At 39.5% G+C, this 72,089-nt stretch overlaps 1 protein-coding gene across 1 annotated transcript; it reads left to right on the top strand.

Moving 5' to 3' along the window:
* The first annotated feature begins 36,235 nt into the window (after positions 1-36,235).
* LOC101601384 (flavin-containing monooxygenase 5-like) lies at positions 36,236-46,745 on the top strand. The gene is made up of 5 exons (XM_012947354.2): positions 36,236-36,370; positions 41,449-41,637; positions 42,857-43,019; positions 45,061-45,203; positions 46,602-46,745. Exons 1-5 carry the CDS (start codon positions 36,236-36,238, stop codon positions 46,743-46,745), a joined length of 774 nt encoding a protein of 257 aa, XP_012802808.2.
* Positions 46,746-72,089: the final 25,344 nt, after the last annotated feature.

The following is a 72,089-nucleotide window of genomic DNA, read 5'->3' as shown; positions in this document are numbered from 1 at the left end:
TATACACCCTTTAAATTATCTCTAAGTTAATCGTGGTTATCCCATTTAACTGGTGCTGATTGCACTCTCTGTTGGAGAATCTACTTCTCTTTTACAGATGGGAGCTGGACCTGGGAGATAAATGACCCAGTACACTCCATCCCAGCCTAAGCTGAAACCACAGAGGAATTGGGGAAATAAGCAAGAGTGCTACTTTCTTAGTGAATCTGATTATCAGCACAAGGGTGAAGGAGATAGACACTGAGGATACCCAGTGCCTACCAAACCAAAGACCCACAAGCTCCCAAGTGCCCATCACTGAAGTAGACTTAAAATGCTCCCAACATTGCTCAGGGAATTTAGGGGAAGAGGGTGTGGAAAGATTTTGGACAGAGATATTGCCTCTCCTCCCCCAAATATTGCATGACCCACAATCCCCATGGGGTTGACCTGAGTCTCCAATGAGGAATCCCTCTTCTGAAAAGGAGCAGGGATGAGGGAAAGTATGGTACCAACATGTGTTGTTTACATACTAAATAATTCCACATCTAATAAAGACAAATGCACATCTCTGTAGATCAAATTCAGGTCCTCATACTTGCATAGTAAGAACTTTCCTGCCTGAGCAGTCTTCCCTGATCCAAAAAGAAGAACTTAAGATACAGCAAGTACTTTGTGTAACTTCTCAGCTACAGATACACTTAGTATTTGTTGTCCACAATAGAAGAAGAGAAAAATATTGAGTGTTAGCAGGAAGGTCACGCTGGACCCAAAAAGCAAAGGCAATCAACTAGAAGAGGATTAAACTTAGATCAGAGAAGCAAGACACGGATAACTGAGTTGTCAGCAGTAGTTGTAAACAAAACAGATGACAGATAAGAAAAGATGTATTACTTAAATAAGAACTGAAGCCTTATTTATATAAGCCCAGAAGGCTTGGCAGTATATACAGAAGTGGAAAATGTTGTAGAAATGAGATGTCTGAGTTTCTCAGAAATGCTAGGAGTTTGTTTGGGCATGGGATTTAACTTCTAGAACAAAACTGTAGGAAGATTCATTCAGCCTGAAGCAGGCAGGCAGAGTTCATAGAACTGGATTAGTAGACCAGAAAATGAGATGTTGACATAGGATGGCCTCTGAGCTCAGTAATAAGCTAGTAAATGTGCCAGCTGCTAAAATAAAATGAAATGAAATAAGATTAAATAAGTGCTATGGTTTATATATTAACTATTGTACAAGGGCTCATGAGTTGAAGCCTTGGCTCATAGATGACAACCCTTCAAGAAGTGAGGCCTAGTAGAAGGAGGTTAGGTCACTAGGTCACTAAGGGTATATGCTTGAAAGGGACATTGGGAACCTGGCCCCTTCTGTTTCTCTCTCTTTCTTCAGGGCTACCATAAATTACACAGTCTGCTCTGCCACAGGCTCTTCCTGCCATGACCTAGTACCTCATCATAGACTCCAAAGCCCTGGAGACCATGAGACAGAAATGAGTCTTTCCTCCTTTGAAGCTGATTGTCTTTGGTAATTATTTTAATGAAATTAGGTATATCACTATATAAGTTTTATATCACACTCCCTTTATTCATAGTGTTAATAAATATTATTGGCAGTATAGTAAGTTCAGGATGCCTAATGTATAAGTCAGAAAAAGAAGTATAAAAATTTTTTTTGAATAAAAATGTAGTTCTTTGGCAGGGGGAGGGAGGGTATCACCATGGGGTATTTTTATAATCATGGAATTTGTTAATAAAAAAGATTAAAAATGTAGTTCTTTCAGTATTTTCTTTTTTTAAAAAATTTATTTATTTATTTATTTGAGAGCGACAGACACAGAGAGAAAGAGAGATAGAGAGAGAGAGAGAGAGAGAATGGGCGCGCTAGGACTTCCAGCCTCTGCGAACAAACTCCAGACGTGTGCGCCCCCTTGTGCATCTGGCTAACATGGGACCTGGGGAACCGAGCCTCGAACCGGGGTCCTTAGGCTTCACAGGCAAGCGCTTAACCGCTCAGCCATCTCTCCAGCCCTTTTTTTTTTTTTTTTTTTTTGCGCTAGGGTCTTGCTCTAGCCCAGGCTGACTTGGAATTAACCTTGTAGTCTCAGGGTAGCCTCAAACTCACAGGGATCCTCTTATACCTGGCTCTCAGTATTTTCTTAATTTCAATTGTTTTGCTCTTCAGATTTCCAAGGTACTAGGGTAAGATCAGTGATGACATGCCCACTAATTGCTGAAAGATTTCTTATGAAACCAAATGTGAGAGTTCACAGAGATATCAGCCATCTTTGAAAATGACATGAAAGAGATTATCAATGTCATTATCTTTGCCAAATCACTTTTGGAAAGTGATTCAGTAGTTCTGTATAGCCAGAATGCTATCTTTAATTTTACTTTCCATCTTCAGCTAGACAAGCTAACACCACCTCTTCTTTTCTTTTCCATGCAGGGGAATGTCATACACAGTTCTGAACTCCAGAGTTGATGTGTACCTAAGGGTCTGTACTGAACTTATGAGGGTTCAAAAAAGAGCCATTATCAGGTGGTAATGACTTCAGAAGCACTGGAAAGGTCTTCTCTTACAAAACATCTCTGAAGTTAATGTTTATGTCTGAAATTCTGTGACTTGAGATTCGTTATTCCAATTTTGGACAGCTACTTATTCATTAGGAATCATGTTAAGAAAATGAAGGATTAAAAAAAAACTACTACTGCCTTAAGAAATTATCAAATGAGAATTTATTGGAAAATAATTCTTTATATCATTTCAGAGAAGTATAGCAGAAGTGAGACTAGAAGGTGAAGGGGTATCTCAATCTGAGTTGCAGGTGGGAAGCAAATGTTACCTTGTTGCTCCATGGTGCTTATGCCGTTCTGGAACGAAACAAAATCAAAAGGAACACCTTTTACCTGTTTCCTGTGCCCTATCAGCATATAAAGAGGACAAGCTGATAAGTATGTCAGAGTCATACAGTAAATGGAACAATTATATGAACAAAGGTTTTAAAACAAATAAGCCTAAGACTAGAACCTAGATCCACCATGTACTGGATACATGATACACAGCCACCATTTCATCAGAAGTGTTTCCTTACTATTTTGCAGCATGGTAAGAATTAGTAATTAAATATCATTAAGTTAGTAGGTACTCAATAAATAATAAGACAATGAATTAAGATTAACCAATGTTGTAATTCTTTGTTGTAATTTTACTAATTATCGTAGGGTTAAAAATGAATCAGTGAAGACAGTCTACCTTTATGGAACTTTGTCACTCATTTTAAGGTTGCTGTTTTGTTTACTTTTATAAAAAATTTCCAGTATTTTTCCTATAGTATTCTATTTCTCAGGAGGTAGTATTATGGGGTCTTTTGTCATATAAGTAAGACCATTGAATCATGGAATGTGAGGCAAAGTTTTATTTGGTAAAAAGAAAGAAAAAGAAGAGAGCTGCTGCATCAAGTATGCACCCCAGAGTTTGGGATCTCAAGATGCAGCCCCAAGTTGTTTGGAGTGTCAGCTTTTATTGGAAATAACCACGTGATGTTCATAGAAAAAAGAAAAAATAAGTGTGATTGAAGTTAAACCATAAATCAGTTACAGAAAGCTCCTGGGGGGTGTGAAGTAGGCCTGTGACCAGGAGTCTCCCAATGTCCTGCTTATATCTGCCCTGAAGGGTTTTGCTCAACAATGCAGGCCCAGGGTACTGTTATTCAGACCAGCAGAGCCTCCTGCTTATCAACCAACCCCATCTTCTTACACAAATGTTACAGGCCATTCTTTTATGAGCTCCTACAATAAAGTGACTTTTATTTTTCTCTAAGCTAGGTATAAAGAAATGTAGAAAAAATATAGCATTTTGCTCACTTTACATTTCCCTTCTGACATGGCACTCAGTTAAATCTTTGACTTGTGAGGGATAACATCTATGTTTTGTTCAGTTTCATATATGGGGGCATATTGTATCCATAATGCCATAAGCTTATCAGAACTAATTTTGTTTTTAACATATCTGACCAAAGTATTAATAATGCAGGGTCCTATGGTTAGGCCTAGCAATACTAACAAAAGTGGGCCAGTGACCACAGAAATAAGAGTAGTTAAACATGGAGACAAATTATACGTAAACTGAAACTAATTATTAGTGGCTTGTCTCTGAATTTTTTTTTCTTTTTTCTGAGATTATTTTTCTAACTAAAGCCAGTGTATTTTGAATTATTCCCTATTGATTGGCATAAAAACAATAAGTGTTGCCAAAGTCATACATAGGCCCCCTTGTTTTATAAAAAGTAAAGCTTTATTATTATTATTATTATGTCCCCTTCATTTTCATAGCTGTTGGAATGGTTAGGATGACTTGATGGGGCCCTCCCAATGTCCCAATACAGTGTCTCTTGATCCAAACTCTGTTTCTGGTCTGAAAGGGATGGGGGTAAATAGGGTGTGTCTGAAAAACAGCCTTGACTGCTGGGACAATGGAGTCCTGGACTCTTGTAAGACTTGAATAGAAAGAAGCCTTTCAGTAGTAAAGTCAGTTATCTGTTCAAGACCCATGTGGGGCAGGATGGGTGGGATTTTCATATGTAATTTCAAATGGAGTAATTCCTTTTACATAAAAGGTGCACCTGGTCCTTAACAGGGTGAAGGGAAGGAGTCCCGCACATCCTTCACTGATCTCTAGGGTTAATTTAGTTAAAGTCTCTTTTAAGGTCCAATTCATCCTTTCTACATGTCCTGAACTTTGGGGATGATAGGCAAATGTAATTTCCAATTAATCCCCAAAGTCTTGGACAATTTTTTAATGATTTTTGAGATAAAGGCAGCCCACTATCAGATCCTATCTTGAGGGGCATTTCATAGGGAGGAATTATTTCCTTTAACAATTTCTTAAACTACTATTTGGGCTTGAAAGGATAAAAGTTGCCCTATTTCTGCTGCCCTGTTTTCTAGTTGCTCTGCTAACATGCCCTTTTAAGCTTCTGTAATATGGCTTGCTTGCTGCTGCATTGAACCACAGAACTGCCATTTTGCAACCGCCTCCATTTTGTAAAAAGCATACCATGAGGAACCTGACCTTTTGTACGCCTTACACAATGCCTAAATTCCCGGAACTTGAGCTGAACAAACAACTCCTAGTTCCTCATTAAGATAACTCCCCACCTGGACACAACCAATCAACGGTCAACACATATCTGAAGCCCCCAGACACGAGCCCACCCCGTGGGCCCCACCCAATCAGAGGGACCCACGGCTGGAAAGCCCCTATGACTCTGCATACCTGTGGTTTTAGCCTTTATAAGCTGACCAAACCCATTGCTAGGGGCTCTTCACCCCTCCTGCGAGAGGAATCTGTGTTGAGCCCCGATGCATCGGATTCAATAAACCTCATGCGGTTTGCATTAAGAGCGTCCTGTGTGAGTGTTCTTGGGGTCGCGTAGACAGCCCTGAGCAGGGACCCCTCTGGGGAACCCCACAGGCTGTCTCTGTCTGGGTCAGGAATGCTTTCACCCATCCTGAAAAGATATCAACATAAACAAGTAAATACTTATATCCATACTGATCTGGCTTTACCTCTGTGAAATCAACTTCCTAATATCTACCTAGCTCTATTCCTTGCCCTTGGTACCAGAAAGGCGCACAAAACCAGAAAACCAGAAAATAAAAGGAAAACAAAAAGAAGAGCAGAAAAAGCACCTCCAGATGTTTCTTATTTTAAAGGAAAGAGACAGCAGTCCTAGTCAAAAGTTCCCTGTCAATGTCTTGCTACCAACCCCAAAACCAGGAACATGCAGATGGATGGAGATATGGTTCTTGGGCTGAGATTAGGGGTATTTCCCAGGTTCAGTTGCCCCAGAGTCAGGCAGGTAGGTCTTGTAATATGGACCCCAGACAAGCCCCCATGATGTATGGGGTCTGTTGCCACCCAAGTGAGACCATCAACTCATGGAATGTGAGGCAAAGTTTTATTGGGTAAAAAGAAAGAAAGAAGAAGAAATGTGGTGGATCAGGTCTGCATCCCAGAGTTTGGGATCTCAGGATGCAGCCCTGAACTGTTTGGAGTGTCAGCTTTCATTGGAAATTATCACATGATGCTTACAGTAAAGAAAACAAACAAACCCAAAAACAACAACAACAAAAACAAAAACATTATGAAATTTAAACCATAAGTCAGTTACGGAAAGCTCCTGGGTGGGGAGGGGGATCAGTGTGAGGCAGGTCTGTGACCAGGAGTCTCCCAATGTCCTGCTTATCTGCCCTTAAGGATTTTGCTCAACAATGCAGGCCCAAGGTAATGCTATTCAGACCAGCAGAGCCTCCTATTTATCTACCATCCCCATCTGCTTAAATAGTGTTTCATTCCATTCTCTTATGAACTCCTACCAGGAAGTGACTTCTATTTTTCTCTAAGATAGGCATAAAAAATGTAGAGAAATATTACATTTTGATAACTTTACACTAGGAGCTCAGGAAAGAGGGTTCTTCTCATGAAGGAGAGTGCTTCCCAGCTTTTGTCCATTACAAACAATCAGGAGATACTGAGCCACCAGTCTTATCTATGATCTGTATTTGTATACTAGGTTATAAAATAAATAAACAAAAATAAATTACTATTACAGAGCTAGACTTCTATAGTTATTTGACTAAAAATACTTTGAGTCTTGTCAGTTGAGTGAGACTGCTTCATTCTTTCCTTCCTCATGCTAATCTGATGCAAAGTCCTCAGGCACAAGGCAAGGACATGTATTTGCATATGGGAGACATGAGCACCTGAAGCAGCAGTGGGGGGAGTGGGGGGCATTCCAGAGAAGCTCATGGATCCATCTCCTCCAACCCTGAGCTACTTTACTCCTGATGTTCTCTCCCACATTGTCTCTTGTGATATCCACTTTTTTTCTGAAACCACATTTTTTCAAGAAAGCTGTTTGCAAACTTGAATTTCTTTCCTAGTATCAAACAAATTACCTTTGAGTGGTACAACAGCTGATGTAAGAAAGATGAAACATTAAAATAGTAAGAAATTTGTTTCTTGGTGAAAATGAAAAATGTTTAAGTGGACTTATTTATCGTGTTCTTTATATATTTTCATCACAGAATCTGAGTGTACTTGGTTAGATGAAATCTCAAAGTGTTGTTATTCATTTCTTCTTAACTACCAATTCCACAGATGGAACGATTTTAGGGTAGGATGGACAGTAAAGTGGTCCTCTATGGATAACTAAAAATTTTATTTAAAGTATAAGCAATATAACATACAGCATACAATTAAAATTTATTATAACTTTAGAGCTAAAAAGTATATGAAAATATGATGAAATAAGTATTATTTCATTCATTTGTGGCATTTGAAAGGAAAATCAATGTGTGAAATGAGTTAGCAAGTCACTATAGATTTGGATGAGAAATCTGATATGAGGTGAGGAGCTTTCAGACTGTGTCAGATCTTCAGAATGAAAAATTATTCTCAACTGTTGGGTTTGGGAATGTAATTCATTTCTATTCAATAAATACCTACTGAGAACATACAATGTTTTCTAAAAAATCAAAGGACTGGTGACCCTAAGAGTAGTCAGTTATAGTAACTTTGATGTAGAAAGCTGGTTAGGAATTGCTGCTTAGTAATACTTAAAATCACATGAGTGTCACGTGATCATAATAACTGGCCTGAGCACCATGGACCAGAGGCTTATCCCTGAAACAGGAAGAGATTATACTTGAATGAAAGCCAAATACATGGTAAGATATACAATTTAGGAAAATAGCATAAATATGATTTGATAAATCTTCTGAAGCCCATGTATTACTATTCAAAATCCTTTGAAGGATTTGAAGAAGAGAAATAAACCTTCATGAATATTTTGATAGAAACTACTGAGATCAGAGAAAATGAGAACAAGGAAACTGATTTTCTTTCTTGCTGTTTGGAGACATCAATGGCTTAGTTGCTATTAGTTTCTTCTTTATAGTTTATCCCCTTTGCAAGTTCTACTCATTTTAGAGGAAAGCATGCTTTGGGGAGTTAAAGTTCTACCTGAATCAGGGTTTGGGGTTTTTTTCTTTCTGGTTTCAGATTTTTGTGCAGTAGGTGAATTATATGGATAAAATTTCCTCTGAGATAGGAATAACATCTAACCTACCCTCATCCTTCATGTGAAATCCAAAGCAGGCTATGGCATTTTCCCCTGAGAACATGCATTCCTGGTGCTGCCTACACTGGCCAGGAATGTGGTCTGGAACCAGGAAGCCATCCTGATTCAAGAGAACATGGGCCATGAAGGCCCTGAGGATTTCTATAACCACTTGTGACCAACCTCCATCCTTGGTGCTATCCTAGCAGAAAAGTCTGGGCAGGCCTTCTTTGTTCCTCATGTTCATCATTACAGGATGATCTCTATCCTTATGATTATTATGAGATCATGGGCCAATAATGGCAAGCCAGAAGAAGATGACCATGAATAAGAATGCTTTCCACAATTCAAGTTAGACTACTTAGAATAGTCAATTATCTAATGATTTCAGAATGTCTCTTGTGCATATTGTGGAAAAATTATAGACTTCTTCAAAAGAAATTTCAAATGAAATGATTTGCATAAAGCTTGAATTTGTGATATTTAAAAAAAAAACTAAAAACAGAGTTACCATATAATCCAGGAATTCAACTTCTGAATATAAGTCCAAAGGAAATGGAATTAGCATGTCAAAGGGACATCTGCACTCCCATGTTTATTGAAGCACTAGTCACAGTAGCAAAGATTCACAATCTAAATTTCCATTAATGGATGGATGAATAGAGTTTTAATTGTTTTAAATATTTTACTTATCCATTTATCAGAGAGAGAGAGCAAGAGGCAGAGAGAGAGAGTATATACATGTCAGGGCCTCCAACCACTGCAAATGAACTCCAGATATATGTACCACCGTGTGCATCTCACTTATGTGTGTACTGGGGAATCAAACCTGGGTCTCCAGGCTTTGTAGGAAAGTGCCTTAACAGCTAAGCCACCCCTCCAGCCCAGAGTTTTAAATTTTTATATGATGAAATGTGAGCTAGCTATAAAAAGATGAAATCCTATCTATGTCAGCATGGATGAGCCTGGAGACATTACAAGAATTAAAGTAAGTTAGGCTCTGAAATACAAACAGTACATGTTTTTACTCATATGTGGAATCTGAAAAATGATGACTTCATAAAAATAGAGAGTAGAATGCTATTTTCCAGAGGCTAAACAAGCAGTGTGTGTGTGTGTGTGTGTGTGTGTGGGTGTGTTGAATTACAGGCTCATAGCTGGAAAAAGGTTTTGTGGTTCACTGTATAGGTGAGTACCATGGTTACCAATAACATATTGTATATTTCAAAATGGCTACAAGAGAAGACTTTCTTCTCATCACAAAGAAATGATAACTGTTTGAGATGATGGATAGATTCAAATTTTTGGTTTAAGCACCACGGCATACCCCTTGAATACAGAGTGTATATGCTTAATTATGTATCAATTTAAAATTTTAATGAAAAGTTTACTTTTAGAGTACACATATAATTTCTGTAGTTTTATGAATGTTCTCTAACACACCACATTCCTAAAGGGTTACCTTCATGGCAAACACAGTCCAGTCACCAGCTATTTGCAACTGGAAAATCCTTTCTTATTCATGTAAAGCATATGCTTTGAAAAAAACATATTTCAAATGCTCTGAAAAAGTTAACTGTGAAAAATGTCCTCATTTGAACCCCTTTTCATGAGGTCCATATCCTATAGAAGAATGATCAATAGTGAAATAAGATATCACAAGAATTTATAAGTTTAAAGGTCATAATGGATGTCATATAGAGACAAAGAAGAAGTAACAAGTCAGGAAATATACATAATCTTGAGGTATTAAAATTATGAAATGTATGTGTTCCATTCTACATTAAACATATAAATCTCTATAAAACTACTCAAGAGTATAAGAGGTAGAAATGGGTAACATGAATAGAATGTTTTCAAGATTTACAATAATGAACTGCATGATGTTAGCCACAAATCATAGAGATGAAGTGGTCTAATCCAATTACTGCTTCCACCAAGCTACATCTAAGTCTGGTCCTGATATTCTATAAACTATTCCTTTTATTTATTCAAAAATATTTATTCAATATCTGTTGTGGTTCTCTAGAGTTAGAGCAAGGATCAGAGAAGTAGGTGTGCCAAGACAGAGACGATTGTAGCTTGAGTCACACGCTCCTGCCACAATCACTCAGCTCTATCCATGCCACAGAAATGCAGCCACAGAATGAATGTGACTGGAGTCACACAAAAATTCATATGTGAGCATTATGATTAGAATTTTACATAATTTTGTCATGTGATGAAATCGTGCTTTACAATTTCTTGTATCAACCATTTAAAATCCAAAGCCTATTGTTAACTGCTTAACATGTGAAAACAGGGAGGCATCGGGCCAGATTTAGACCATGAGTGATAGCCCACTCCTGCTCTAGTTAGGTACTCTGTCATTTGCCTTCCAAGTTATCATGGATTATTTCATCAAAGCCCTCAGTTCTGTATAACCTCGCTGATTGCTGTTTTGCTAGGTTTTAGCCATGGTAGCATCCTGAAGGAGAAATAGGAGAAAGCTAGGTTCCTTTAGAAAATTTCAGATAGCAACTGAAGCCTAGAGAAAACACATGCCACCTCGCCCTAGCATGAATAGAAGTCTTGCCAGGGATGAAACTCAAGTATGATCCACAACAGCTACAGTGCCCCCTACTGTCCACAGCGTAGCATGCTATGGGCCTCCACCACCCAGGTGGACTGGCTCTGAAGCCTGCTTCTTCAAAGCTCCAAACCAATCTGAGCTTCTGCTTGTATACCTGAATCTGCCGAAAGAATCCATTTTCAATCAACTATAAAGGACTACATAGTGAATTCCAGGCCAGCCTGGACTATAGTCAATTTTTGTTAAAGGTAGGACAGGGCCAAAAATTGGGGTTCATAAATTTGGGGGAACTCTTCCTACAGCCACAAATATTACATCAATTCTACTTCAAATTTTCATTTCCCTGTCATTCTAGGCCAGGATTTACTGCAATTACAAATATACCCCAAGCCTCATTGGCTTTTAAAATAAAGTTTAATTTCTACTCATGGCAGGTCAGGGACCTAGGCCTTTGGAAATTCCATCACTCTCCACAGTTCTAAGATTGTATTGTAATACATGGAAATCTGTGTATGGTAATTATGCAAGATTTTGGAGTTCAGGACTGCCCCTCAAGTATATGAACCCCAATTTTGGATCCTGTTCTATTTTTTAACGAAGAATTGATAAAAAGAAACTCAAGAAGGATAAATTATGAACTACTAAGTTCAGTTAGGGAGAAATCACAAATTGTGGGAGTCATTTATGCGAAACTGGCATCTAGAAAGAAGGCTAGAGCAGCATCATAAACACATGGGAAGTGGGGAGCACACACATGTGGAAAATGCTGCCTAGTTCATAAGGCTCATTTAAGAGACATCAAGGGTTTTTAGGAGAGAATGGCGTGGATCCACAAGCATGTGGAGGATAGTTCATAATGCTCACTGAAGAGAAATTAAGGTTTTTAGGTAAGGACTAGAGTATAGCCACAAGATCATGGAAGATAGAGCTTCAGCACATATATTGGGAGATTTAGAAGAAACACATAGATCATCTACCTTGTGCTTCCCCATGGGAGGAAGTTGAGGGAAAATCATAAGAGCTTAAGGAAGAATAACAGAAGGAAAATATCAAAGCAGAGACCAAATATTCAGAGAAGTGAGTAGTAAAGAGAATTATATCCATAGCTACCCCAGATTTGGAAAAAGAACACAGGTAACAGGCCTAGAGTTAGAGAATGCATTTGTGTGGTAGATCTGGAGTGGAAAGGAAATATGTACATGGTAGATTCAGAGACCAAATGAAAAATAGACATGTAATTAAAGTGAGAAGTTACCCCAAGGTATAAAATACAGGCAAGCAGACCAAAAAAAAAAAAAACAGTACTGTGTTCTTCCCACCCTCACCCAGCAAGGGGGGGGGCAGACTCACATGTATCCATGCAGCACAGGATAGGGTCAAGAGAATCACAGGGAGGGGGAGGCTGAATGCCATCTTTATAGCAGTTGAAAATGTATTCTTTTGTCAGATTCAAGTATGCAAGGGAAATACTGACGAGGTTGTAAATTTGGAGGGCCAACTCCAGAGGGCAGCTCACCTGGGTAGTCTGCTAGACTGTGGGAAGCAGGGGCACTGCATCCAGGTGTAGATGAGTCTCGAGCAGATGGGAGTTTCATTTCTGCCAGGAAGACTTGGCGTGTTGAGTGGCATCTCCTGGTTCTTTCTGGGTCTCAATTTCTAACTGAAAACTGCCTAAAAGAAGCTAGCTTTCTCCTATTTCTCCTTCAGTAGGTTGTACACAAGCTCTCCATCAATGTCCTGAATGTGCCTATCACTTACATATCTATAGCCCAGGAATGTCAAAGGAGAAGTAGAGTCCTACCCTGTTCCCAGGCAGGTCAAGGACTAGGAAGTTTGGAACTGCCTTGATGACTATAACACAGTTCTGAAAACATTAACCAGTAAAGAAAAAAACATCCCCAATATATGCAACTTTCTCAATGCCAGGCAAGCATTAAGCATATAGCAAAGGACAAAAATTCCATTATGCCACAGAATAGGGACCACATTCTAGCGAGAGGACACAAGTCCAGACTCATTTATTAAAATGAATACAATGGAAGTAAGGGCTCATGTTGATTGAACAGAATACATCACATAGAAGAAAACAATAAAAACAAGATAAGAAAGTAGCATGCAATTTCCAGAGATTGGCAGAGTGTGGCACACAGACTGAAGCTAGGGAAGCTGACTGGCTGATTATCAAATCAAGTTTTACTGGCTCACAGCCAGGCTTGCTGTGCCTGCATTTCTACAGCAACTTTCAACCTGCAACTGCACATGTGAGTGAGTAGCTATGGCAGTGGGCATATGCTCTAGAAAGGTTAAAATACTTAGCTGGATTTTTAAAAAAAACAAATAGTAATTATGGAGTCTTAGGTCAGACAACAAAGAATATGTTAAGATATATAGTAAAAATAAAACTAAATCAATAGTTATGATATTATCTATTCATGTGCACGTGTGTGTGTAGTTACACATCTATGTGGATTCCAGACAGAAACCTTGGGTGTTGGGACCCCATCCACCTCCTTGAGGCAGGATATCTCATTGACCTAAGCCCTACCATCTAGAATAAATGCCTGGCCAGAAGCCCCAGGGACCCGCCTATCTCCACTTCCCCAACATTGGAGTTACAAGTGTGGGCTGCTATGCTCAGCATTTTATATGGGTGTTTGGTAATCTAACTCAGGTTCTCATGTTTGTGATGCAAGCCCTTTATTGACAGCTATCTTCCTTGCCCCTGGTTATGACATTACTAACTCAGTAGAACGAAATGTCAACCTTACTTAAGTATACAGAAAACCCCTAAGTGCTAAAGAAAAGGAACACAAGTTCAGAACACTACAACTCGACTTCGATTTTATTTTAATCTCCACTATGAAATCCGTAAAGTAGAGGCTTGTTTAATTTATCACATTAATAATTTCTTTGTAATCAAGAAAAGTTAATTATCAGTCTTTCCATTCAAATCAATCTTTCAATCTCTAATTCATCCTTTTTAGGAGATGGTATTTGTGTGAACCCCACAGCAGAACCAAGGACACAATATTTCACAAAGTAGAGATGACTTTTAACGTATGAAGAATTTTAGGAGGCTATATGCAGCAGCCACTTACAAAGTACATAAAAGCTCTAACAACTTCATTATGCCAAGGTGACTTAAAGCAATACTTTTTTTTACTTTATTGACAACTTCTATAATTATACACAATATACCATAATCATAATCTTCTACATTTCCCCCTCCACTGAAACCCTTCTTCTTTCCAACTAATCTCTTTTCTGTTTTGGTGTCTTCATTGTTCCTCCTATTATGCAGGTCTTGTGTAGGTAGTGTCAGCCACTGTGAGGTCATGAATCTCAAGGCCACTTTGTGCCAGGAAGATAGCATTGTAAGCACTCCTCCCTTCCTTTGACTCCTACATTCTTCCTGCCACCTCTTCCACAATGGTCTCTGAGTCTTGGATGGTGTTATAGAAATGTCTCCCTCAGTGCTAAGCACGCCACTGTCACTTTTTCTCAGGAACTACAGTGAATTTTGTGTCACCCCAGTGGCCACTGTAAAGCAATACTTTCTAAATTAGGTAATCGCATTATTCTTTACTTACATTATCTTTATTTTGATGTTGTATTAAACATTTTAGACTATAATCAAAATATATCACAGCTTGCCTATTTCAATATGTTTTCTTCTCTGTGAATGTCCTGGAAGGTTCTCCTCTAGTTGGAAAAGGATTGTCCTCTTTAGCTAAAGTGGGATTAACTGTCAGGAACTGAGATGCTTATACCTTAGAAACAGCCTGTTCCGTAAATACATATGAGTCTTAAAACATGTAGCCAATAGATAAGTAAACTTGAAGAGTTGGCTTAAGAGATTTTGGGGGCTGATATGTCTGAAACCTGCATGGGACACACAAAGAAAAGTTGCCCGGAACCTGGAGTTAGAATTCCTTTCTTCCCAGACACCTCATTTTTCCTCACTTAAGGCTGATTGTGAGGAGTCCACTTAGATAAAACTTTGTTCTCTGCTTTAGTCAAGACCTAGTGATTTAAATGTTATTTTCAAAACACCTTCACAGCCACATCCAGACTTGTGTTTGACTATGGGAACATATATAGCCTAGCCCCAGTAATGCATTAACTAACATTCACAGCTGCTATGTGTCAGGCATTGAGGACCCAGTGGTAAGCCCACTGAGAGTCATGATCTTAAGTCACACAGTTAACACAAGTTCATAGAGCAAAACAGAATTAATACAAAATGTGTATAGAAAAAGTACAAAAATCAACTCTAAATAGATTAGGGCCCTCAATATAAGACCTGAAACTAGAAGAAAAAAGAGGGAGTGCACTCCATGATATAAGAGTAGGAAAAGACTTCCTGAATAAGGGCCTAGTAGCACAGGAAATTTGATCAATATTAAACCAGTGGGACTTCTTGAAACTAAAAAGCTACTGTATAGACAAGCAAACCATCAACATAATCAGTAGATAACCCATAGAATGAGAGAAAATCTTTACCAGCTATACCTCTGACAAAGGTCTAATATCTAAAAATTACAAAGAATTCAAAAAACTAAGCAATAAAAAAAAAATCAACCCACCTAATTAACAATGGGGTAGAGATTTGAACAGAGGAAGAAAATTTCTTCTCAAAAGAAGAAATACAAATGGCCATTACACATTTAAAGATATGTTTAACCTCTTTAATTGTTAGAGAAATACAAATCAAAACAAACACTGGATTCCATGTCACTCCAGTCAAGATGGCATTCATCCAAACATCAAACAACAATAAATACTGGTGAGACTATGGGAAAAGACAAACCCTTAACTGCTGCTGGTGGGAGTACAAAGTTGTATAACCACTATGGAAATCAGTATGGAGACTCCTGAAAAAGATGGAAATAAATCTACCATTTGATCTAGCATACTACTTCTGGGCATAGACCCTAAAGACTGCTTGTTTCTGACAGATGCTTGCTCTGCTGTGTCTGTGTCTGTGGCAGCTCTATTCACAATAGCTAGGAACTGGAATCAGCCCAGATGCCCATCACCTGATGAATGGATAATGAAGATGTGGTACATATATTTCACAATTGAATTCCACTCAGCAGTAAGGACAAATTGAACAATAAAATTTATATGTAAATGGACAGAGATTGGAAAAAAAAATCATTTTGCTGAAAACACCATTTGCTGTTGGTACGGAACATGGAGTGACCTGGCTGGAATCTGGAAGAGAGTCAGTCCCCAGACAGTTAGCTCATCTAGTGCCAGAAGGTGCTACATGAGCAACCAGGTGAAAATAACCAACATCTGTCCAAGCAACTCATGGTCTAAGCTACTCAGCAGCAAACAATCTGACATGATGCTCACACAAGTGCAATAGTGGCACACAGCCATGGTGAGAAACCAGCTACTCTTGATTTGGCTAACTGATCTGCTCAGTGGCACAGAATCTTTAGCTGGAGCTCGGAATCAAGTCAGAACCATATCCAAAAAATGAGCCCACTCTCCATTATCAAGCTCCCACCAATTGTGGGCTACAAGAGGGCCTATACCTATTAAAATTCTCTCTCAAAAACAAAGGTTGTTCCATTTATCTAGTGCATGACACATATTCCCCAACAAGGAGGGTCGCTGCAGAGAAGGGAGGACAATGAGGAGGCTAATTATGGTACAATGTGATTGTATACACTGTGTACATAACTAATAAAAAAAAATCATTCTAAGTGAAGTCATACAAGCACAGAAAGACAACACCACATGTCCTCTCTTATCTGCAGTTCCTAAGTGGGATCAATTAGAGATGAGTACAAATGGTAGCCAGCTCCATAGATATGGGCATAAAACTAGAATGGGACCAGTAGAAAGAACTAGGGAGAGAACAGTTACCTGATAAGTTAGGGGAAGGCAGAATATTGGGGCTCAGGGGGTCTTGGGGAGGTAAGTAGTAGAGAGGGCAGGAAGGGAATTACAGAAAAGACACCATGGATCAGTCCCGCAGAAATTCTAAATCTGACTAGCATTGTACAACATATAACCACCAATAAAAGTATGTGGGGGGACAGTCTGAACAGAAGATGGAAAAAGCTTAACATTTTTAAAACCAGAAATTCTGGCCAGTAATTCCCAGGCCCAGAATTTAGTTGCCCCCAATAGTGAGCTATTGGCCAGGGAGATCCATAAGATTCCCCAAAGCAATGTAGACTATTGCCAAAACACTTGATTACCTTCAAGAGCTAAAAGGTAAGACCCTATTGCTGAAGACACCACAGGCCATGGTCACAGGACATCAAATTATCAGGCTGGAGTTGAAAGGGAAACTAGATCTCTGCTGGCTAGCCCCCATTGTTCTGGAAAGCACTATGGAATCTTCTGGAAGAAAATAGTCACCAACAGCATGAATAAGCAGGAGACCCTGCACACTACAAAATTGACCAGCTGGACAAGAAGTACACACTTGTGCAATAGTGGCACACAGCCTCTGAAGGTAACCAACTGTTCTCTGATTGGACATGAGGTCTGCTCAGTGGGAGAGAACTCATACCTGGTACTGGAAACCTAGTCAGGCTCCCATAGTCAGGAAACAGATACTTCAGAGAGAAGCCCCATTGCTCTCTGGAGAAGAGTGGGCTTGCACACCAAATCTCCCAAATAACTCCATACCCTTTTAACTCAAGCTACAATCACTCTTGGTTGGACAATCTGCTTTATTTTACAGATGGCAGAGAAATGGAGAATCAAGATCCATCTGTAAGACAAGAATATAACTGACTATCCACCACAGGCTTGCCACCTCTTCCACATCTTCCAGGGCTCAGGAAATCTTGCAGAAGAAGCTCTTACTACTAACCTGACAACCAGTTCTAGCGTGATGGTGGCAGACACAGTGAGCAAGCACAACCAATCAAAGAAGAAATCCAGAGGCTACAAAGAATTCAACACTAAGTTAGACAGCCAACAGGCCTGCCATGGCTCAGGGATCATTGTGGAAGAGGGCTGGAAAGATTATGAGTTACAGAGCAGGCGAGAATAACCTGAGTCATGGTCCCCCACTCTCCCACTGGGACTGACTAAGGATGTCATGACCCACAGTAAATCCCTTAACCCCAGTGAGGAGGGCCCCAGTTAAAACGGGACAGGGGAGAGGGAATAAAAGAGTATAATATGTTAAAAATTAATTATTTTTTGTCTGCATTCTTTTTTTAAAATTTTATCATTAGTTATGTACATAGTATACATATATCCTCCTCCCTGTCATTCTACCTCTGCAGGGACCCTCCTCATTGGGGAATGTGGGCCATGCATTGTGGGGTTAGCCCTCAGTTATGGGTAAGAGGCAATGTCTCTGTGCATAATGTCCCAATATGTGGCTCTAACAATCTTTCTACCCCCTCGTCTGTGAATTTCCCTGAGCCATGTTGGGTTCATTTTAGGTCTACTTCAGTGATGAGGTCTTGGAAGCCTTGTGTCTCTGGATATCTGGTTTTGTAGGAGTTGAGTGATCACTGTGTCTGTCTACTTCACCCTTGTGTTAGTACTATGCTCACCAAGAAAGGAGCACTCTTGCTCATTTCCCCAATTTCTCTATGGTTTCAGCTGGGGCCCTGGTGAGGTGTAATGGGCTGATTCTCTCCTCAGGATCTGCATCCATCTGAAAAAGAGAATCAAATTCTCCAGTGAAGAGTGAAGTCAGCACCAGATAAATGGGATAAACATTAAAAAGTATATTGTAAACAGTAAATGTGGAGAGAACACAAAGACTAAGTGGATGCACTGGTGCAAACACAGCCTCATTGTCATTCATGAAAACAGAGCCATTATAGTTTCGCCAATAAGACATCACTGTAGTTCTCTACATTTCACCAGGGTCGCCTTTGTGTATACACTGGTTCACAGGGGATTCCCTATCCCCAGTGCACATGCACATACAGGCAAATTCTCCCATAGTAGCTGCTGTGTCTTCCTCATTCTCCTCACTACATCTTTACCTGTTTTACTATTTGCATCATTTTTTTTTCAGGACTCACTGAACAAAAATATAAAGCAAATATATAGCCCTAAAGATGTGTCATTCAATTTATCTACTAAGACTTAACCAGCATTTCCCTGTGAATGGGCCAGTACATTTAATCTTTGCTCTAAGTTGCATATTGTCTACTTCACTTCACTGGAGTCAGATATGCGATCTTGTATCACCATCAGTCCTTTTGTTTCGGTCTGCTCAGTTTGGTTTGTCAGGACCTGAAAGTGATCATCCTAATTACACAACCTCATTAAGCCCTTCCCAGATTTATCTTGATACATTTATAATCCAGAAGGATATAGAAATGTTACATTGGGAAATAGTTAAGGAATTACTCAAGAATCAAAAATAACTTGTTACCAGGAGTTTAGAGAGGGAAGGGTTTGTCAGGATTCCATAATTTCTGCCCTGTAAGGAGGTGACAGCAGGTGAGGTCAACCGGTTTATTAAAAAAATATTTTATTTATTTATTTGTGAGGAGAGAGAGGGTGGGGGGAGAGATTGTGTATGTCAGGGCCTTTGCCACTGCAAATGTGCTCCAGACACATGTACCACATTGTGGTCTTCCCCTATATGGGTACTGGGGAATCATACTCAGGCCATCGGGCTTTGCAAGGAAGTGCCTTTAGCTACTAAGCAATATCCCCAGCTGTGGTTATCAGCTGTTTCAAATATCTAATTGAAGGTTGCTTTCTGCTTGCTTTGGGTCACACACATTTCCCCCCTTTCTTCCTGCTGTTAAGCTTCTAGGCTTTAAGCCTTTTGTCATCTTGACTTCATTTACTGTCCCTCCTTTCCAGTCCCTAGTCTTCCTCCCTAACCCAATAACCTCTCTCTGATTCCTAATGACTTTCTTATTTTCAATCTTATTTTGCTCATTAGAGACTACATCTGACTTACTTACACAGTTTAATTCAACACACAAAGATGTTCCTGTTGCCAGTAATCACACAAAGGCCATTGTTGATCCTTGTGCATAAGAGGAAGAAATGGGTGTAATTTATTTTAGTTCTATACCAAATTTGCTTCTAATTCTGCCCTACAAAGTATGCTTATCATATTAGGTGAAAACTCTACATCATGACATTGTCTTTTGTGATTAATTCTAAAACTATTTCCTCCTGCATATTACCAATTATCTTAATATTTATTTAATAGGATAATTTGGCACCTCTGTAAGTTTGTGTGTTACATGTAAATATTCAAGTTATAAAGTCAAGTGCAATGTCAAGCAGATCATGAACCTGCTGGAAGACCCTAAAGAGATTCATGTCACATGACCGAACAGCTATAGCCACATAATTATGGTCCATGTCCTTCAACTAACTTCAACATTCAATATATACACATGATCTTAAAAGGATACAAAAATTAAATCTTCAAAGAACTGAATTTAAAATTGCTGGCTCTGGGGCTGGAAAGATGTTAAGGCACTTGCCTGCAAAACCTAAGGACCCATGTTTGATCTCTCTCCAGATCCTACATAAGCCAGATGCACAAAGGTGAGGCAAGTGCAATGTCACACATGCACACTAGGAGTTCGATTGTAATGGCTGGCTCTGGCATGCCAATTCTCTCTCTCTCTCTCTCTCTCTCTTTCTTAAAAAATGTGTGGGCTCTGTCTAAGGACCATGCTAGTAATCTTATTGCAGATTGTTTTATTATTTATTTTTCTTGAAAAATAAATTGCACATATTCCTTCTTTTAAATTAAGGTATTACATGCTGCTATTGCACAGGTATGCACATCTTGTATGGCTGGTTGATTGTGTAGCTTGCATGATCCCTTGCTTGGTAACACTGTTGGCGACCATTATACCCCAGCTCACTCACATAACACTTGCAGCACTATGAGAGCTAGCCAGCAAGGAGCTGGATTCCTTCTTGGTTCCAGCATGATCTCTCTATGCCTGGTGTTACCAGGTTGTGGTGTCTTTAGCAATAAAGTCTTGCCATTTTATATCTGGTGGGTACCCAAGTGCTTTGGCAATGGCCTGCATTGTTTTGAGGGCCTCCTTGACTTGGCATTCCTGACCCCACAGTAAATACTGATAAATCAATTAAAAAGGATCCTCAGTGAAATGGGACCAGGGGAGAGGGAACATTAGAGTATAGCACAATGGGAATATGAACAATATGCAATTGTTTTATAAGAAAACTTCACAATAAAAAAAAACATTAAAAGTACCAAAATCAAAAGATCATTAGATTACAAATGCTGAAAACTAGGATATTTTTAAAATTTCTATGATAATGAAAGTCCTTCAAACACTGAGGTAATGTCTTCTGTTTTTTTGCTTTCTTTCTTGCACTGCATTTTATTCATATGTATCCTGAAGAGTAGATGTGAGAACCACATATCAGAAAGAACTCATTGAACTTCGGTTGAGTAGATTAGAGAAGTAAGGAATGACGTGAAGGTGGAGCAGAGTGAAGCGACCTTTCCAGCCTGGTCCTGCACATGGACACTGATGGCCATGGTACTGCCATCATCATGATTTCCATGAGGTCAAATGATGCCTAATGAAATGCTTTCAAGTATAGTGCCCATGCAATTACCATGAAGCAAGTCCAGTGACTAGTGAGTGAAAGCCAGGAGAGGGGCTTAGCTAGTGAGATATTATAACTGATATGACAACACAAGGGTATTGGGGAAAACATTACTCAGTTCTATTTAATCTCACTGGAAAACTACTGCCCTGTGCTCACAGTCTGTGTCAGAGGTTTATCTGCATTATCTGTCTAGTAGATTCCTCAGGCACAGCTATAACTACCTTCTGTTTCTGCAAGAAAGTGTGCTGAGGCTGAGAACATGCTAGCTGCATTTTTCCCAAGCAATTCAGAGGACATATAAGCCTCATAGATTATTGACTTTTTAAAATAATATATCTTGATCCAGAAATACCTAAATAGATAATCAGTCCTGTGTTTACAACATCAATTTAAAAAGAGAAATGGTAATAAATTTATACAGATAAGAAACCAGATTAACTTGCTGGACTATCATATTCTATTCATCATATCTGTGTGTGTGTGTGTGTGTGTAAACACAATATGCTGCATATTTACCTTAACTATATTGTTTGAAAGGAAATAAAGAATAAAGGCTGCACACTTTACACTCACCAGTTGTATTTTCAATCCCCATCTTTTCTTTTTCCATACCACTTTTCATCTACCAACATGCTATATATTATTCTAAGGACTGTTAACAGACTCCTGCTATAGGCTACAAGCTCCATGAAGTCAGTCATCTGTTTTCTCCATTGATGTATTCCAGGTGTCTAGACTAATGTCCATTGCTTATGCACATACTTATACACAACAATTCTGTAATGAAAACTAATAATTTTATATTGAGATTTTATTCTACATCTTATGTAGGTTCTGTAATCAGTGTTCATAAGCTACAAAGTGCCAAACATTTTCCCCGAGGACAAGGAAATAAATAATTTGAGCTTTACAAGCCATGAAGTCTCTATCACAAATATTCAACTCTACTATTATAGTATAAAATAGCTTTAGGTTATAGTGAATACCAGTAATCCCACTAAGGAGGGCCCTCAGTGGAATGGGGCAGAAAGGAGAGAATTGATGGGACTAACATGTGATATATCCACACAACTTTCTACTTAATAAAAACTGAATATGGCTGGGTTCCAGTAAAATATGAGCAAAGCTGTTGAATATAATTTCAAGGTGCTATGAAATCATTTTTTTTAACCCCAGATATTTAGAAGGTAAAATCTTTTGGCATGATTTGGCTTTCAGGTGATTGATTAACAATATAATTTCCAATAATGCTCTTTAGGAGAATTTTCTTGAGAATAAAGTACCCTGTTAGTTAACACCTTGGCATCTTCGTGATAGACAAGGAGGAGGACTTGACAAATCCAATGACCTTATCATTGCCTTTGTACTTCTTAAAGGGACACCACAGAAGTGCCAGTCCAGCCTTTCTTCTTAATTTGTGCTTGTATTATTATTTTTTTCCAAATTTTTATTAACAACTTCCATGATTATAAAAAATATCCTATGGCAATACCCTCCCTCCCCCCACTTTCCCCTTTGAAATTCCATTCTCCATCATATCCCCTCCCCATTTCAAGCAGTTTCTCTTTTATTTTGATGTCATGATCTTTTCCTCCTCTTACGCTGGTCTTGTGTAGGTAGTGTCAGGCACTGTGAGACCATGTATATCCTGGCCATTTTGTGTCTGGAGGGAGCACATTATATGGAGTCCTACCCTTCCTTTGGCTCTTACATTCTTTCCACCACCTCTTCCACAATGGACCCTGAGCCTTGGAAGGTGTGACAGAGATATTACAGTATTGAGCACTCTGGTCACTTCTTTCCAGCACCATGATGCCTTCTGGGTCATCCCAAGGTCACTGCCATCTGAAAAGAGAAGATTCTCTACCAAAAGTGAGAGTAGCATTAATATAGGGTATGAATATTAAGAGAAGTGCTTACTGGGCAGTTTGATAAGCATAGTATATACATTTAGCCAGACAGCAGCAGACATTACACCCCTAGGGCTCATGACTACCCCTGCTTTAAGTTTTCAGTATCAGGGATGTATTCCCTCCCATGGAGTGGGCCTCCAGTCCAATTCGAGGTCAGTTGGTTTCCACTATGACAGACATGTCACTATTGCACCCATTGGCTCATTTGGCCTGGCTGGCCAAAATAAGGCTTGCAGTGTCCACTGTTGAGTACCTTCACTGGTGATTTCTCTTTCTCCCATTGAACTGCATGCAGAATGGCTTCTTCCAGGTTTCTGTCAGCTTGTATTATTATTTTCAATAAGGATTTCTTGACAATAATCTTTTTAAAACCACATGTCTTTTGTATGAATGCTTGTTACATTGAGCTAGAAGGATAAAAATCTATCAATCAAGTCCAGGTAAGCTGCTGTGTGCCACAGTCTGCTGAGAGCAAGGCACCCAGTAACCTGATACAGCACTATATATTCACAAAAGTACCACAAAGGATCTGTATCCGAAACCTTTTGATGCAGGATTTGTGTCAATCTTAACCCAGGGGTTAAAATTCAGTTTAATTCATTTTATTACATTTAAAAACTAGATACATAATATTTTCTTTTTGTTTCCCCAATGGTTGGTTTTGCCTACTCACCTCCTCTCTGAAGATCTTAAATCTGGTATAATGGCTTCACTCCACATAATAAAACTGAAGAAAAATTTCCATTTCAAATTATCCCATTAAATGATTATTAAAAATAACTTCTGTGCTTCTTCCCTCCCTTCCCTGGCCACCAACAATCACTAATGGGTATCTCATGCCAGTTTTCAGTCTGTTCTAAGGAGAATAACATGCACTAAGGCCCACAGTTATCCGCATGTGAGGTCTGTGATGTTCTATTACTGCATCTGGACTCTGCTAGACTTTGTCATCTGTCTCTCCCCTAGCGCCAATCACTCTATCCCCTACCTATGCTCAACTAGATAACAGACTGTCACAGCTCCTGGATTCTGCTCTTGTACAACATCCCCTTAGCAAAATCTTTACCGAAGACTCACAACCAAGCCCATCTCATCCTCTTAAGGACCACTTGGTGAAACCTTATATCTGGATGATGGTGTCTGTGTGACATTCTAGTTTCTGCCCTCAATGCTGCTTGATAATTCATGCATTTATTTAACAAATAGACACTAGTATTTACACCTTGCCAGTTCTGCTAACAGCAAATACATTAGCAATGAAAACACAACATGGAGTTTACATTCAAGTGATGGAAGACATACCCTAAAACTGGATGAAATAAATAAGTTATTAACCACAATGTGCTAAATTCTATGCAAATAAAAGTGAGTTAAATGGAAAAGTGGATGGTAACATTTTGATTAAATATTAAACTGTCAAAACCAGCCTCATTGGGGGCTGGCAAGTAGTTCCTTGTCAGTTCTCTCGTTCGCAATCCCATGTCCCTTGTGTCTTTTCTCAGATCCCAGGATGAACCAAACCTCAGCTCCCATCTTCTGAATCATGAAGGTAAGTAACCAATGCTCAAACTGCTGCAACACTTACCATAACACTATCCTTGCCTCCAGTTTTGGGGAGGCCTTCTTCATGATCCAGGCCAGTCTCTTTGTGGGAACATGGTTCCTATTTCCTCCTTCTTTCCAAAGATCCCCACAGATTTTGTTTCTTCCCTATAATAACATATATCTTCCACCTGGATCACTCTCTTAGGTAACCTCTTACGTTATAATTAGCAACAGTGTGTCCTAAAGCACTGTCTTTACTCCAAAATGCTTCTAAGATCTCAGTTCACCCTTGGATGTCAGACAAGCTTCTTTGTTAATACACCTTCCATTCTATATCATTCATACATGTGACCACAGAAATCTGGCTTCTCTCCTCCAGAATGGCAAGTGCTAAGGATCATCACAACATAGGACAAAACAGAACAGAACCACTTACTAAAACTTGTGATTTTACATAAAAATCTTTGAATCTCAGTAGAAAATAATAAGGTAGGTATGGTTGCATTATTATTTTTTAATTTTATTGACAACTTCTATACTTACAGACAATAAACCATGATGTTTCCCTCCCCGTCCCACTTTCCCCTTCTCACCTCCCCTACCCATCACCCTTTCTCTGAGAGTCTCTCTTTTATTTTGATGTCATCATCTTTTTCTCCTATTATGAGGATCTTGTGAAGGTATTGTTAGGCACTGTGAGGACATGGATATCAAGGCCAATTTCTGTCTGGAAAGTTGCATTGTAAGGAGTGGTACCCTTCCACTGGCTCTTCATTCTTTCTGCCACCTCTTCCACAATGGACCCTGAGCTTTGGAGGGTGTGATACAGATGTTACAGTGGTGGTGGACACTTCTCTGTCCCTTCTTCTCAGTACTACGTTGCCTTTGGGTCATCCAAGTGGTCATCACTATTGAAAAGAGAATTTTCTTTAACCAAAAGTGAGAGTAGCATTAATATATGAATATGAACATTAAGTGTAGTGCTTTCAGGGAAGTTTGGCTAGAATAATATATACATTTAGTTAGACAAGAGCAGGCTTTCTACCCCTAAGGCTCATGAACTCACATGCCATAGGCTTTTGATTAGGTTTTCAGTACCAGGCATGTATTACCTCCCACAGAGGAGACCTTCAGTCCAGTTAGAGAGCAGCTGGTTTCCCCCAGAGCAGCCATGCCACTATTGTACCAGTTTGATCATTTGGCCTGTCTGGCCAAACTTAAAGCTTCTAGCACCTACTGTTTTCACCACTGATGACTTCTGTCTCCCATAGAGCTGCATACAGTGTAGCTTTTTCCAGCTTTCAGTCAACTGGTCTACAGGGAAAAGGTTTTCTGCTCAGCACCAGCTTGATTTCTCAGTGACTTTGCCACTCAGGCATGTGAGGTATTCAGCAATAGGGTCTTACCATCTGTTCCTCATGGGAAACCAAGGGTCTTGGCAATAGCCTGTAATGGTTTGGAGGCAACAGGGACCTCCCTGGTCAACCACTCACTGGAAGGTATCCTATCTCTGAAAAATTTCTAGTAGCAATCTATGGCTTCTGGATGTGCCATTATTCAAAAAAGCAGGTTTTCATATGTCTTATTCAAAATATCTTGAATTTTGATTGACCCTCCTCCCCCCACCCCACCCTTCTTTTATGTAATCCTTTCCCCTGGCCTTGCTTAGGCCTTTCCCCTCCCTGTAATCTGTTTGCATTATTATTTTAAGACATCTACTTTAACTACCTTTATGGGTCCCTCCTGCCTCTTAAATTTTGACCCATTTTAACTTTTTGGTAAATGTTCTCTCTTTAGGAAATGTTACAGATGTTTGTGGGTTATTTTGTTTGTTTGTTTGTTTTTCAAGGTAGGGTCTCACTCTGGCTCAGGCTGACCTGGAATTCACTATGGAGTCTCAGGGTGGCCTCGAACTCATGGCGATCCTCCTACCTCTGCCTCCTGAGTGCTGGGATTAAAGGCGTGCGCCACCACGCCCGGCTGTTTGTGGTTTTGACTATCACAGAAGCATACACTCGTGAGGCCCAGCCCTGCAGAGCATTGAAGCAAATGCAGGAACCTTGTGAGTACAGAACCCTCTGTGACAGCACAGGTCACACATCTGTGAGGCTTTCCAGAATCAGACATTCCCAGCTATCCCCACTTCTACTTCTGCACATTGTGGTGGTTTGATTCAGGTGTCCCCCACATAATTGTGTTCTAAGTGCTGGGTGCCCAGATGATGGCAATTTGGAAATTAAAGCCTCCAGGAGGTAGAATATTATTAGGGGCAAGCTTATGGGTGTGATAGCCAGTGTCCCCTTGCCAGTGTTTAACACACTCTCCTGCTGTTACTGTCCATCTCATGTTGTTCAGGAGGGGATGTCCACCCTCTGCTCATGCCATCATTTTTTTCCCTGCCATGGAGCTTGCCCTCAAGACCATAAGGCAAAATATATATTTTTTCCTACAAGCTGCTCTTGTTCGGGTGATTTCTGTCAGCAATGTGAACCTGACAGCAACAATGGCTGACACTCCTTGATTGTGAGATACATGGCAATAAGCACACATTCAGGAGCTATCCACCTGTGATTGAATGTTTACTCTGCCATATACTAACTGTGAGGTTCTGGCCCCATTATTAAATCCCTTCTTTCCCCCAGCCTCCACTGTTATCAAATTTGGATCTGAAGTGTTACTAGAATACTTTAATAAACTCATGAAAATAATTTGGAAGAAAGCCTGAAGTGTGGTTAGCCTTCACTACCATCACTTACTCTGTGGTTCTCCTAATTCTTGGGTCATTTATTTTTAGTTTCCATGATAGGAATCTCCTGCCTCTTAATTGATGACTCACTTCAGTTTCTAGTAGTTATTATCTCTTTAGAGGTGGCCATGAACTCACAGTGATCCTCCTACCTCTGCCTCCTGAGTGCTGGGATTAAAGGCGTGCGCCACCACACCTGGTCAAATAAATTTTCTTTAGAAAGCTTCTTGTTTTGTGGTTTTAACTATTACAGAAGCATATGCTTATCAATCTAAACTCCATGGGCCTAACTCTGATCTTTCCACAGCCCAGCTACAGATCTACATATCCAAATGCCCACTGAACACATGCTGTGCACCTACAATGAAGTGCATGACCTTCCTTCCATAGTCCAAAAGCCACTATCTCACACAATCCCTGAATTCTCTGCAGGGCACATCAACTTGTTTGTATATTTGTTACTGATAGAATTCCTACAGGTTTAACAATGGTCTTATTCATTCTATATTCATAAACTAATTCAGTACATGGCTCAGATACCAAGTATTGAATTGAATGCAAAGGCTTTTTGCTTAAAGGATTTCACTCCACATCACTGGCATAAAGACATTCAGCTTCAGTCCCAGGCACATTCCCAGGGGACTGGTGTCCAGTTTTGCAGTGAATGTTGTCTCACCCAGAACTACTTTACCACATGCCCATTAAAATTTGGATCAATTGTCAAAGTTATCAGATTCTATGTCCAAATATTGGATAGAACACCTAGAAAATGAGTAAGACTTTCATCATTAAGTTACTTTTCCTTTTTCTGATTAAATATTTACTCAAAACCATAAAGCAATAATATTTTGGGACTCTAGATTTTCTCAAAAAAACTTAAAATGTTAAGTTAGTGTGTTGATTTGACCATCTGTACTCCATCTAACACAACCAATGAGTATAGACATGATTATATTTTGAGGCCAAGCGTTCTCATGGTGAAGTTATTTTTAGTGGGCTACTTGTGTCTTAATGACCTATTTGTACAAGTGTAGAGTTAGCACACCATAAGATGTGACCTCCATAATTTTACACAAGACATACACACCACAGGAAAGGCTTCTGTTGTATTTTATGCCATCTCTTTCCCAAGTCACTTATTGTCATTGTTTCTTTGTAGTTGCATTCACTCATGACATTGAAAATAGATATTAATCATACATAATGAGTTTCATTACTGTCTCTGTGGCCTCCTGCTCTCTCCAAGTCCACCTTGTGGTGGCGTTGCAGTCCCCTTTCTCCAGGCTGCTGGGTTAGAATTGAGAACATTTTCTTATTTTCCCTTACTTTACCTTTCTTTTTATTCCAACATGTTAAGACAGTTCTTGTTTTCTTGACTCCTGTGTTTGTCCTCCTTTTCTCCCCTCCAAAGATCACTTCTCCTTCATTACTCTTCTCACTCACAGAATTTCTCAGTGGAAGCTCCTCATCTGTCATCTCACCCTGGAAATCCCAATAAATTTTCTTTCCTTCTTTTTTTTTTTTTTTTTTTTTTAGTCTAGGCTGACCTGGAATTCACTCTGCATTTTCAGGGTGGCCATGAACTCACAGTGATCCTCCTACCTCTGCCTCCTGAGTGCTGGGATTAAAGGCGTGCGCCACCACACCTGGTCAAATAAATTTTCTTAAAGCTTCAACTTAGTGTCTTCAGTCATGAGTAGTACAATTATGATGATCAACAAAACTATTTATTCAAAATATCAAAAAAAATCTGACTAAGTCATAGTATTGGGTATCAGATACTTGCACGGAAGTGTGAACTTTTACAAGGATTTCATTAAGAAGCATGTAGGAGGTCAGCCATGGTCCTGCATTGTGTTCTTTGTATGGCTGTCATATAATATTGTGGTGGTTGGATTCAGGTGTCCCCCACAAACTTAGGTGTTCAGAATGCTTGATTCCCAGATGATTGAGATTTAGGAATTAATGCCTCTTGGAGTCAGTATATTGTTGGGGTTGGGCTTATGGGTATTACAGCCAGTTTCCCCTTGAACCCTTGAAAGTGTTTGGCACACTATCCTGTTGCTATTATCCACTTTATGTTGGCCAGGGGGTGATGTCCACCCTCTGCTCATGCCATCATTTCCCCTTGCATCATGGAGCTTCCCTTTGAGTCTGTAAGCCAAAATAACCCCCCCCCTTTTTTTTCCCAAAAGCTGCTCTTGGTCAGGTAGTTTCTGCCAGCAGTGTGAACCTGACTGCAATAGTAATGTTGGTACTGAGGAGTGGTGTCATATGCTGCTAGACACCTTGGCTTTGGCTTTTTGGAGCTGACTTTCAAGAGGAATGTGGATAAATATGAAACATTGGCCTACGAGACACCTTATAGTGCTGTACGTAAAGCTTGATGGACTGTTCTGTTCAGAGTTGCAAGACCTGAATGCAGTAAGAACTATGAACTGCGAGGTTTGGCTTATGAGGATGAAGAGCTTTGCTTAGACTGGGCTAGAAGCAGTTTGCATGAGTCTTGCTGTTATACCCATATCCTGTTCTAAGAATTTGTGCAGGGTTGCATTGCATAGACATGGACTGGTGTGAGCAGAGGGATATGGCACAGAAAGAAACTTCTGCCTGTTCAGCTGTAATTGTATGAGATTGGGCCAGCTCACCTACACTGGGGCAACAGGAAGAATATAGACTCTTGAAGGGGCTTGAATGCTCAAGGAGTGTCCTGTTCTTCAAAGTCTGCTTTATCCCCCACCCCCGGATTAACAAATTGGCACTCCAACTGGTATTATGGAGTATAAGATATGCAGGAAGAAAGGGTCGTTGAATTTGCAACATGGTCTTGTGTTTTGGAAATGGCCATGGGCAGTGTGAAGAAGGTTTGGTGGATGCCTGTGAGGCAACCGGATGGGGCTGGGAGGATGGATCATGGGTTGCAGTGGAGGCATAGTGGAGATGCTGGGACCTGGAGATGGCTGCTAAGGAGAGCTGCAGACCCTGAATGAAGTTTTCCAGGACTGTGAGTAGCCTAGCTGGAGGGGCAGAATTGGAATACCAGAGACTTGTTGCTGATTAGAGTTATCAGACATGGAGATTTTTCAATGACTGGAGTTGTTGGACTTTGAGGTAGAGCTTATTGTTTGTCCTGGTTAAATCTTGTATTGGTTGAATGATTCTTTGCTATGCCCAATGCCATCTTTTGCAGTGTGAATATTTATTCTGTGTCATTATAAGTTTTGGGGGGAGTTTTGGTATTATGGCTCAGTTAAAAGACCATGGGGATGTTTGAACATCATTAAAAACTATGGGGACTTTTAAAGTTGGATTGAATGTATTGTATTTTATATCATGTATGGATATCAGTTTTTGAGGACCAGGGGCAGAATGTGGTTCCCCATAAACTTAAATGTTCTGAATTCTAGGTTCCCAGATGATGGAGATTTGGGAAGTAAAGCCTCCTGGAGGGAGTATATTGTTGGGGGTGGGCTTATGGATATTATAGCCAGTTTTCCCTTGCTAGTGTTTGGCACAGTATGCTATTGCTATTGTCTACCTTATGTTGGCTAGGGGGTGATGTCCACCCTCTGCTAATGCCATCATTGCCCCCTGCCATCATGGAGCTTCACCTTGAGTCTGTAAGCCAAAATAAACCTTTTTTCCCCAAAGCTACTTTTGGTAAGGTGATTTCTGCGAGCAATGTGAACCTGACTGCAACAACTATGAACCACATCTTGTCATGAGATGCATCAAAGTGGCTCCAACAAGAAGGAGGACTAGGAGAGTAATGGGTTTTCAAATTGTGAGCTATGAACCAGCATGAAATGAAAAAGAGTATCTCATCAAGAAAAAAAATGATTATGCAGGCCATTTTGTGTCTGGAGGAGCATGTTATAAGGAGTCCTACCCTTCCCTTGGCTCTTGACACAAGGCAATCATAAATGGAGGAAAAGATCATGACAGCAAAATAAAAGAGAGACTGATTGAGATGGGGAGGGGATATGATGGAGAATGGAATTTCAAAGGGGAAAATGGGAGAGTGGAGGGAGGGTATTACCATGAGATACTTTTTACAATCATGGAAAATGTTAATAAAAATTGAGAAAAAAATGATCTCAGCTTATGAAAATGCTTCAGAAGTTTCACATAAGAAAACGTGCAAATTCCATGTCATCTCAGAGAACTAAGATCAACAGGAAAGCACTCTAGAGAAGCATACTTCAGCTCAAAGTGAAGAAGAACATTCCAACAGTCAGAGCTGGATTAACATGAACAGGGTGTCACAGAGATTTATACAGTGCTTGTTCTTAGAGAGCTTTAAGGAAAGAACAGATCAAGAGTGAATTGAAGTACCATCACTGTGATATTTTATGAACATTAAAAGTCAGCATACAAAGTGATGGGATATACATATATATATATATATATATATATATATATATATATATATATATATACACACACACACACAGACACACACATACATACATACATACGTATATATATGCTGTTGTCCTTTATATTTATATAAATATCATTATATTTTGTTATTGTTCAACCTTATATTAATTAGTTTTCTTATTGCTGTGGAAAATACCTGACAAAAGTAACTTAAAAGGACATGTTTATTTTTGGCTTATACTTTGAGTATGTACTACATCATGGTAGGGAGGGCATGTTGGCATGTTGGCAGGAGCATGAAGCAGCTGGTCACAGGGTGCCTGCCTTCAGGACATAAAGAGCTATGAATACCAATATCCAGCTCTTTTTCTTTTCTTTTTTTTTCTTTCTTTCTTTTTTTTGGTTTTTCAAGGTAGGGTTTCACATTAGCTCAGACTGACCTGGAATTCACTATGTAGCCTCAGGGTGGCCTCGAACTCACAGCGATCCTCCTACCTCTACCTCCCAAGTGCTGGGATTAAAGGCATGCGCCACCACGCCCAGCTCACTTTCTCCATTTTTAATTCATTGCAGGACCCTTTACCCATGTAATAAGGTCTTCCCACTTTGATTAATCCAATCTAGAAAATTTCTCATGGGCAAGCCAATCCAATTAGGTTGACAAGATTACCTCTCCCACACGTCTGCTGCCATCCCACCCACTGTCGCCTCTTACTGGTGACCTTTCTCCCTGAAAATAAGCAGGATGAAGATAGAAATGTGGTTCGTGTGTCTCCGGGCCATCACTGCAGACGACCTGCAGTTTCAGCTGAACTAAGACTAGGGAGAAATATCTTGCTGTGGTAGAATGCAACACAGTGATGGTCACAGATTAAAAAAAAAAAAAAAGCTAGATGGAACTCAGGAGTGCTTCCAGTATGGGAACCACCATGAAATCCCCATACTCTGTATTCAAAGACCGGGAGCCAATCCTGCTTTAATGGAGCTTTAATAAGTTCCTTAAATGGGTGTTTTCCCTGTGATATGGAAAATTAATGAAGAAAACCTCCTAGTTATTCTTGGTGGTGCTAAATATCAGTCTACTCTTCTTGGTCCTAAGTTATATCACAATATTATTGCTTTAAATTGTTTCTCTCCTTTCTTCCTTTTTCCTTTATTAGCCTTTTAGCATAGATAAATGATATTGATTCTATATCGTGAGAATTCCTCTTCATGGAGAGGATGCAGATATGCTATATAAGTCTGTAAGGGTCCAGAAGGGAATGAAAGATAGGTAGAGATAGGGGAAGATAGGGGGAAGAGAAGGAGACAGGGAAAGAGACACTGAACACAGAAAAAGAAGATTTACAAAGTATAGGGAAATAAATGACTCCTGGCCTAATAACAAACAACACAAAGACATGAATGAGCTGAGCCATAATCTCAGGGACTTTCCTAAATTTAGAAAGTACCAAGTAGTGGTGGTCATGACGTGAGAACAGAGAACGGAAGTCAGAACAGCACCATGAGTATGACAACAGAAAAGATTTGCACCATCAAGTCAGTATTTCAATACTTCCAGTTAGATCAAACTCTTAGTTCATAGTACAAACCTTCAGCTCATTTCTTCCCTGACAAGTCACCCGTGATGCTGTGTTTAGAAAGTACTGTCAGCACATGCTGTTCTAAAACCATGTCAGACTTATGAAAGCCACACTGAGGGGAAAAATAAACCTAAATTTTTTTTGTATGAGACTCATCTCCAAAAGATCAACTTAATCCAAGTGACAGCACATTGACAGAGAAGGATTGGCAGAGGGAGATTTAGTTCTCTGTCATACCAAAGATTTATGGTTAAATTTTGCTTCTCAGTGAAGATCAAACATTTCATTATATATTGCAGAAGCAAGGATTTTTATAAATGTTTTAAGGAAAATATTTTCATCAGTCTAACTGCATGATTATTTCTTGTTTTTCTACATATCTCCATCTTAAAGAGTAGTGTTAAACATGAAGATCACAAAGCAGTTGTGAGCGATGATGTTTGCTTTAACTAGGAGGGGCCGTGGGGAGAGGCCATGGGACTACAGCTTTTGTACTGACATAAGTTAAGCTTGGATATGGCTCATTTAAGATTAAGAGACAGCTTGATACGTTGAACTTTTGAAAGGATTGGAACAGAACTCTGAGAAAGTAAAATAAGAGGTATTTTAGAGAAATGAGTAGTAAATTTGAAGGTTTTGTTTAATTTAATAAAATTGTGATGTCCACTTTTCACAGCTTCTGAAATACTGAACCAAAGGATACTAAAAGAAATTATGGATTTAGATAATTCAATTCTGGATTTCTAAGCTAGATGTTACTTGAAATTAGAATAAAATCAGTTTAAGGAATTTCTGTAGGCTTGGATATTTTTTTCTCTTTGCCTTTACATTTATTATCTTATCAGTCATCTGTTCAAAATATTTTTCATGGACTGGAGAGATGACTTAGCAGTTAAGGTACTTGCCTGTAAAACCTAAGGACCAGGATTCAATTCCTCAGTACCCACATAAAACCAGGCACACAAGGTTTGTGCATAAATCTGGAGTTGTCTTGCAGTGGCTATATACCCTGTTGTGCCCATTCTCTCCCCCACCTCTCTCTCAAGTAAATATTTTATTATCACAACATTTTCATTCTGCTGTGCCTACTGTTGAAATGATATGTTTTATGTGATTATGTTATAAATACCTATATACAGAGTAAGTGAAGGTCAGAGGGAAGAAAGAGATGAAAGCAGCAATAGGCAAGATCATAGAATAAGACCCCAGTGATTGATACCCTATAGGATTCCCTTACTTATAGAAGATGTGCAGCCTGGGAATATTATGAGTTTATCCTCTAAGGACAGTCCAGCACATATCAAATTAGTGCCAAAAAATGCGTTATGTCGCTCATTTTATTAGTAATAAAAACAGTTCTTTTCACAATTTATTATTCAGTATGTTTATTTTGCATCTCACAGCCTGTTTCAATTGTCATAAAAGTTGAATGATAAGCATTGAGTATTATTTTTATCATATACTATGTCTTCCTACTACAAAACTATGTAAAGTAATAAATATATTTATTGTATGGTCAGTGAAATACCAAATATCATTTATTTGCCAAAATTTTTGTTATACTTTCCCCAGCCAATGAAAATGATGTTATTCAGATGGCTTTTAGAGTGTGTCAATTAGTATTAAGGTGGATCACAGCCAAGTGTCAATGATGAATGACAAATACCACCATTAGACATGGTCCCTATTTATAATATGATAATTTTTAAATCCAAATTGGAAGAGTCACAGGAAGAGATTATACCTTAGCAAATTTAATCAGCTATAAAAGACTTCAAGTTGCTGTGGAACTTGACTTTATTTTCAAGAGCACAGAAAGAGCAATACATCTACTTTTACTAAGAAATTCAAGCTAATTTAAATCTCCCTCCAAAGGTTGGTATGTTACTTTTTCCTTATATTATATATTGTTTGGAATAGTCATTAATATGCTTTATCTGATGATTGCTATTTGATAAAATGCTTACTTTCTGACCATGGTAGCAAGTTTTTTTAAAGTTAACTCAGAAATTAATAGATTCACTCTTTTCAATGAATAAACATTTGCTATGTACCAAATATGATCACTAATAAAACTCAAATTTTGTTGAGTGCTTGTTACTCAATCAAAATAAGACAGAATTATAACTCATGCTATAAATGTAATAATAAAAGTCTATATAAGTCACTGTGGTTACCAAGAAGCAGGGTTATGCTGTTCTGAGAAACTCAAAGAAGATTGCATATAGGAGGAGACCAGAAGAAAAGGCAGGACAGCCCACAGTAGTAACAGCACTTGCAACTAAGAACATTTTCAAGAAAGTACCTAAGTACATGGAATCATTACATGTAGTTCAGTGAGACTGGAGCACAATTTGCTCCTGTCTAAACATTGGTGTTCACCATGGGACATCATTTAACCCTTATGTGTACTTCCTTCTTCCTTTAGACTAAAGAAATATTCATATGTTTCAATGTGCTTCAATTCCATGTGACCCTAAGAAATCTTAGGAAAGAAATGATGGTTGAAGTTATGATCATTGCCCATTGTTGATAAGAATAATAAATATTTACAGCCAGGCATGGTGGCAACACGCCTTTAATCCCAGCACTTAGGAGGCAGAGGTAGGAGGATTGCTGTGAGTTTAAGGCTGCCCTGAGACTACATAGTGAACTTCAGGTCAGCTTAGAGCAAGACCCTTTCTTGAAAATCAAAAAACAAAAAACAAACCAAGTAATAAATATTTAAAATAGCACCTATACAGGTCTTTGTGACAAAGAATTTTGTTTAAATGAATTCAATGGTAGTGACAGAACTCTTATTGTCTACCAATCCGCTGAGACCTCATGTCCAAGAAGTGTATTGCTGTGATTGGAGCTGGAATTAGTGGACTGGGGGCCATCAAGTGCTGCTTAGATGAAGATTTGGAGCCTACCTGCTTTGAAAGAAATGATGATATTGGAGGCCTGTGGAAATTTCGGGTAAATCTAGGCTTTTTTTTTTTTTTTTTTTTTACTTCAAGTGTATAACTTCTTAAAATAACTATAACAACTTGGATGAAGATTTCTTTAAATAGAACACATAGCACATCACATTAAAAGAATTATTCAATGACTCTAACCTTTTTGCTTATGTGACTGCTTAAGAAAAGATGTAAACACATATCAACTTTAGGAATGAAACAAGTGATTCTATTCAAAGTACCTGAAATTGCATGTGATCCTAAGAAATCTTAGGAAAGAAATGATGGTTGAAGGTTATGTTACCTGTTCAGATGCTATTGTGACCAAGGTTAAGAGATACCATGGATTTTTGTGGTAGGGTTGGATGGTTGCCAAGTGTTGGCCTTCTACCTAGCAAATTGGTATTTAATTCTGTGGTCACCCTTCATTAAGTATCCCAGGACATAAGATGGAGATATAGGGGTGTGTGTGTGTGTGTGTGTGTGTGTGTGTGTGTGTGTGTGCTTCTTTCCCTTTCTTGCTGTCTCAAATAAATAAATAAATAAAAATTTAAAAATAAATGAATTAATTAATTAACAAAGGATATGGGTAATATTTGTTAGCATAATACAGAAGTTGCAGCATGGCTGTGTCAGTTGGTAGATCTATTTTCATCATTTTCAGAAGGTTCCATATTGACTTCCATAGTGGGTATACAAGTTTTCACTCCCACATGCAGTGCATAGAGCTTCCTCTTTCCATGCATCCTCACTACCATTTATTCTCATTTTAAGTTTTAATGATTGCCATCCTTTCTGAAGTAAGGTAGAATAGTTGTTTTAATTTGCATTTCCCTGATGGTTAAGGCTGTTGAACATTTTCTTTGGTGAGTATTAGCAATTTACATTTCTTCCTTTGAGAAATCCCTATTCAATTCTCTGCACTATTTTTTGAGCTGGTTGTTTAAATTTTTTCATTGCTTAGTTTTTGAGTTCTTTGTAGAATCTAGATATTAGGCCACTGTCAGTGGTATGGATGGTGAGGATTTTCTCCCATTCTGTGGGTTTTCTGTTGGCTCAGTTTATGGTATCCTTGTCTATAAGAAAACTTTTTAGCTTCAAAATATGCCACTGTTCGAGTGATTGTTTAATTTCCTGGGCTACTGAGGTATTGTTCAGGAAGTCTCTCACTCCTATATAATGGAGAGTTCCCCCAATGAAAAACATCCAGTAGTTTGAGAGTTTCAGGTCTTAGGTTGAGGTATCTAATCCATTTTGTGCATGGAGTGGGACTAGTTTCATTTTTCTATATGTGGTTATCCACTTTTTCAGGTGCTGTCTTTTTCTCCAGTGTATGTTGTTGGCAACTTTGTCAAAGATCAAATTGCAATAGTTACTTGAACTAAGGACTGGATCTTCACTTCTGTTCCATTGGTCTATATGTCTGTTTTTATGCCAGTACCATGCTGTTTTTGTTACTATGACTTTGTAGCATAGCTTTAGATAAAGTATGTTTATACCACCAGAGGTGTTTATTTTGTTGTGTGTATTTCATTTATGGGATGGTTGATTTTTTGATGATTTTATTCCAGTTCAGTGATTTGCTTGGTCAGGTTCACAGAGTTTATTATGTTTTCAGTTTTGGGTTCTATTTCTGGAGTCTCCTCTATGTTTTCCTTGATGTCTTCTATTGTGGGACCAGGTGATCTTAATGGTTATCTCTCTGTTGTTTTGCTTTTTTTTTTTTTTTTTTTTTTTTTTTTGCATTATAGTCTACCCATCCCTGGAGTAAAAGTGTATTTATCTTTAAAGCAGGAAACAAGAATTTGCCCTTGTAGGATCTTCAATTAGTGCTCTGTATTGGGTTCAAACCATCATGGAGTGAGATGGTGGTGTATCCACACATGCAAAGATTGTAGAGGTTGCAAGTGTGCCAGCAACTCTGGGCTAATGGCTGATACAAGTGCTGTGATTGGAGATCTAGAATCTTTTCAGCCCACTATCCCAACAGTGCCTTGACTTTGGGGCCCAGGAAGAGTAGTACTTTCCCCTGCTCCTCCACTGCACCCCAGCTGAACAGGTTATGGAGAACACACTTGTACCCTTCTGGGGCTACTATCACATATTTCTGTGCTCCCTGTCTGGGGGGCTGGTAGGCGGATGCTGGTAGCAAGGAAAGTGGAGGGAGCTTGAGGAGGTGTATGGAACTCCAGAATCCAGGGGCTAGGCCTGAAGGTAGTCCCAGGAAGTGGCTGGTGTGGAGGCTTAGATATGCAGAGGAGACCAGTGGCATGGCTTAGTGATCAGACGAGGCAGCAGAAGGCTGAAAGACCCACTGTGAAAGGCAGCACGGGACCCTCAGGGGCCAGAGGCATTGGGTGGGCACCTGCAGGGGTTGGTTGCTTGGGTGGGTGGTGGAAGAAACATGGGCCCTCGCTCTGGCACCGTGAGGACTCACAAGGACAGGAGGCGTGGAAGCATGAGATCTGGCCCTGGCACCCTGTGGACGCATGCCAGGCCAGAGGTCAAAAGAAGAAGCAGTGCAGGTTGGGGTGGAGCATGGGGCCAACCTCTGTCATTGTTGGGATCCCAGATACCAGCGGCACAGGGTCCAGCTGTGGCAGAGTGGGGCAGAAGCGTGGCTCCTGGCTCTGGCACCACGAGGACACACAGGACCAGTGGTGGGGGTGGAGCAGAAGCAGAGTGGGGTGGGGCAGAAGTGTGGGCCCTAGGTCAGGCACCTGGGCACCTGCTGGCTGGTGCAGGGAATGGTGGCACAGAGTGGGAAGGAAGTGTGGGTGCTGGCTCTAGCACCTGGGAACCAAGTCCTAGGGATCTAGTGTGGCAGATGGGAGCAGGCAGTGTGGGAGCACAGCATGGGAAGCAAGGCAGTGGGGTCAAATGGGAGCAGGTGGTGGCTTGGAGGTGTGTGCCGTGCTGCGAGCCTCCAGATCAGCGGCACAGGGATCTGCTCCAGCCCAGGCTAGAGGCACTGGTATGGAAGCGTGGGCCTCACCTCCCGCGCTGCGTGTACAAGCTCATTGGGCTGGCTCCATCTGTGAATGCATGGGGCTTGGTGGAAGGCCAATAGCCAGACTGCCCTATGCCTAAACTCAGCAAGCCATGTAAGGCAAGAGCTTACCCAAGCCTGTGGTTGCGCGGTTCCGGAATGTGCACCCCGAGTGTGCCCACCCGGGAGAGGTCTTTTAAGACCTGCTGACACTGGAGCCCCTCACCCCAATTCTTGTCTGATTTTACCCCTGGAGTTCTAGCATGGTTATGAGTCTGCCATCTTGACAGGGAACCTCTTCCTTTCTTTTTCATTTCTTTCTTTTAACTGGATGATATAAAAGTATGATATGAAAGTTATTCACTATTTTTGTATCTAGATTTGTCTGTTCTTTTATGCTCCTTAGTGAGAAAATAGTTTTTTTGTTGTTTGTTCATTTGTTTGTTTGTTTTGAGGCAGTGTCTCACTTTAGCCCAGGCTCACCTGGAACTGTTGCCCCAGGGTGGCATCAGACTCACAGATGTCCTCTTACTTCAGCCTCCGGACCTCGAAGTGCTTGTTTTATGAAATTGGGAGTACCTAATGTAACTAGTCCTGCACGCTTTGGCTTTTGTACATTGTTTTCTATCTTTTCCCATCCAATGTGTGACTTTGCCAGCTAAGTGTGCTTATTGCTGTACTGTTGTTGATTATTTTTCTTGTTTATATTTATTTATTTGAGAGTGAGAGAAAGAGATAGAGCAAGAGAGAGAATAAGCATCCCAGGGCCCCCAGCTGCTGTAAACAAACTCCAGATGCATGTACCACCTTGTGCATCTGGCTTACTGGAACCTGGGGATTGAACCTAGGTCCTGTGGCTTTGTAGAACACCTTAACAGTGGAGCCATCTCTCCAGCCCCTCTTTTTCTTGTTGATACACATGCTCTTTGTTCTAATCTTGATCATTTATTCTGCATAGTATTTTCTAGTTTTTGAGTAAGAGATAGTGATTGCTTGTGAAATTACTCTGTCCTGTCTTTGGTATTGGTGATGATAGTCCTCTTCTGCGTGGAGGATTCTTTTAAGTGTCTTCACAATTCAGACTTAGTTGTCATGAATTCCTTTAGCATGTACTCATGTTGCAAATTTGTATTTCTTCAATTTTAAAAAACAACTAAGCTGGATAGTAATTTTGGTTGTCATTTATGCATGTTCAGGGTCTTGAATAAATGCTTTCCTGGATTTTCAGGTTTCTTCTGAGTGCGTTGACATGATTCTGATAAGTTTCCCTTTGTGTAGGAGTTGACATTTTTCTTTTACGGTTTTTAATAGCTCCATGTTTTATTACACACCTGATTTCTTTAGTATGTTTTGAATCCTATGATATTTTACCCCTAGTTTTTACAATCAAAATATTTTATATTGATCCCTATATTTATGATTTCTAGCAGTTCCATTTCTCCTTTCACTTACATGCTTCCATTTTGGTTCATTCTCATTCAACCTAACCAACTGTCCCTCATATATTTTCTACTATCCTTGGCAAAAAATTACCCTCACCATTGTTTGTCTGAAGATGCATTTATTTCATGGACATTTTTTACTGGCTCTAGAAGTCTAGGTAAACATTTTTATTTTATAGTTTCAAAGATATAATTATCCTATTCTGACATACATCATTTTTATTGAGAAGTCATACACCAGATTTATTGTTGATCCAATTATGTTTTACTGCCAATTTTATGAATGTATATAAAATATTTGGTTTTATGAATGTATATAATGTATCTTGATACATTTGATCTCCTCCATTAATGTCTCAACTCCTATTTCTGTCCCTTTTTTGTTTAACCCTTTCGTCTTTCCAACTTTTCCCTCTTTTACTTTGATGTCTTGTGTGTGTGTGTGTGTGTGTGTGTGTGTTCCTCTGAGTTTAATTATAGATGCTTATATAAGCATGATTGGGATATTATTTAACTTTTTTCTCTAGAAGATATAAGTGTTGTTAAAAAAAAAACATTAATGAAAGGCAATGCCATGCTTCACTATATATGGGGCAATTTTTTCAAAAGTATTTTGATGGCCTTGTAATTATGAAGGTTCTTATACTGAGAGGCTTTCTCTTGTAGAAAAATCCTTCAGAGAAAATGCCTAGCATCTACAAATCTGTGACCATCAACACTTCAAAGGAGATGATGTGCTTCAGTGACTTCCTCATACCAGATCATTTTCCCAACTACATGCATAACTCCAAACTCATGGACTACTTTAGGATGTATGCCAAACACTTTGGCCTTCTAAAGTACATCCGATTTAAGGTGAATATAATTAAAATAATTCTGTGTGTGTTTGTGTGTGTGTGCATGCACATACACATGCATATGTGTGTGCGTGTATGTGCATGTGCACATGTGTGTATGTGTGCATGTGAGTAGATATACTCACTTGTGCCCTCACAAGAGTTATATATAGCATCTTCTGGTCTGCTCAGACAAGGAGATTATTTGTGAGCTTCTATATTAGAAAACTATCATATAATGAAAGAATGTTTCTGATAATTTCACTCAAGTGTAAGGTTGGAAGATTTTATTTATCAGAACCAATTCAGTGAGACATGTTCCTCTTGCTAAGATTTAAACTCAAAATTTTTGAGAATATAGGATAATAGTTGGAAATGAGCCAAATCATATTTCCTGTAGAACATGAACAAGGCTAAACCAATAATCAATTCTACCATCTATCTACTACTACAGCCACATATCTCACATATGTAAAATACAGTTCTAGATTAGCAGTGAAATATTAGTGCTTCTCTGAAATTTAGAATCCAGGACAGGGAAAATAGATATGCCTGTGATAAAATTATAAGAAACACAAGGAATACTATTTTCTTGCATATGGAAGCTCTCCTTGAACAATATTATTGTAGTGGATTCAGTAATACTTCTAATATTTTATAAAGTGTCAACTGTTGCAATTTCTATGAAAAATTAAGCTTGTGGGCTGGGAAGATAAATGAGTTGGTAAAGTGCTTGCTTGCAAGCATGAGGACATCAGTTTAATTTCCCAAACCCACACATTAAAACAGGGAGATGGTGTTATGTACTTGTAATTTCAGAGCTAGGGATGCAAAGATAGGAGGATTTCTGAGGCTCACTAGCCAGCCAGTCTATCCTATTCATCAGTTCCAGGCCACTGAGAATCCCTGTCTCAATCAACAACAAAGCTGGAGCATAGTACCTGGGGAAAAGCACTCAAGGTTATCCTCTTGCCTTCACATACAAGTGAAAATACACAGTAACATACATACACACACACACACTCACAAAGAAATGGGGTTTGTGACAGAATATCTATAATATATTAAAAATGCATCTAGAACAAACTCATCATGGGAATATCCGGGAATGTGAACTACACTAAGATGAATGCCTTAAAGGAACTGTACTATTTAGATATATGAGGGCAATAGAGAAGGAACAACTAAAATTGAGTACTGTAACTGCGAATATCCCGTGTTTGTGCCCTTGCTTTCAGACCAAAGTGCGAAGTGTGAGGAAGCGTACAGATTTCTCTGTCAGTGGACAATGGGATGTTGTTGTGGAGGCTGAAGGGAAACAGGAGACCTTGGTCTTTGATGGGATCCTGGTCTGCAGTGGCCATCACACAGACCCCTACTTGCCACTTCAGTCCTTCCCAAGTGTGTCACTAAAAGTCTATTTGATAGAGAAGCACTTTTCAAACAACTTAAGGACAAAATGATTGAGCATTAATACTACCAGATTTGATCAAATATGCCTGGTAATACTCAAAAACAAACTATTCAAAATTTGTGTTAACAGAACAATATAATAGATTGAAATAGAAAAGAAAGTATACAGACAATGACTTCTTTTTCATTACGTATAGTTTCATATACCTCTTAATGAATAAAAATATATCCCATAGTAAAATTTTTTTTTAATAATTTATTTTTATTTCTTTATTTGCAAGCAGAGAGAGAGAGGGAGAGAGAGAGAACATGTCAGGGCCTGTAGCCACTGCAAATGAACTTCAGATGCATGTGTCCCTCGTGCATCTGGCTTATGTGTGTCCTGAGGAATCGAGCCTGGGTCCTTTGGCTTCACAGGCAAATGTCTTAACCGCTAAGCCATCTTTCCAACCAGTAAAATGGTGTTGATTTTGCACATTTATTGAATCTCAGACTCTTCCAGTGAATGAGTGATAATAAGAAAACTATGGGACAAAATGACAAGTAAAATAAGCAAATCTACAAATTGAGAACTCTTAGAGCATGGGAAAAGATGGTCAGTAACGTGCATTTCTCATAAGTTTTTATTGGCTAATGAAACTATCAGCTTCTTGCTTCCTTGGAATTCTATGTGATAAAAGGGACCCATCTTAGCCAGGGGGTGGATTTCATTAGCTGCCCCACTTCCAGTAATCCCATTCCCACCACTCCTACGTCACATGCCCTCCATTTCTATTGTTTTCTTTTTTTTTTTTTTTTTTTTTTTTTTTTGGTTTTTCGAGGTAGAGTCTCACTCTGGCTCAGGCTGACCTGAAATTCACTATGTAGCCTCAGGGAGGCCTCGAACTCACGGCGATCCTCCTACCTCTGCCTCCCTAGTGCTGGGATTAAAGGCGTGCGTCACCACGCCCGGCTTTCTATTGTTTTCTATGAGTAGTTAATCATAAAATATTTGATATGTCAGGAACTTTATGTGTAATGGGAATCTCTTTAGAAATTGAGACAATGTAAATAAAATCACCTTAGATGGCTGTGTTGTAAACAAAAAAAAACTGGCTGAATTATTTTTACATAATCCTTATATACTTACACACCCACACAAATACTTGTAAAGTAAAAGTACCCAATCTTGCCAGGCATGGTGGTTCATGCCTTTAATCCCAGCACTTGGGAGGCAGAGGTAGGAGGATCGCTGTGAGTTCAAGGCCACCCTGAGACTACATAGTGAATTCCAGGTCAGCCTGAGCTAGAGTGAGACCCTACCTCGAAAAACAACAACAACAAAAAGTACCCAATCTTTTTAATGTTAATGTCAGGAAATCACTTATGAGTGTGACATAATCTATAAATAATATAATGAACTATTGTATCTGCTTCCTTTTTACTTGCTTCCTGGATAAGAAACACTATCTAGAGAGACATGTGGAATGTGTACATTTAGACAGGATTCAAGAAAAGCATAAACATGTCCAGAGTGAGTAGGCCTAGAAATGCAAGACACACTAGTGGCTCTTATGAAGCCCTTAGCCAACCCAGGGGCAGTAGACATTGGAAGACAGAGGAGCTGTCAATGAACAAGGGCTTTCTCTTCAGGGGTAATGAAACTGCAACACTCAGGTTCCTGCTTCATCATTTTGCTCAAAACTATAAAGATACTGTACTGATAAATAATACCACAGTCTAGTGCAACTCTTGTGAAATTTTCGTTTTGGATAGATCCAAGACCTATCAGTCTACTATTTCATAAGTATTTTAGTAAGGTCACTAAACTATATTTAGAATTCACAGGTGCTACTTCTGAGTTTAGTCTACCTTCTCCTAAGCTCTGTTAAATATAAAATTACACTTTTAGGACAGTAGGTGATGTTCACCTGACTAAGCAGATTCCACGTCTTGCTCTTTCTGATTATCAGCACATAACTTTCTTCTTTATGTTAAGTATGATGTGAAATTTGTTCTCATAATGAGGAATAATTTTCTTCCACCATAGGCATCAAGAAGTTTGAAGGCTGTTATTTCCACAGCCGAGAATACAAAAGTCCTGAGGACTATGTGGGAAAGAGAATTGTAGTGGTTGGCATTGGAAATTCTGGTGTGGATATTGCCATGGAGCTCAGTCATGTAGCAAAACAGGTTTGTTTGCGTTCAGTAACTTCACTCATAGATACCTGCGCATTTTAGGGTATAGTCATAAGGGTAAACTTGGTTTGTAAAGTGCCAGAGAAAATATGAAATATGTAGATCCAGCCACAAGGTACTTAAATTCATGCTGTCCAGATTAAATGCAAAATGCAAATAAATAATTTTGCAAACAACTGACCAAAGCAAGTAAGACATATAGATAAAGCCAGATGTTAGACTATTCTTGTTACTAAAATAGTAGCTACTTTCTGAAATAGACTTCAACTGGTAGTAAAGACAAGAAAGGGTTCAGCAGGAGTGAGAGGTAAATATAATCAAAATGCACTGTATACATAATTGAAATTTTCAGATAAAAATTTGGAGTCTATCTGGAATGAGTAGATTTTTGGTCATAGAATTAATGGAAGAGATGATAATAAATATATAATCCTTTTAACTAAAAGTACTGGTAAAGAAAGATAAAAGGTAATAGTAACTCCTGATCAGGCATATTTTATTCAATATAAAATCAAATTATTTAAAAATATTTATGCTTAATCATTCAACATTCGTTCTTTTACAAAATTAACAATATTCTGAGTTTATAGAAATGTGTTGACTTTTGCACTCAGCACAGTTGTTAGTAAAACTTTGATGGAATCCCCACCTACTAAAATGTCCAAGTAGCCTATCTTTATTGATCTTTACTTACTCACATCATTCATTGCAATCATAGGAGAAATTATGATTAAGGAATTTACCATGAGAGTTGTTTAAAAATATTTTATTAATCAGTTAAAGAGGCAAATATGTGTGCACTGGCATTCAAAGTTATCTTATACTTCATATATTTGATGAATAAGAGATGGAATTCAACACAGCAGCCTCAAAATAGCAAAGGAACCAACACTCAATTTAATTTATTATCTAATTACATCAGAATGTAGTACAGAAAGATTTGAAAAGTGATTCTGGTTATATTCTGTTCAGCAGGACATTAGTTTTGAACGACTTGATTCATTTAAATGTTTAGTGTACAGTTTAATTTTAAGGCAAGCAATACAGAATTATATAGTAGCATGGTATTCATATCTAAGTTCAAACCCTTATAAGAATATGAAGTACAATTATGTCACTATCTAGGAATATTAACATAGTACTTCATAGACATACAGACTAGTAAATGAAATTGTCTAGTTTTAATTCATAAATTTGATGTCATATAATAGCCTTTTTCTGGAAATCAGCAGCAGCTGTCAAGAGAGTGACATGGTCACCACTACATAGTATTTTAGCTCTTGTTCCTCAGTGGTAACATTCATAAAAATGGGAATTGGATAATGTATTAATGAAATAAAATTATGTAAATGTTTCTCTCCTGCTGGATTGCCTTATATCTGTATCCCACAGGTATTCCTCAGCACTAGACGAGGATCCTGGATTTTACACCGTGTTTGGGATAATGGATATCCCATGGATAGTTCACTTTTTACTCGATTTAATAGCTTTTTACAGAAACTATTAACTATAGCACAAATAAATAACTACTTATAGAAGACACTGAATTCAAGATTCAATCATTCACACTATGGCTTACAGCCACAGCACAGGTGACAATTATGGGACTTGTGTGTAGTTATGTGTAGATGTAAGATATAATTTGCTTTACAAAGACAAGTGAACTTTTGGTAACTGATTATCTCATACATTCATTAATGTAATACTTCCACAAATATACCATGTTATATGTATATAGTTACATACAAGTTTGCTTTTGCTTCTTGACACTACTTACTCTTACTCATTGAAAAATCAGCAAGCATTTGTTCATCACATGCTAACCACAGACATGAAAAATGACACAATGTTAGTACCTTCAATAAGGCTTCTAGAAGAGAGCACAGAAAAAGACATGGAAATAAGTTAAAGCAAAAAAAATGTGATTGGTGTTATGACAGATGTCAGGGTGGGGTACACCAAAGCCCACATAAGGCATAATAAATTAAGCTGATGCTAAGCTGGAAATGTCAAGAAAGGCTGCGTAGAAGGTAAGATATTCAAGGGTCTTTGCTCTGCAAGAGAACCTCCGTGACTCCAGGTCTCATCTCATGGAGTTTTCCTGACTCAGAAATCATCTGTTGCTTCTTGTAAAAAATCAATAGTGTTTTTTTTTTTTTTTAATGGACAGAACTAAAGGGCAAGAGAACCATTAAGGTTATAAATTATATGTATGTCTTTCTTCTCCATGGGTCAGATAAGTAACTGGAGATCTGAAAGTAAGACCCTGACAGACCGTGGAAAGAGATTTGTATGAAACTTTGGAGAATGCCAGTATCAGATGACCCTGGTTTTAGTACTTCTTGCTGAGGAATTCTAACCAGTTCTGTCTTGGGACAGTTTTCAGTGAGTCTAGCCTTGGCCTCAGCCATACAAAACCCCTTGAGTAAATTCCATGAGTACACTGCCATTCATAAAATATAAATTTTTAGAAAACAAGTTCCAGAGATGAAAATCTGATTTTACTTAACTATATGCATCTAACACTGATGCATAAACTACAGTGGAGTAGACTTTAGATTGTGAGAATAAATATTTTGACCTATCAGAGTCCTAAATTCTGACATGGTGATTCATCTGCAAATATAAAAAAGAAAGAAAGAAATCCCAGCACTTGGGAGGCAGAGATAGGAGAATCACTGTGAGTTCAAAGCCAGCCTGAGACTACATAGTGAATGCCAGGTCAGCCTGGGCTAAAGTGAGAACCTACCTCAAGAAGAAGGAGAAGGAGGAGAAGCAGAAGAAGGAGAAAGAGGAGAAAGAGAAGAAGGAAGTGGAGGAGCAGGAGGAGGAGGAGGAAAAGGAAGAGGAGGAGAAGGAAAAGGAGCAGAGGGAGCAGCAGCAGCAGGACGTGGTGGCACACACCTTTAAACCCCAGCACTCACTCAGGAAGCCTAGGTAGGAGGACTGCTGTGAGTTCAAGGCCAACCTGAGACTACATAGTGAATTCCAGGTCAGCCTGAGCAAGAGCTAAATCCTACCACAAAAAAAAAAACCTGAAGAAGTAAAAGTTGAAATTAAAAAGAAAAAGAAAAGAAAGCTTCATGAGCTTGTGTACTCAATATATATTTAAAAAAATCAGGGGTACTAAGGAAATGGCTCTTGGCTTAAGAGTGCTTATTGCACAATCATGAGGGCCTGAGAGGGTCTGAGAATACCTGAGTTCGATTCCCCATCACCCATGTAAGTGACTGATCATGGCCACTCTACTCTGTAAACCCAGTTTTGCAGAGGGTAGAGACCAGACAATCATTGGGATTCATTGACCAAAATTAGCAGCTCCACATTGAGGGAGAGAACCCACCTCAAGGAAACAGGCAGGTGATCAAAAAGAGAAGGACATTGTCCATTCTCCCCACATGTGCATACAGGATGCACATGTTTGTACACACATGAGCACACACATCACATCACATACCACACCACACATACTATACACATCAATCAGAACAGGTACTTCAATACTGAGGAAGAAAGGAGAAAGTGATGAGAGACCTATAAGTATCTATCATTAAGACTCTCTAAAGGTAAACAGAAAAGAGGGAAAGCACAAAACAGAAAGAAAGCCATAGGTCAATTCCATTTGGGGGAGTGTGATGTAGACACTGAGTAAAGCGGTTATCAGAAGGGACATGACCATGAATGTGCTGCTCTGTCTTCAAAAGCTACAGGGGTAATAAGGGAAGAAATGGAAGCTGGGGAGTGACAGAAAATCAATGCACCTATTGTAATAAAAACCTGAGAGAGAGACTCCTCTCTATAACATGTATAAAGTTCTGTATTTGTTAGGAATCTTTAAATCTTATACAAGCCATTCTGCTTTTTAAATTGCATATATTACATTTATTCTATTTTCCCATTTATTTAGCTAAAGGTGCTATTTTGCTATGCAAAGACTTAAAATTTAAAAATTCAGATGTCCATTTTTTCCTCATAATTTCTTTCTTTCTTTCTTTCTTTTTTTTTTTTTTTTTTTTTTTTTTTGGATTTTCAAAGTAGGGTCTCTCTCTAGCTCAGGCTACTGATGACCGAGAATTCACTATGTAGTCTCAGGTGGCCTCGAACTCATGGAAATCTTCATACCTCCTCTGCCTCCTAAGTGCCATCATTTCTTTTACCTGGGCTAGATTAAAAATGTCTCTGCCCCAGGATTATAAAATTAGTCTCCAAGATTTACCAGCAAGATTTTGATTTTAAATAAATTTAAAGCTAAAGTATAATACACTAAGAATCAATTTTAGATATGATGACAAAATAAGCATCTAGCTTTATAGGCTAACCATAAACACATATACCAGGTGCAGTAGGATCAGCAGGGCCAGGGGAAGTGACTGACTTTGATTCTCTCTGTCTTTTCTTAGATTTGTTTATGTCTCTACTTTTATTTTCACATACAGACTACTAAGTCAGCATCCAACTGTCAGTGATGACCTGCCAAACTGCATCATTTCTGGAAGGGTTCAAGTGAAACCTAACGTGAAGGAATTCACGGAAAGAGATGTCATTTTTGATGATGGCTCAGTGGAGGAGAGTGTTGATGTTGTCATCTTTGTAACAGGATACAGCTTTTCTTTCCCTTTCCTTGAGGGTCTGATTTCAGTTACTAATAATGAAGTGTTCTTGTATAAGCTGATGTTCCCTCCAGACCTGGAGAAGCCCACACTGGCTGTCACTGGGCTCATCCAACCCCTGGGCATTGTGTTACCCATTGCAGAGCTTTAGTCTCGCTGGGCTGCACGGGTGTTCAAAGGTAGTAGAGGAAGTTCACCTGCAATGCATACTCCTTTTTTTTCTTTTTCTTGACACTAGTTTTCTCCTTCCAATAAAACTTACTCCCTTTTCCTCTTGCAAATTCTGAATTTTCCATTCTAGGGCTGAGCAAATTACCCTCAGGGAAGAACATGACAGCAGACATTGCTCAAAGGAAAAGGGCTATGGCAAAGCGGTGTGTAAAGACACAGTGACTGCTACTTGGGAACCTATGTAGGGATCATGGAGTTCCTAGTCTGGGGTTATAAATTCATTTTTTATCTTACTAAATTGTATTATGCTCCATTCCCTACCCTATGTTGTCAGCGCTATAATAAACAAGTATTCATCTTGGTCCCTAGTGCAGTTCTGCAGCTAATGTCCTCTACTTATTGTCTTTATATTATTTCAATCTGAAGCTCAGCTCTTTACTCCATTCTGTCTTTATGGATGTTTCTTCCAGGACTTTACCATACTTAGGAAACTAATCTAAGTCCCTGAATCTGGAGTTAGTCTCTGATTGTCTTTCTTTCTTTCTTTCTTTTTAAATTTTTTTTTGTCCATTTTCATTGATTTATTTCAGAGTGACAGAGAGAGAAAGAGGCAGATAGAGAGAGAAAGAGAGAACGGGCATACCAGGGCTTCCAGCCATTGCACACAAACTCCAGACTCCTGCACCCCCTTGTGCATCTGGCTAACGTGGGTCCTGGGGAATCAAGCCTTGAACTAGGGTCCTTAGGCTTCACAGGCAAGCGCTTAACAGCTAAGCCATCTCTCCAGCCCTAGTCTCTGATTTTCATTTCAACTGTGTTTCTTACTGATATGGCTATAGCCTAAACTGAAGTATACTTAAAGTCTAGAGGCCTAGGACTATTCTTTGGTGAACAGGGTATGGGAATCTGCTGAGTATGGGTCTCTAGCTTAGAAGGTTTGGAGATTCAGTTTCCCTAGATACCTCTCATACCTTCTGTCTGAATTTCTGCCATGTGTTCTAGACTCTTTAAGCCAAGATTTCTATTTCATACAGTGTGTTAAATTTCCCTATTTTCATGGTCAAAGTCATATGTATTGTTCTCCATGGGCTCAAAATTTTTAAGAGTAAAAAGATGGAGGAGGTTTCTTGCAAATAAGATATTTATTTGGCTATGAAATGAAATGAAAATTGTCTTTGAGACAGTGGAACATGAAAGGCTTAGATACCTTTGGAGAAAGTGTATATAGAGTAAAAGTATATACAATAATAATATGATACCCTACTATTTTATTTCAGGGATCTAAAGGCTTTAGTTTGTATGAAAACCTATAACTTTAAAGGCATCCAATTATCATTCTCATCAATATTTGAAATAAATTTTAAAATATTTCTAAATATCCATTAAAATTTATTTTATGATTATGATGACAAGCATATTGCTAAGCATTCCCAATATGATCTTGGACAAAGCTAATGGTGAGCAATATGAAGTGACAGAGCTGTTGCTTCTTTCTATGGAACAGTACTGGAAATGTCCTTGTCTGTTCAGACATAAGGACTGTAAATTCTATTATGGGAAGGTACCATCACCTGAGACAGATATTCAGTTCATTCACCATAGGTGATGACTCCCACACTTCCCTAAGATGACACTTGGTGAATTCTCACACCAGAAATGTAACTATCCTTTGTTTTATGTTGTATATCCAGAGTGCATAAAGTTATTTCTCTCCTATAAAATGCTTTGGGGCCAATGAGACAATGCTACTCCTTCAGACTCATTATTTCCAAATGCTGAAAATAAAACTCACAATACACATCCCACCTGCAGTATCTACATTATGAATGGAGTCCCTTGTCTTATGCAGCTCCTGGACATGCATGGTGTTCTAAGTGCTTTGAGCTAAAGCATTTAGGAGAGTAACTCAAGCTGCTGCCATTCCTAACATTAATGCAGAATCACTTTGTTCTGCAAAGAAGGCCACATTCATCACACCCTTAACACATCACAGCCACTAAGCTCTGAGACCAGGTGATCAGTGACTATCTGATTACCCTTCCTTTGGTTGGTGAGGAGGCAGCTGTCAGCAACAAGAGGGACCTGGAGCTCTCCATGCTGCCTACCCAGAACAGATAAGTATTTTACTGAATCAAAATGCTTCATTTGATTAAAAAATAAAAATAAAAAGAACATCTTAGGCTGGAGAGATGGCTTAATGGTTAAGGTACTTGCCTGTAAAGACTAAGGACCCATGTTTGACTCTCCAGGCCCCATGTAAGCCAGACGCACAAAGTCACACAAGCATGTAAGGTTGCACATGCGCACAAGGTAGCTCATGCGTCGGGAGCTCAATTGCAGTGGCTGGAGGCCCTGGTGCACCAATTCTCTCTCAACCTCTCTCTGTGTCTCTTTCTCCCTCTCTCTCAAATAAAAAAGGTCAGTCTGTTGGGTTTGCCTCAAAAAAAAAAAAAAAAGAATATCTTAAAGGGTAAGGATCACAATGAGCCCCAACATTCAATGAAGGTGCCGTGAACGTGGAAGCACAGATCTGTGTCTCCAGTGCTGGGGCGTCCTTGAGTAGTGTTGAGTTACTTCATGCAGCTTTCTCACACAGTTTCTTCATCTCTAAGGTTCAAGTTAAAGCTCGTCTCCAAGAGTAAAGTTTTAGTTCCAAGATACCATCACCTCTGTTCTCCATTCAGCTAAAGGTTGTGATTCCACATTTGGTCTTGGTGTTTCAGGTACGTGAAGACACTCCGGCACACAATCAAGGTGGATCACATTGAGTACATGGATGAGATCGCCACCCTGCTGGGGGTGAAGCCCAACCTGCTGCTCCTGCTTCTTTCAGATCCAAAGCTGGCCACCGAGGTTTTCTTTGGCCCCTGTACCCCATACCAGTACTGCCTACAGGGACCAGGGAAATGGGATGGGGCCCGGAGAGCCATCCTTACCCAGAGAGAGCGGATCATCAGGCCTTTGAAGTCTCGCATGGCTAGTGATGACAGCCCCTTATCCTTGTGGCTCTCTGGGACGAAGATGGCACCAGTTGGCCTGGCACTTCTGGTGACTGGCTTAGCATACTTTAGATACATTCAACATAAATGCAAATAACTAAACGAACAGCTAGTCAAGAAAGCATGTACCTCTATAAATCCTGGACTGATTACAAAACCTTTAGCTAGTGAACAGCATGCCAGTATTATATAAAACTAGTATAACTGCTCTAGAAGATACTAAGATGCAATTTACAATCAGATATATTCATTTTAAAATAGGCATATGTCAACTTCTCTGTAAATTTTTAAATAAATAAGAAAGGTTTAAATAGTTTTTAAGCTTTAAGAATACTTTTTGTAACATTAAAGTGTACCTCAACTGATTTCACTAAGGTAGAGTAATTATACTTATGGAACTCAATACATAAATTTTTACTTTTCACTGAATTTTCCACTTGATCCTTTACCTCCCAGCTAATTTTGTCAAGGTCTTATTCATACATAATGTATTCACTTTGTTGTGTAGCAATTTAAAGGTACATGCTACATATGTTTGAATTTATTAGAAACAATAAAACTGATTTTTATTAGTATTGTTTGTGATTTTTTTTGAGGAAACAACTAGAGAAGAAAGTATAGTGTATTTCAGAGCTATCAATGAATTGCTTTAAGCTTTCACTATTTAGGAAAACACAGTCACTCTCCAACATTAAGACCAAGGTTGTATCAACTCTCAAGTAACCAACTTGACTTGATACTGGCTGTCCTAGTCACTTCCTCTGGCTTCAGACAGTTCGTTTCCTATTTGGGAGAGGTGGCTTCCTCACTGGTGTGATGTGGGTTGTGTCAGCAGGTTTATTTGCATTTCCCAACTGCATTTTCCCTCTACTGGCTGTGTAAACTATTCCCAAGGATCAGCCTCTACCATTTTTGCTAAAGAGCCTTCTCCCCGAATCCCTAAAAATATCCAAATCACTATTAGTGTATGAAAGCTGGGTAGCATAAACAATGAGGGCAGAGGGCATGCAGTTGGGCCATCAAGAACCATCAATGACATATTATAAAAGATCATAAAGAAATACTAATATTTACTAAACTGTCTTGGAGATAACCTAGAAGTTTTCTTATTAAGCTGAGAACCAATGTCCACATGTATCTCAGGAGCTGGGAAAGGGCAAGGCTGTTCTCAGACCACCACATATGCACCATGCCTACACACACCACCACCACCACCATCATCATCATATACATATTTAAATAAAAACTGATTGCCCCTCCCCATGACAATAACTCAATTATACTCTTACAACTCAGATTCTGTAACCCCATTGTGAATACCAGCAACCCCACTGAGGAGGGATCCTCAATGTAATGGGTGCAGAGCAAACATGATTTGTCCATACAAAATTTCTACTTGAAAAAAAGCTACATCCAGCTATCTGCTGTCTCCAAGAAACACAATCACAGGTAAAGGCTTTCACAGAATGATTCAAAGAATGGAAAATAATATATAGCAAAAAGAAGTCTGGATAAAATTTTAGACACCTATTAAAACTAAAATTAAGTTAAATCATATTAACAGTATATAAATAACTAGGTCAACAAGATTGAAGCCATAACAAAAAGTCTTCCACAAAGAAATCCCAATAAACACTGGGTTGTCTACCAAATTCTCTAAAATCTTTAAAAAAGAACTGACATAAAATTCCTCAAAATGTTTCACAGAGCATAAAGGACTGCTACCAAGCTCCTTACACAAAATCAGCATTACTATGATATGAAAATCAGGTAACAGCACAATGAAAGGGAAGTTGTTTACCAATCTCATTTATGAACACACAAGAAAATATTTTCAATAAATTTCTGGCAATTCATATTGTAGAACACATTAAAAAGAGCATAGTAGCCTCAGGCAATATGAGGAAAATCAGTCCCTGATCAACTGGCTCATATAAGCCATAAGGGACACTTGTTTATTATCACTGATTGTGGTCCCCATGAATACCAGGAACTGGAACACTATAGAGGAAGAACAGGCATTTCTGAGAGAACTGGGTATAAGAAAAACTGTGCTTGATTCCCAGTTGTTGCAATCAACTTTGCATTGCTGGACAAACACTCAACATGTGGTAGTTTAAATGTGATCGTTTGAATCTCTGCCCCCATAGACCTGGGTTTTTATTAAATTGAACTTGCAATGTGAGCCCCTATCTGGCAGATCTTGGAGTCCAGCCCTTAGGTGTGTGTGGGGTTGGAGTTGAGTCCAGCATTACTAGTTGTGTTCAGACCAGTTTGAGCTCTGGCAATTTGTGCTTACTGGTATCAGTTTTCCTCTCTCTGCTATGTACAATGGAGGGAGCCAGCTTCTTCTGCCATTGATGGAATTTCTCCTAGATGCTATAATCCTGAAATAAACCCCGTTTCTCCCCTAAGCTGTGCCTAGTTGGATGTTCCTCCCAGCAAGGACAAGCTGACTACAATGGGTTTATTTCAGGCTTACCTGTACAGGAGAACACCATGAATGGAATAAGAAGCTGGTTCTCTTTCACAGATCCAAGCAGAGAGACACCAGCAGCAGCTTAAACCACAAAAACAACAGAGCTCCAATTGCCCTCCACACACCTTAGAGCTGGACTCAAGATTGCCCCCACTGACATACTTCTTCCACAGTAGGGCTCCATCCACTGGAGACTCAAGATTCAAGCCTGAATCTATGGGACCATACATTTAAACCACTACACCCATGCAATGGGCCAGATAGAACTATGTTCACAGGATAGTTGAGAAAGAGGTTGATTCAGCAGGGAACTTGAGACTGGTACAAGGCTTCAGTAGTTTTGCTGAGCTTCATGGTAGACCATGATATTTATGAGGTAGGAGAGGTTTGGGCAGACCCTAATGGCATAGACATGTGAATTGGGTTAACAAAATGCTAAAGCAGTCAAGAGGAGATGAGGGAAGGAAAGCCAAGCAACGGAGCCAAGTCACTTGAAGGCAAGATTTGTGTTGAGCTCTAGTTCCTAAGGGGGGAAATGATTTAAAGTATAATGTGCTTATAAGACTCTAGATGGCTTTTAGGCCTGACCAACAGTTCACAAAAGGGGTGACAGGAACAGAAGACAGGGGCATGCAGGTGATCCTCATTGTACCCCCCTTATGGAAGTAGGCTTCCTGGAATGGGAACCACCCCAGTTCCAGCTGTTCTTCTAATATGTGTGGTGGCTGGTGGCCAAGGTTGCCTGTAAGTGAGAGCCCTTATATGGCAATTGAAAGCCATATATATGGCATGAGTAATTGTGAATTTATTTTCCCCCTATAGATACTTGGGCTTTCATGGATATTGGGGTTGAGTTTTCCTTAGTTCATGATAGCTCTCAAACACACCAGGAGCAATGGGCTATGGGAATAAAATGGTGCAGATGAAGAGTCCTAATGCACTAATTACTCACCCCCAGAAGTAGTTTATGTGCATTTCTCTGCTGCAAGAGAACACTCTGGAGGCAGGTATGGCTGGATCACAACCTGCATACCAGTCATGGTGAGTTTCACCTGAGGATGCAAACTCTGAAAGCTATTGTGCATGGCTGGGTTAAATGGGAGTCTGTGAATTTTCTTACCACAAGTAGGATGGTGAATATCAAACAGCATAGGTTTTTGGCTGGGGGCTATGATGAAACTAAAGACACAGTCAAGCAGTTAGAAAGGATAGAGATTATTCACCTAGTCCAAAGCGTTTTTAACAGCTCAGTGTGGCCTGTAAAGGAACCAGACAGACAGCTCATGGGCTCGTGGAGAATGGCTGTGGATTATACAGGACTAAGTAAAATAAGCACTGTTCCCATTGGTGTTGCTGAACCTACTGTTTCTCTTTTGACAAACCAGAATACAGGTGATGGGATCTCTCCATGCAGTACTGAATCTGGATAACGTATTTTTTGTACTTCATTGAATCCTTCGTTGCTTTGTGATTTTGAACAAACTTATCTGTTAAGAATAACAACAATAGGGCTGAGGAGGAAGCCTAGTGCTGGAGCTCTTGCCTAGTGTGCACAGGGCCCTGAGTGTACTCCAGCACTGAAAAGAAAACGATAAGAAAAATAAGGTTTTATTGTATGTACCTTCGGTTATTCATTTTATGATCTCCTTCTTATCTTTACTTAGATTTGTGTTTCTGACCTATATTATTTTACCTTTTTTTATTAAGTTGAAACTTTGTATAGATACATTAAGTGTTGGTACTATCATTCCCCTCCTACCTGCCCCCACTCCACTAAGGGACCCACTAAGGTAGTGGGATTGCTAGTATTCATCATGGAGTTGTGGGTTATGAGTTGTGAGAGCAGAAGTCAGTCATTGTGTGTAGGCAATACCTCTGGATATTCCTTTCCACCTTATGACTCTTATGTTCTTTCCACCCCTTCTTCCACAAAATTCTCTGAGCCTTGGTGAGTGTGCTTTAAAGTCTACTTTAGGACTGAGCTCTCAACAGTTTCTAGATTTCTGCATTGGTACATTTGGAGTATCCTCAGTGTCTGTCTCCATCATTCTGGCTCAGGTGGTCAGGCTCACCATGCAAGCAGCATTCTTGCTCATCTCACAATTCCTTTATGTTTTAGCCTGGGCCCTACATTCTGTGCTAGGGGTGGCTCATCTGCTGACACGGAGTCAGCTATCCTTGTCCTGATGATAGATTTTGTTGTCTTCAGTTCTCACTTCTTTCTGAAAATAAAAAAATAGAGTCTCCAACAGAGAGTGAGGTCAGGCTAGGTTAAAGGGTGTAAGCATTGTTACTTTTCCTTAGCTGTGTAATCCCAAGACCAATTTGCATTCATTTAGAATGGATAGCAAGTAATTCCCCAAAGTTACATTTTCAGCTCCACTATTGGTCATGGTATGGTGTTCCAGGACCTTTCTTTGATCCCCAGGCTCCTTCTCTGTAAAAATATTTCATGGCATAAATGATATAATGCTTTGCAGATTTGGACAATAATTTTGATGATATACAAGTTCACATAAAGGAGCAAGGATGGAAAAACAATCCTAATAAGCTAGAAGGGCCAGGCACAGGAGAAAAATTCTTGGGAGTATTATGTTCAGGTAAAACACATCATCAAGGATTTCACCCAACTCAATTTTATGCATGGCACACATGGAGCCCTGATAGACAAGTGACAGAGATGGGGGAACTTTCATATCATAAACAATGATATGCAGAACCGAGCTAAGGATAAGCAAGTCCATATATCTCCTTCTCCCTTACAACCCTACTGGAGAGTTGACTGTGAGAATGGGGATTGTTAAAGCAATTAAAAACTAAATGCACAAGGAACCCTGAATGGGTAGGAAAAAGCACTCTCAGAAGAAGTATGGCTGTTAAATAAAAATATCAGTGCCAAGTGTGGGCTACCATCCTATGAGCCATTGGTCAGGAAAGCCCAATAGGCACCCAAAACAATAAAGGCTATCACCACGGCTTTTGGTTGCATACTAGAACTAGATACTATTGCTAGAACTATTGCTGAAGGCCCTGGAGAAATCAGGTTGAGGCTGAACTGGAAGCTACCTCTTAACTAGTTGTCTTTCATGGTCCTGAATCACACTATAGAGTCTGTTCAGGGATAATTGTCACCAAAAATCCTACTCACTTATGAGATCTGCTTGCTACATTCTCAAAATTCCAGCAAGATATTCCTACCAGTGTAATAATGACATTATTGTTGTGGTTACAACCAACAAATTTCCAATGGTGTTTGAGTCCTGGAGATCATGCTTGGTATTATAAGTCTAATTAAAAGTTTGAAGCTGGAGAGGTCATAATCCCCACTGGTTAGACCACTGACATTGTGGATAACTAATGGATGTGATGTACTGTCAAATTGCCTCCTAAACATTTGCACTTATACCCATAGACTACCATGGCTATTGGCCTCAATATTGAGGGAAGGGGAAGGGTGGGGATGGGGCACAAAACTGAGCCCAAATTGAACTGATACCATAGAAATCTATATTCTGGAGGTTAGACTAAAAGTTTTAACCCTCAACAGGACCGTAGGGGGAGCACCTGCATCGAAGGGCCATGGAGAAGGTGAGATGTAGCCTACCTTAAATTTCTCCTGTTTCTCTTTTTTCTGTATTTTTCTTTTTTCCTTGTCCTCGGTGATGGCATGTAATTCCTTGTACCAGGATGCAGTTAACATCCACAACAAGCTGTTGACTGGAGAGACCTACAAGGACTCCCAAAACAAACAAGACAGAGCACTTGAGTACCCACCAGAAGTTAATGGTAAGACTCTACTGCTGAAGATACCATACACTGTTGGCATGAACCATGGAGAGACCTCATTGGAATCCAGAAGAGAGTCAGTTCCCAAATAGTCCATCTAGTGCTGGAAGGCGCTACATGAGCAACTGTTTAAAAAAATGGCCAACATCTGCCTGAGCAACTCCAAGTCTAAGCTACTCAGAAGCAAACAACCTGATGTTATGCTTACACAAGTGCAATACTGGCACACAGCCATGGTGGGTAACCAGCTGCTCTTGGATTGGCTAACAGATCCACTAAGTGAAAGGAAACCAGATCCAGAACTGGGAAATAAGTCAGAATCATATCCAAATAACAATTTTGCTTTCCAGTATCAAGCTCCCACTAATCTTGGGCTATAAGAGGGCCAATGCCCTTTTAATTCTCTTCAAATTAATAACAGTTATTCCACTTAACCAGTGCTGACTTCACTACTGGAGATTTTGCTTCTATTTTTCAGACAAGAGCAGGACCTGAAGATATAAATGACCCAGTACACTCTACCCTGGCCCCAGCTGAAACCACAGAGGAATTGGAGAACTGAGCAAGAGCACTGCTTCCTTAGTGAATTTGATATCAGCACAAGGGTGAAGGAGATAGACACTGAGGACCCTCAACACCTACCAAAGCAGAGATTCAGATGTTCCTAAGAGCCCATCACTGATATAGACTTAAAATGTATCCAATATGGCTCAGGGTAGTTTTTGGAAGAGGGGTCACAAAGATTGTTAGAGCCACAAGTTGGGACACTCTGCACAGAGACATTGTTCCCCCCCATAACTGACTGCTGCCCCCACAATGCATGACCCACAATCCCCATGGGGTTGACCTGCATCCCCAATGAAGAGGGCCTCTTCAGAAAAGGGGAAGGGAGGAAAGAAAGTACCAACATGTGTTGCTTGCATACTAAATATGTCCATATCTAATAAAAATAAATTAAAAAAATAAAAAAGTAAGTCCTGTGTGACCACACCTGGCTTCACATGGCATTCATTATTGAACTAAAAAAGTAACTAAAATTCATATGTGTGTGTGTGTTTATGAAACTAAAATCATTTTCACAACAAATGTAGTAAGCACCAAAGTGAAGAACCAGTCTATGAAAGGTACAAAAATCTCTGCCCACTACACATCAGATAGGGGGTTAATATATAGCATATATAACTTATAGCAAAAATGAACCACCACAAAAATCACTCCGTGAATAAATGAACAAATCTAAACAATTCTCAAAATACTACAAAAATGACAATACATACTTGGAAAAATGTTAAACAATCTTAGTTATCAAGTATGAAGCTGTGAAAGTAGGTTGCAATGGAGACCCTAGAATGTTCTAGAAGAAAACACCAAGGGATATCTACCAAGAAAAGATACAGATTCAGAATGGAGTTGACCCACAGTGAAGATATTTGCGCAGTCAGCAGAGCTCAAGTGATTTCATCACTACTCCTTGACATGGGACATGGAGCAGTTGGATGCTTTCCCTACTAGATTTCTATCTTGCTTTGATCTAATCTTTCTTAGCTGTGCCCACCAATGTATCTTCTGTGCCATTACATTTTGTAAATTTGTAACTTCAGTTTTAATTCTCAGGGCTCACAGTTAGGAGACTGTCTTGAGTCTCAGATATGACTTTGGATTTTTGAACAGTATTAGGACTAGTAAAAGAAGGCTTTTATTATTTTCAGATATAGAGAGAGGGAAAGAACAAGAGAGAGAGAATGGGTATGCCATGGCCTTTCAGCTGCTATGAATGAATGCCAGACATGTGAACCCCCTTTGGTGAATGGGCGATATTGCATGCTTGCATCACTTGCATCTGGCTGTGTGGGACCTGGAGATTTGAACAAGCATTCTTAGGCTTCACAGGTAAGTGCCTTAAGTGCTACACTATCTCTCCAGACCATATGGAGGCTTTTAAAGTTTGACTGAAAGCATTTTGTATCATAACTTGGCCATCAAGTCTATGAAGACCAGAATTTTTCTTGTTTGTTCTCTTGATGATAGTCATTATGACTGGGGTAAAATAGAATCTTGTAGTTGCCTAATTGTTGCTAGGATAAAGCACCTTACCAAAAGCAGCTGCTGGGATAAAAGGTTTTTCATTTTGACTTACAGGCTTGAGGGGAAGATTTATGATAGCAGAAGAAAGCATAGCTCTGTTTTCATCTTCTTCAGGAGTCGCCATTCTGATTTCCATAGTGGTTATACAAGTTTACACTCCCACCAGCAGTGAAGGTGGCTTTCTCTTTCCCCACATCCTTGCCAACATTTATCGTCATTTGATTTTTTAAGTATTTCTATCCTTTCTGGAGTAAGGTGGAATCTGTAGTTTTTAATTTGCATTTCCCTGATGGTAAAGGACGTTGAACATTTAGTTGGTATTATCCATTTGTATTTCTTCCTTTAAGAATTCCCTATTCAGTTCTCTGCCCCATTTTTTGAGTGGACTGTATTATTATTATTATTGTTAATGTCATTATTGCTTAGTTCTTGGAGTTCTTTGTAGATTCTAGAGATTAGGCCTGTCAGTTGTATAGCTGACAAAGATTTGCCTATTCTGTGGATAGTCTGTTGGATATGTTTATGGTATGCTTATCTATAAAATAGCTTTCTACCTTCATGGGAACCCACTGGCTGAGAGATTATTTAATTTCCTGGGCTACTGGGTTATTGTTCAGGAATTCTTTCCCCATTCCCATATTGTGGAGAGTTTCCCCTGTTTTTTCATCCAGTAGGTCTTATTTTGAGGTCTTTAATCCATTTGGTATTGATTTGTCTACATGGTGAGAGGAGTGGATCTAGTTTCATTTTTCTACATGTGGTTATCCAATTTTTCTAGCACCATTTGTTGAAGATGCTGTCTTTTCTCCAGTGTACATTGTTGGTATCTTTGTCAAACATCAACTAGCTGTAATAACTTGGACTAAGGGCTGGATCTTCAATTCTGTTCCATTGGTCTACAAGTCTGTTTTTAATGCCAGTACCATGCTGCTTTTGTTACTGTGGTTTTGTAGTATAACTTTAGTTCAGGTGTGGTGATACCTCCAGAGGCATTTCTTTAACTGAGGATATTTTGGGATATGCAGGGCCTTCTGCCATTCCTTTTGAATTTTGAGATTATTTTTTCTATCTCTGTGAATGATGCTGGCATGTTTTTTGGTATTGAATTGGATCTTTATACTGCTTTTGGGAGAATCGCCATTTTCACAATATTAAGTCTATCTATCAAGGAGCTGGGGAGGTCTTTCCATTTTCTTATGACCTTGTCAATTTCTTTTTAGAGTGTTTCTATGTTTTCATCATACAGGTATGTCACATCCATAGTTAGTTTTATTCCAAGGTATTTGTGTGTGTATATGTACTGAAAATAGGACAGCCTCACTAAATTCCTTATCTGTACATTTGTCTTTTGTATATAGGATGCCTACTGGTTTTGTACATTGATTTTGTATTCTGCCACTTTGCTGAAAGAATTTATCACCACTAGAAGTTTCATGGTAGAGTCTTTTGGGTCACCTATGTATGGAAACATATCTGCAAATAGGGCTAATTTTACATCTTCCTTTCCAATTTGTATTCCTTTTACATCTTTGTCCTGTATTATTGCTAGGGCTAGGACTTCTAGCACTGCGTTGAAGAACAGTGGTGAGACTGAGCACCCTCGTCTTGCTGCCACTCTTAATGGGAACTCATTAAGTCTGTCCTCATTAAGTATAATTTTGGTTTGAGGTGCTTTGTATATAGTCTTTATTATGTTGAGATATGCCTAGTCTCTCCAGTGTTTTAATCATGAAGTGATAATTGTGTTTTGTTGAAGTCCTTCTCTAATCAAACACGGTTAGGGAGGTTGTTTTGCTTAAGATTATTTATGTGGTATATTACATTAATTGATTGTCATATGTTGAACCATCCCTGCATCTCTGGGATGAAGCGTGCTTGATCAAGGTGGATGACACTTTTTATGTATTGTTGAATTCAGTTTGTGAGGATTTTGTTCAGGGTTTCTGCATCTAAGTTCATTGGGAACATAGGTCTGTAGTTTTCTTTTCTTGTTGTATCTTTGTCTTGTTTTGATATATGGGCAATGGTAGCTTCATAGAAGACATTGGGAGCTTTTTCTCTGATTATATAAAATAGCTTAAGAAGTTGCTTCAGTTCTCCAATGAAGGTTTGGTAGAATTTGGCTGGGAGTCTATCAGGTCTTGGACTTTTTTATTAGAGAGTTTTTTTTTAATTACATTTTCAATCTCAATGGATTAATATGTTTGTTTAGGAGATTTATCTGCTCTGAATTTATTTTTGACAGGTGGGCATGTGTCTATAAATTCATCCATTTCTTCCCAATAGCTAAGAATTGGAACCAACCAAGACTTCCATCACTTAATGAATGGATAATGAAGATGTGGTACATATACACAATGGAATTTTACTCAGCACTAAGAGAAAATGATATAATGAAATTTGTAGCAAAATGGATGTACTTGGAACAGTTCATACTAAGCAAACTTACATAAGCACAGAAAAACAAACACCACACGTACTCCCTCATCTGTGGTTTCTAAACTGGAAAAGCTTATGTCAGGCATACCTGAAAGACAACTCAAGAGACAGACAAGGAGGATGGAAGGGCTTAGGGTGGAGAATGAGAAGAAGGGAGATATATACACAAAACCAAATTAAAAAGTAAATTGGTACCATAGAATCCTTCCTCCTGGATAGCAGACTAACAGATATAACTCTCATTAGAAGCATGGAGAGCTTGTCTGGTAAGAAGGACCCTGTAGAGGCTGAGATGAAACCTAAACCTAAAACATTTGGCTCCTAGTACAAGAAAGTGCTTATATTCTGTGTTGGGCTGTTGATCAGAGAGAACTACATGGTGTATAAAATGAGACAGGCTTCTGTCAAAGCACTCAATTATCTACCTGAGGTAAAAGTTTAAGACCCTATTGCTGAAGACACCACAGGCTGCTAATGCAAAGCTTCAAGAGAAACAACTAAATCTTAAAAGAAGCCAGTTCCCAGATGGTTATCTCATACAGGGCTGAAAAGCACTACATGAGCTGCTGGGGGAAAATGGCCAGCCATGTCATGAACAAGCATGGGACACTGCTGTATGAAAACAACCAACATAACAAGATGTACACACATGTGCAATAGTGACACAGCCTACATGGGTAACCAGTGATTCTTTTATTGGCTATAGGATCAGTTCAATGGAAAGGAACCCATAACTAGAACTAAGAAACAAGTCAGGACCCTATGGAGACCAAGATAATTAACTTCAGTGAGAAGCTCCCACTAGTGTTTGTCCAAAAGTGAGGCTACAGTCATCAAAATCCCTCTAAACTAACAATGATCCCCTTTAACCTATCCTGGTCCCATTCTCCATTGATGAATCTGTCCTTGCTTTCCAGAAAGCAGCGAGAATCGAGGACAACCATAATCTACCAACAAGACAAGAATAGACAGCTGAATTCCTAACAAGAGTTGAACCACCCTTCACACAGCAGCCAGGGCCCAAGTGAAAAACCACAGAGGAACTGGTGAGATTAAGAAAGTATGCTGCTTCTAGGGCGAGCCTGGACCAGGATGAGGCAGACAGACACTGAAGACACTCAAAATACACCAAAGCAGAAATCCAGAAGCTGCTGAGAACTCAACACTAAAGTGGAATTAAAGCACACCACCACAGCTCAGAGGAGTTTGTGGAAGAGGGAGTGGAAAGAATGTAAGAGCCAAAGGATGCTAGGGAATATCCAGAGGCACTGTCCTCCCCACAATAACAATGCTGCTTGTTGCACTCAGGTTCACTGCTGGTAGAAATCACCTGACCAAGAGCAGCTTGTGTGAAAAAAAAAAAAAAAAGGTTTATCTTGACTTACAGACTCAAGGGAGAAGCTCCATAATGGCAGTGGAAAATGATGGCATGAGCCGAGGGTGGACATCACCCCCTGGCCATCAGGTGGGCAACAGCAACAGGAGAGTGTGCCAAACACTGACATGGGGAAACTTAAGCCTGCCCCTGACAATATACTGCCTCCAGGAGGCTTTGATTTCCAATTGCCATCAGCTGTGGAACTTAATATCCAGAACACCTAAGTTTATGGGGAGGGGGGGACACCTGAATCAAACCACCACACTGCTCTTACAACTCATAACCTAGAACTACATGGTGAACACCAGCAATCTCACTAAGGAAGTCCCTTAGTGGAGTGGGAGCAAGGAGGAGGGAAATGATGGTATAAACTACATGGTGAACACCAATAATCCCACTAAGGAGGTTCCTCAGTGGAGTGGGAGCAAGGAGGAGGGAAATGATGGTACAAACATATGATGTGCCCATACAAAGTTTCTACTTAATTAAATAAAAATGCAAGTTACACATCTACAACATAATGATACAGATTAAACATTTCTATTCCAAAATAGAGGAATGGAGGCATAGGAAGAAAAGATTGGGCCAATGCAAGTTCAAAACCAACAGAACATATATCAAATCTTACAGCTCCATGCCAAGGGTCTGGGCTTCTACTTTTCGCTGTTAAAGTCTTCCTGTTACTCTCTGCCTCTCAGCTCTCCACATCTCTTGTGATTTCTTATGTCCTACCTCTTCCTTCAGGATAGTGATTCCTTGTTATCCTGATTCTTCTTACTTACCAAGTCACCTTCTGTTCTGCCATCTTCCCCTGAAATCCCCACAGCTTATGTGTTTTTTTTTAATTTAATTTTTTATTTATTTATTTGAGAGCGACAGACAGAGAGAAAGACAGATAGAGGGAGAGAGAGAGAATGGGCACGCCAGGGCTTCCAGCCTCTGCAAACGAACTCCAGATGCATGCGCCCCCTTGTGCATCTGGCTAACCTGGGACCTGGGGAACCAAGCCTCGAACCGGGGTCCTTAGGCTTCACAGGCAAGCTCTTAACTGCTAAGCCATCTCTCCAGCCCACAGCTTATGTTTTAAGTAGCATTAGATATGATGTATCATTTCCTCAATAGCCAAGATTCACAAGCCTAGAAATCAAAGAGTAGATGTGAGAGTTGCCCCTGTTACCATTTCCCATAGCTACCTGTATTTGTTAGAGTTCCCCACAATAATTGAGCAGACAAAACAAATGTACCAAAAGGAACTATTGCTTTAAGGGATGGGCAGCTAACCCAACAATAGCTTTCTTGTTCGCATGCTGGAGAGGCTGAGAACATGGTAACTTCTCAGTCTACACTGGCAGTTGCCTCAGCAGCCCCAATCTGTTGTTGAAGGCCTGAAGGCTTCTTGGAGACCTGGTGATCTCCAGTCAATGTTGGAAGACCAAAGAAGCTGAGTTCTAATATCAATGAAGGATGACAGCAGCAGAATAGATGTACTCACCAGCAAAGAGCAAGTGAAGTCTGGCAAAAAAGGCCACTTTTCCCTGGAACCTCTTGAAATATAGGCTGCCTCAAGAATGGATGTACACTGTTTGGGAAAATATCTTTCCCCTTAGTTAATGTTTCCTGGAAATGCTTTCACAGATCTACCTATGAGGCATGTCTCTTACTTGATTCCTGATCCAATCAAGTTGACTTTATTCTTTGCTGACCCACTTATCTTAGTTCCATAGAGAAGAATGCTTTCTCCTGGTGACACAAGAAGAGTTCCATTGAAATGGAAGTGAACCCTTCTTCCTAAACAAGTTAGGCTCCTGCTGTTTATTCTGAATCAATAGGATAAGGAGAGGATTAAGTGTGTTGGAGTGATAGAGCCAGACTACTAGGGATAGTGGTCATAAGTCTACAGTAACTCACAGTGTTCCAGGCAATATATATATATATATATATATATATATATATATATATATATATATATATATATATTTCTGAAACCAAAGAAGAATGACTCTATAATGAACTTTGGAAATAAGAAGGGAGCTGGGAGGTACTCTGTGAGACTCTTCTTCTCACTCCATTTGTGCTGGCTTCATTATGAAGGAATACAAACTTCAGCTTTCCATGTTCCAGTGGACAATTTAGGCTATGATACAAAATAGGATGGTGCTTTACCAAGTCCTTGGGGTCATATTCCCGGTAACACACTGTTTTACTTGGAGCACCTATACAGTCACATATCTTTGGGTTTCATCAGCATGGATGGCTATTGTTGCAGTCAGGTTTGCATGGCTGGCAGAAAAAAACCCAACCAAGAGCAGCTTGTGGGGGGGGGGGGAATGTTTATTTTGGCTTACAGACTTGAGGGGAAGCTCCATAATAGCATCGGAAAATGATGGCATGAGAAGAGGGTGGACGTCACCTCTTCATCAACATCAGATGTGCAATATCAGCAGGAAAGTGTGCCAAACACTGACGAGGGAAAACTGGATATGTAATCCATAAGCCCACCACCAGTAATATGCTGCCTCTAGGAGGTGTTAATTTCCAAATCTTTATCAGCTCGGAACCTAGCATTCACAACACCTAAGTTTATGGGGAATAGCTGAACCAAAGCACCACATTCAGCCCCTGCCCCTCATAAACTGATAACCATTCATAATGCAAAATGCAATGCATTCAGTGCGACTTTGAAAGTCTCCACAGTTTTATCAATCTTAATGACGTTCAAACATCCCCATAGTCCAAGATCTTTTAACTGAGCCATAATATCAAAAATAATTTTTAGAAAGCCCATAATGGCACAGAATAAACATTCACACTGCAAATGATGGCATTGAGCATAGCAAAGAAATATTCAACCAATACAAGACTTAAACAAGGAAAGCATAAAACTCTGTAGCTCCAAGTCCAACAACTCCAGTTGGTGACAAATATCCAAATCCAGTGATTCTAACCAGCAACAGTAGGCTATTCACAGTCCTGGAAAACTTTATCTGGGGCTTACAGCTCTCCCTAGCAGCCATCCTCACAGCTCCATCTGGTCTCCATGCAGGCATCAAGCAAACCTACTTCACACTGCCCATGGCCATTTACAAAACACAAGACCATGCTACAAATTCAATGGCCTCTCTCCTGCCTTTCCTATACTCCATAATACCAGGCAAGATGCCAGTTTGTTAATCTGGGGTGGGCAGGGATAAAGCAAACTTTAAAGAACAGGATACTCCTGCAGCATTCAGCCCCTTCAAAAGACTGCATTCTTCCTGTCACCCCAGTGAAGGTCAGCTGGCCCAATCCCAAAGGTTGTAATCTCTCATTTAATTGCAGCTGAATAGGCAGAAGTTTCAGCCCAGATATTTCATTTTTGTGCCATATCCCTCTGCTCATACCAGTCTGTTTCTATGCAGAGCAACCCTTCATAAGTTCTCAGGACACAGGCATAACAGCAAGCCTCTCACACAAACTGCTTCTAGCCCAGTCCAGGCAAATCTCTTTCTCACCCTCACAAGCCAAACCTCACAGTTCATACTTCTTACTAAATTCAAGTCTTTCAACTCTGACCAAAATAGTCCATCAAGCTGTACTTATAGCACTGCAAGGCATTTCTGAGACCAAGGTTTAAACTTCTTCCACATTCCTCTCAAACCTTAGCTCCAAAAGGCCAAAACCATGCAGTCAGGTGTCTAGAAGAAATACCTCTCCTCTGGTACTATTTTTACTGTTGAAGTCAGGTTCGTATTGCTGGCAGAAATCACCTAACCAAGACAAGCTTGTGGGAAAAAAAGGTTTGTTTTGGCTTATGGACTTGCACTTTGTGGAGCCTCACCTTCAAGAACCAGGTTACCATCAAAGGTCAAGTGAAGGCCATATAGCAGACCAACGTCCACATCTTATAATGTACAAACTTGATCAGTAATAGGTCCAGGTCCTGCCACTAATCTAATGCCTGGTGGCCCAAGGAGACTATGAGTACATAGTTCTCAGGATATCATCCAACAACTCTTGGCCTATCCAAGAACCTATGCTGCTTCCACCTAGATAGCAATCCTCTAGCTCAAGAGGCCTCACAACATGGCAATAGGTTCAGTTCTAAGGCAACCAGGGCTCCTAGTTATTGGAGGAATGATAGCTTCCTATGTTGCTTTGATAGCCCCAGCCTCAAAAGCTGAGATCCTTGTCCTTAGAGAAACAGAGGCCAAGGGCAGCCTTGGGGTCCTGACCAGCCTGGCTTCAGGGGACTAAACTAATGAAAAGATAGATACTGGATTCTGAGATGGGGGCTAAGTGTGTGTGCCTCAGAAGGCTGAGATTTCAGGACCCAGTGAAGCCTGGTTGTAAGAAGATCCAAAGTTTGAATAGGACTCATGGAGCCTGACAGGCTGCTTTCCAGACAATTGTTACCCCAAACTTGGCCATGAGAATTCTTTGGGGTTTTTGTTTTGTTTTGTTTTGTTTTCCCATCTCAGCAACAGGCCTTTGTGGGCCCACAAATCATATGTTGACTGGCTCTGCCAAAGATCTAAGGCTTGACAAGAAAATACTAATCAGTTTGGTTGTGACTGTACCTCACTGGGCCCTTGGCATGGGCAGAGAGAGGGCTCATCCAACGCATGCCACACCTGGATGCCACCCTACCTTCTGAGTCCTACCAGGTAAGGCATGCTGGTGTTAGCACACATGTTAGGCTTTCAGAGCTCTCCACACTGGGGATTCCTAACACCACAACTACCCCAACTGTTATTTTCACAAAGGTTGCTTCATGGTGATGAGTATACTCCACTCCACCTCACAACCTGACGTGATGTATTTGGAGATTTTGGAGCTGGGTTAAGTAAGATTTAGGGTTAGTTTCTACAATTAGGGTATTAGCAGCTCACTGTTGGTTCAGATGACTGGGACTGGGACATCATATTGAATTTTATTTTTAAGTACTTAGGATATTTTACTTTATTTGAAAAAGAAAAGAAAATAGGTAGCAAAAGAAGATAATAATAAATACCAGATATGACCATGAGAGGAGGACCAGCTATATAAGCTGGAACTGTAACTATTTTCATATTTCCTTCTTATGTTACTATGAATATGTATATATTTTGTGTGCATGAGTGCATGTATATAACACATTTGCTTTCATTTTGGCCTTAGTTTATCATGTAACTTAATATGTATATAGATATCCAAATATTAACTATACATAAATGTCCAGAATAACATTTGGGTCTTGGAATATTAGGAGCTGAGCAAAATATCCCTCAAGTATTTTAGGTCCTCTATTGGAAAGGGATCTTCTTCAGTTGCTGTATGATAGATGTTAGATGAAAGTATTGCTTTCTCTGTACCTCTCTTTGGAGATTAGAAGTGGTTTAAGAGAAAGCATAAAGGTGTCAAGTCAACAAAAGGGTGTATATTTGCTAATTAATTTTAGATGTCAGTTTTCTGGGATTAAAGGATAGCCATACAGATAGTAAACCATTATTCTCAAAGTTTACTGGGCACAAAGCCAATTTCTGTTCTCCTGGATGGGAAGCTTGAGTACCTTGGTCTTAGATTATAGTAGTTGAACTGAATTAACTGTCTGTGAGAATGTTTCCAAAGCAGTCTTTGTAAATTCAGTAGACTGATTAGGGAATAATCAATGGGGGAAGAGACTATCCAATTGGCTGAGGCATAAGTAGAAGAAAGACAATTTCCCATTGTCTCTTCCAGATCTGGGACACACTTCTGTCCTTGGACTTCAGAACTCCAAGCTCTTGGGCAATTCCTGGATCTCAAGCCTTCATTCTTACAGATTTGCATCAAATTCCTAGGTTTGACACATTCAGACATGAACAGAGTCGTTCTATTAGCATCTAGGGCCTCAGGCTTGCAGGTAGACTGTCATAATCATGTGACAAAATTCCTATAGTACATCTCTTCTCATGTTTTTGCATCTATGCCAATAACTATATTAGCATCCTATTGATTCTTGTAGGAGGATCATAATGTACAAGTAAGGAGCATATCATGTTAGAAATAACTTGTAGTGCTTTGGCGTTGCGGATCCTTGTGAAATTTGTAACAGGGGCTTGCTTTGTGCTTGAAAGTCCAAAGGGGTAAAATACAGAAAAATCTCCCTCAGAAGTGATTTATAGCAGTTATGCAGAGGCAGTGAACCTCTATCTGCTTCAGTCACATGTTCCAAGAATAAGAAGGTGGATCATTCCAGGACTAGGTGTAAAAAGTCCTGCCCTTTCATGAAAATGCAAACGAGAGGAGGTGAGGGTGGGGGACTGAGACCAGGTAGGTATAAAAGAGGATTCAGGGTAAGAAGGAAGGGCAGTGGATACATGAAAGTTCCTCTGGAGGCTGAGAGAATTCCTGGAAAGAAAACCACAGAAAACTGGCTGGCAAAAGTAGACTACATTCCTTGTCATCCTTGGCACCTCGGCAAGCAAACCTGAGGAATCCAGGACAGAAAAGTCAACCTCACACCAGGACGATCCCTCTCTATAAAGATTGTGAGTTAGACAATCCTTCTTTATCTTTCGAGAACAGAGTTAGCAACCTATGTCCATTTTCTGCTTCCTTCTATCTCCTTGTCTCTAAATTCCTTCTAGATTGGTTTCACTCTCTTATAGCAACAAAAAGAAAAAAAAATGTATTCTAGAACTGCTAGGATGTCTTTGTTTTAATGTTCCTACTAGTTTCATAAACAAAGTGAGAAAGGCCAATAGTGTGCTCAGGAAATATAGTAATTATCTTATCACTTATGTTTTGCTATGCATCATACCCATTGGTACAATTTGATTTCTTGATGATGTTTCTGGCAATAATTTGACTTTATGCTTGTTTACTATGAAATTTCACATAGGTATGAAACTCAGGACTGAGAAAAAAAATCAAAGACAAATAAATGAGAAGACCATGTAAAACCAGGTAGGGATCAGTAAGGAAGATAGCTGC

Source organism: Jaculus jaculus, chromosome 1 (assembly GCF_020740685.1).
Source record: "Jaculus jaculus isolate mJacJac1 chromosome 1, mJacJac1.mat.Y.cur, whole genome shotgun sequence".
NCBI lineage: Eukaryota > Metazoa > Chordata > Mammalia > Rodentia > Dipodidae > Jaculus > Jaculus jaculus.
This window is presented reverse-complemented; position numbering and strand designations above follow the sequence as displayed.

Bases quoted from the DNA above. Each gene is read 5' to 3' on its own strand.
- LOC101601384 (XM_012947354.2), top strand. From the start codon at position 36,236: ATGTCCAAGAAGTGTATTGCTGTGATTGGAGCTGGAATTAGTGGACTG. The intron at 36,371-41,448 runs GTAAATCTAGGC...TTTCTCTTGTAG, and splicing joins GAGGCCTGTGGAAATTTCGG to AAAAATCCTTCAGAGAAAAT. The intron at 45,204-46,601 runs GTTTGTTTGCGT...TGTATCCCACAG, and splicing joins TCAGTCATGTAGCAAAACAG to GTATTCCTCAGCACTAGACG.